General features: G+C 41.0%; 1 protein-coding gene across 1 annotated transcript; it reads right to left on the bottom strand.

Moving 5' to 3' along the window:
- Nucleotides 1–39324: 39324 nt before the first annotated feature.
- On the bottom strand, nt 39325–70625 carry LOC116995237 (ethanolamine kinase 1). The gene is made up of 8 exons (XM_033057724.2): nt 70356–70625; nt 57822–58081; nt 56987–57127; nt 56154–56296; nt 50253–50336; nt 48462–48622; nt 46424–46497; nt 39325–45466 (listed from the first exon to the last, which is right to left on the bottom strand). Exons 1-8 carry the CDS (start codon nt 70509–70511, stop codon nt 45394–45396), a joined length of 1092 nt encoding a protein of 363 aa, XP_032913615.1. The 5' UTR covers nt 70512–70625; the 3' UTR covers nt 39325–45393.
- Nucleotides 70626–72089: the final 1464 nt, after the last annotated feature.

The raw sequence follows: 72089 nt of genomic DNA, 5'->3' as shown, positions 1-72089 counted from the left end.
GAGTCAGGCCAAGGAAAAAAAGCTCACTATTCACTACACCTACTTTCAGCTAAAATAATTTTTTTAATCTACTCTAGTCCTATCCCTTGATAATGGATTTTTTTCCCAAGGTCTCCAAATACTCAGAATGCACAAGATTTGTTCTCTATTGTCACCTAGAGAAAGCTGAAAGGGCAAAAAGCCAGGTCTCGCAAACCTCCCCCATGGGGCTTTTTTTGCTGATTGCTTCTGAGCAGCAGCTCTGCCATCTTTGGACTCTTCAATTTTCCAGATTTCCCAATATAATTTTACATTACAAATATGTTACAGAAGGAATAATAATATAGATAACACACAGAAAACTTTATTAAACTAAGTACAGCATATGGTGCTCATTTTCTGGCAACCAGTCACACTAAGGATAGGGAGAAATTCTAGCCCCAAAACTGTCTTGTCAGCAAGCTCAATGACAAGGGAATACTGCAAATGCCTTTCTGGAAACAACAGCCTCACTTAGTTTCCTACAGCCTTATAACTGTTTCAGGGTTGCCCTGCCAAACATATGGAAGAAAAGCAGTGCTTGATGTGAAAGCAGAAATGGACCAACTTCAGCAAATAAAGCTAGAAAATGCCAATGAGATGTATCCAGTCAGATTTTTAGCCGTGTAATTTAGAGTCCTCTTTGCACAACTGACACAGAAGTGTTCTGAGACGCATCCCGAGTTATTCGAAAATATAGAAAAACAGGTCCAAAATCCCTGCTCCCAAGACTCTCTGTGCAGAGAATTATCAATCCAATCTTAAAAATTACTCTTGCTTTGTATTGGAATCATTTCACTGAAGTCTGAAGGTACAACATGCAAAACAAAAAGTGAGCAGGAAAAAAAAAGTTAACAGCTAAAATTAACCAGTCAATAGGCTGGGCTTAACTGTACAAAGGTCTGAATACTGATTATGTAAATAAGTGCTGAGTAAATTAAAAATACAGTTCTCCAATTCAAATAATCTAGGTTTAAAATTATTTAAAAGAGCATAGAAAAAAAATGCTTTCATCCTCTAACAATGAAGTTCGCTAACAATAGTCATTGGTTTTAAATTTAAGGAAAGGACATAAAGTAAAACTTTGAGTGGTGCATGCTCTGAAATGTTTGTATAAATAAATACATGAATCTGTACTTGTAGGACCCTGAGCAATTCATAAGTCTGAAACCTTTCTACCAAATGTGAAATCATGATAAAAACCCTAAAACAGTCTAAGATACAATAGTCCATCAGCACAGAAATAAGGAAAAAGACACCAAATCACATGTTCAGAACCTTTGCTTGTTCTCTATACATTGTGTTGTTTCTTATAAGTGAAATTTTTTTTTAAATAATCACACTTGAGCATAGAGTGGGCTTTAAGCATAGTTTGCAAAAAGATGACAGGGATGACCTTATCTTGTAAAGTAAAATAGGGAAAAAAGGAAGAGCTAGCACATATTTATTACCATATGGGCTTGAGAGATATTAGTTACAAGACAAGAATTCAACCCTGTAAACAGAGAAAAATAACTGTGACAAAAGGAGCTGAACTGCTTCAGTCAGGAACAAAAGAGAAATATTGATGGTGCAAATTAGAATCATAAATCCACTGTGAGATTTTATGGAAAGGTAAAATCTTGTATTTAGATAAAGAATGCGTATACTAAAATCCAAAGTGATGGAACAGTTTCAGTTATAAAAACACGTCTTTTTTCATTGCCCCTGGATGCCTAAGCTGTGTTGCCTCTCGCTGGGACAAGTTCACAAGGTAGGTAGGAGATGCCTTAGCTGGTAAATGGCTTTGATGTTTTTTCCTCTGTTATGTGCAAATGTCCACTACGCTGCCCTTGGTCACAACAGTAAAACAGAAAAATAAAATGCAAGGCATCCAAGGTACAATAAATGAGGAAGAATACCTTCAGCAAAGAAGTTCAAATTTTTAATAGACTTTAATGACTACAAACTGAGAAAACAAAATATTTAACATTGTATGAGCTATATATTCAGACTTGGAACTGTGGATATATTTGTCTCAAAGAAAATATTGTCTGACAAGCACACAGAAAAGAAAAAACAACAAGTCCTTTAAAAAAAAGGCAAAATTCCTTTTGACTTCACCAGTCAAGATTAGGATTCCAGTGCATTTGGCATCTCTATTTTAAGATTTTTAAAAAGGCTTGTTCAACCCTACTGTTCTGCCCTGGCCAGAGTCACTCAACCACTCTCTTCCTCCTCCAATCACCCTTTGCCTGAGCCAGAGCTGCCCAGTCCTTCCCAAGCTGTTGCAGGTGACATACAGGAAACCAGGACACATGATAATCATGGAATGTGTGGGTTCTTCCTTGCAGTGGAACTGCAACAGTGAAAAGGTCAGACTAAGAGAGAGAACCCATTAAAAATACTCCTGCATATAGTCAGGAAAAAAACATTCTATTATAACTGAAGAACACAGCAGCTCACACAAAACATGCATACACTAATTATTGTTAACTCTCCTAAGCTTTCCTGAGATGTATCTAAAAACACAACTATAGCTTTTCAAGTTATAAAGTGTTAAGATGTAACAGAAAGAGGCAAATCACATTCTACACTCTTAAAGTGTGCAGAAAATGCTTGATTATCTGCATAACTCTGGCATACTTTTCTTGATCTATGAAAGGATAAAACTTTCCCTCTTCCTTTGAAGTCTTTTTTAAATAGCATCTTGAAGATTTTGCATGTCCCTTCCTCCCCCTGCTTTGTAAAAGAACATAAGTATCTTAGAATTGCTGAGTTTAGAACACGTGAATTATAGAGATCTTTAATCTTCATAGTAGCTGTTTTTCAAGCACTGTTCTTAAATCATAAATGATAGAATAAAATTAAAACTAAAAAAAAGAAACTGAGCTCTGGGAATAAACTGTATTTGATCCTGCAAGACATTGCAGGAAAGTACTTAAGAATCCTCTTAATTAATAGGGATTATTCATTTCTGCAAAAGGAATGCCTAAACACTTAGCTGGACTAGGTTGGAATCTGGAATTCTATAATCATGACATCTTCCATTCCTGAATGTCCACATCTTGGAGGAAATGCTGTTGCCACACTGTATCAGAACACAGCATGGACAGATCTGTTTTATTAGAAAAACTGAAATAAAACAGTTTTCAATTTCTCACACACAGAAACACCAGTGTGGGAAGTGCCAAGAAATCCATCCAGCCATTGGGCCAAGCAATGCTTGTATCTAGCTATTAAGTCCATTGCACTGTGATTCCAGGAGGACAAGGGACACTAAGACCTCCTCATGCCTCCAGACTTCTTCTTTGGTGGGCAACAAATGGTTATCAGGGTTTGTGCCTTTTTGTAGCAGATCATTGGGATTTGTTCCCAGCACATCACCTGTCCAGTTGAGTATCCTGTGAGACTGCAAATAGATGTGGTGGGGCCTTAATAGGCTGCTGCTCTGCAAGCCACCAGCACATGGGCTTGTGGAGCCTTTCCTGGTGTGGCTCCCTTCTGGAAACACTGCCATCTGAGCCTGAGCCTTTCCATTTCTCTGCACTACCTTAGATTTGGGTTTCTGATCCCATGAAGAACAAATGCCATCCTCACAACTATTAGGTTTTTTTACCCAGTTGATTGCACAGCACTGCAAAGAAGGGGAAGGGTGAAGGACAGAGAGGAAAGGAAGGGAGTGAGGGAGAATATCCAGACTAACCTCAATACCCAGTTGCAAAGCTGACACAGACCTGAATGGCAATACCTGAAGCATGAAGGGTGCAAGATGCTGTAGTTGGCAGTAAACAGCTGCTACGTTGCCAGTAGGGTGCTGGAGATATTTGCCACCCTACCACAGCTACAGCAAGAGAGAGCCCACTCTAACCTACACAAACCTCATTTACCTCAATCATATTTATCTGACAGTTCTGTCTTAAGAATAAGACTCTTTTTCTTATGAATGAGCTTATCTCCATAAAAACACACTAATAAGCTTGAATACCCCAAATTTGCACAAGAGAAAAATATTCAAAGCATACAAACATGACCAAAATCAATAGCAAGGGTAGTCTTGTAGCATCAAAGATTTATATCTCCACTGTGTTGGAACTCAGTCTCTCTCCTTCCTGTTTTCCTAAGTGACAGGATTTTAGCTTTTGCACTTCATTTCTTGCTTGTGAGGGAGGATATGTGGAATGCACTTCTCTCCCCACACAACAAATATAGAAGTAAAGAAGGGGTTTATACTGCTTACTTCTCCTTTGTCCCATAAATGCAGCATGACATTTGTTGGCCTGTTATCATCAACAGCCCAAATTCCAGGAATCTTGGGAGTAACTTGAGGAACATTAGCACTGAGAACAGGTCAGAGGGGCTTCCTGGGGCACAGGCTTGTCGAGAGCCGGATGTTCAGCGTGAATCTACATTTAGCCTTTTTGCTCGACTTGTGATCTCAAATTCTGGGAGCCAATACATAATAAACCAAAGCAGCTGGAGAAAGCTCTTCTTGGATTATGCCCAAGTGGAGCAGTTGCATGAAGGATTTCAGCAGCTTCCAAGGAAGAAATTCAAAGATATCAAGGCATGTGACGACTCTGGCAAACTGCTACAGTCTACTTGATGGAAAATTACATTGAATATGAACTGTTGGAAAAAGTGTCTCTTTCTCTTACCTACAGAAGACAATACAATTTATTCCAGTGAGTTTAATCACACAATTCCCTCAAAGAAGCTCCCACCTAATTTATGTTAATTTATCAAATTTCTAGTTTAAAAAAAAAACCCTAGTAATTTATGTTTATAAAACAATGTCAAGAATCTTTGCACAAATTTAGTGCAAATGAGTGTAAACAGGCATAGCTCCAATGTCATCAAGGTTACTAAACTGATGTGGAAATGCCCACTGGCTAGAAAGCAAAAATATTTGCAGGAAACTCTACAGACAAAAAGGATCAAATTCTTTTCAGCTACACAGCTGGACAACAAATAAAATTCACTGACAGCAATGTAAGGACTGTGATTTGCAGTGAGGTGACAAAGAATTTGGCTTGTGTATTTTTGTGGATATCATTAAGAAATCAAATTCTTTGGCTAGGCTATAAAAACAAGAGAATCTTTAAGCAGGCGTCATAAAAAGGAAGTTTGTAACATCATTGAAGCAAGGAAGCCAGATCTTCTGGCAGATACAAACTAAAAACATGTAGCTGTGCTAATTTCTAGCAGTTGAAGATCTGAATAGCCATCTCAGCAACGTTCTTGGGGAGGAAACAGAGATAAGATTTATAAAGGAGCTTCCATCTTCATGGTGTTTTAATAACTAATTTCTTCTATTGCCATTTCCAGCCCAGAAATGAAACTCAAGGTAATTTTAGTATGGGTGGTAATATAAAAGTGGATCTTTATTTAAGGCTTTCTGGGGCAGTTATGGAAAGATGTCCAGAAAAGCTCACCCACAGGGGGTGAATATAGATTTTATGCATTTAGAAAATCAGTATAATTTACAAAAAATATCACCAATTAGGAGGACAAGTAGTGATGCAATTACCCCCAAGGTCGAGCCCCTTCTCTGGAGACCCCTCCTTGGCATTGGTTGTACTTTGTCCATGAGAATCCATCTTGCACAGTGGTTCTCAACCTTGGTAGCCAGGAAGGACCAAGATAGGATAGGGGCCATGTACCTGCCAGGGCTTGGAGCACTGGAATTTGTTTTGTCTTTCTGCCTAGGGCAAAGGCATGGAAAAGTATTGGGGAAACTAGATACTAATACAACAGGCTACAGAGTTACAAATACATGTGTGAAGGATACAGAGAATGTATTAAAGAAAAAAAGGCAAAAAACAAACAACATCACTTCTCCCAATATCCTAAGGTAACCAAACCCCTGGTTGCATTTCCAGTGGTATCTCAGCTTCAAATAAGACAAGGAGATGATACCAGCCCCGAAAAAAAATTAAGATATATAAATGTGGGTATGAATGCACATGAATTCATCAGGAATAGTATTTCCTGGAATACACATCCATCACTTGCCCTCCTTTCCTACAGTTCCATCTTTTCTGGCAAAAATCATAGAATTGCAGAGCGGCTTGGGTTGAAGGCACCATAAAGATCATCCTGTTCCAAACCCCTGCCATGGGCAGAGCCATCCTCCACCAGATGAGGTTGCTGAGAGCCCCATCCAGCCTGGCCTTGGACATTGCCAGGGATGGGGCAGCCACAGCTTCTCTGGACAACCTGTGCCAGGGCCTCAGCACTCCTACAGTGAAGGATTGCTTCTTTATATCTGACCTAAATTTTTCCTCTTTCAGTTTGAAGCTATTACTCCTTGTTCTCTCCCTCTGGCTTCCTTGCTGGCCCCCTTCAAATACTGGTAGGGAGTAGTGGCTTTTGTTAGGAGAGCACCCTTGACTCCCTCAGTACATATATTTGACCTGTTCTGACAGTAACAAGAACTAATCTCTTAACGAAGATTTTATTTCTAGGATATGGATTCAAAAATTGCAGGGAGAGGAAAACAAAGTCATGATTATTTTCCTCTGCCTGTACTTGAATGACTGCTAATTGTCCATACTTTCATTACTTCACAGAGGAGGCTCCTCCCCAGAGCCAGCTCTGCTATGGCCCCGTTTTCCTCTTGCTCTCTCCCCACCAGCGATTCTAGCACATGCAAAGGCACAATGTGCTCGTTCTCCTGGGAGAGACTCCACCCTCTACAAGTCACTCCCTCTGTTAGGGTCCAATGTCAAAAGTATTTTTGTTTTTTCAGTTTGGTGGGCTTTTCTCTTTGCACCTATTTCTAAGCTAAACCACAACCAATGGAACAGAAATCAGTTTTGTTCAAACCAAATGCCATGTACCAAGATGTAATATTGTTACAGAAAACTGTGTGCATAACAGGAACACCGTCAGACTCAGAAATTATAAGTAGGTTCTTAAAATGCAAATTCAAAAGCCTCTTTTGCATTACCTGCAGAGCAAGCAAAATATAATTTAAACTTCAATTGGTCATAACTGAAAAAGACAAATGTAGGTTATTATTGTACAATGCTGGATTAATGGTCCAATTATGCAATAATATTCTACGTGTGTCTCAACTCCCAATGATGCAACAATATAAATCCATTAAAAGGTTATTTCTATTAAATAAGCAATCCCATAATTAGGCTTACTTTTCCAAATTCTGTTCATTCAAGAGGACATTTTAATAACTTGGGACTCAGACTGTACATATCTAGCCTGCCTGGTCATGTCATCATCCTCAGAAGATAACTATAACCAGCAGTACTAGGTGCTTTTCCTAAAGGTGTTCACACACTATTTTAGGTGCCTTATGTAGTTACTGAATAAACTCAAAGTGGTAGTAAGTTATTTGCTATATCTATGCACAATCAGCTCCCTTCACCAGCAAGCTTCAACTGGAGTTTTAAAGAAAACCCAAAGTCACAGACAGAACCTGGTTACTTTCTTGTGGGTTTTTTGGTTTGGCTTTTTCTTTCCCACAAACAGGAAAAACCCTCTTAATAGGAAATTTTGCAACGGTGTTGCTTGCTTTGATGCCCAAAAAAGTTTGACTAAAGAGCTCAATTACCTTTACTTTGTGCCTGCAAGTTGTGAAAGGTTCCTCCACAAAGTACTGCCAATGCAATGAGAATCATGTACCAGGTTTTTGCATTTGCCATTTGGGATGTCAGGAGGGCTTCTACTCCCTTTTAAGCAGAGAGTACGCTTTGATGCTTTTTGACTATTGCAATATTTTTCCCCATATTCTAAAATGTCAATTCAGAATTTACAAGTGTGAGTAATCAGCAGTGAACTTGCTATTTTTAAGAGGGAGAAAGTAGAAGCGAGGAGTGTTTCTCCTTTCACAGAAACAACGTGCAGAAGTTCCCAAGAGCTTGGAATAACTTGGAGAAGACTCCAAAGATGTTTTTTCCTCCTCTGCTACTGGGAAAAAAAAAACTTGTAGCTCTATCAGAAGTTGTGAGCCCCAGCAAGTACCTTGGGCACTACAATCTAGGCCTTTGCAGCTCCATCAATACATTTAAATCTTCACTCTGCAGCCATAATATTATCATCTAGAATGCTATAAGAGGGGTTCTTTTTCTCTCACTTAGGTGACCTCAAGGTAGAACTCTGTTTTTATTCACTTCCAAGAATTACTCTAAAATTTGACTTTCAGTTTACTCATCTGTGAAACTGGCCTAAAACAAGAGCCAGATCTTTAGCTCAAAACAGTTCATAGACATCAGTATCCACCTTTGATGACTTGATAAAAAGCACAATTTTCATAGAAAAAGAATGAGTACAAGATCACAAACAGCAACCACATTATTTTAAGTATCTTGCACTGGATTAGTTTATGGGTATGCCCATCATCTGACAGCACAATTTTTCTGCCTGTGAACAACAGTTTATTTGGAAGATAAATTCAATAGAATATGTCTTTTCTTGAAAAACTGTGTGCTATAAGCATTATTTTGTACTAGTTTATCCACTAAAGTAAGAATTTATGGCAATTAAATTCCCTGAGTTAAAGGGGAGAAAAATGTAAATGACGCTGCAAAGGTAACTAGGCTACCGAGAAGCAGATGGCTTTAATTACCTATTTACAGGATTGTTTATACTGGGAATTTAAAGGAGACACACCATTTAGAAACAATACTCAACGTGGGAATACTCTGTACATTTTAATTGAGCTGGATTTTAAATAGGAATAAAATGAGATTTTTGAATGCTATCCAAACTCAAATTGAAACTTCAAAAATCAGGTGTGCCTTGCACACAAACATTTTGTAGTACCAGGATGCACAAACCCATACATGCCAAGGCCCATCCTCATTTTCGCTCCTCTTGCACCAATCCTGCCAAGAGGCCAGGCTATGTGAGGCAGCATCACTGCACAGAAGCGACAGGCTCGCACTTGTTTCTGGAACTCAGTAGACCTTTCTGAGGTTAATTTAAAGCCTCATGATGGACTTAAGTGATCTGAGCCTGATCCTGCTTGCCCTGGACATCCCTTCATAGTGCCAGAATCTGAAGCAGTGCACCACCAGCCTTGACCACGTAAGCACCTGCTGGCCTGGACCAGTCCTAATTTGGGATAAAGTTACATTGAGCTCATCTAGGAGCTCACACTGCCGCCAATGTTGGTGGGAAAAGGTTCTACCCAAAAGTGCTGTTGGGGTCAGTCACTCCACATGGAGAACTAGGCAGTGGTGGACTCAAGACTCATGCCAGCATCAGTCCTCTGTATCTTAAAAACTTTCGTACCTTTCTCTCTGTGAGCTTCTCACAGGCAGCTCCACGCAGCACTGACTCTCTCTTCCTTCTGCAGGACGAGCCAACTCCTTCCTGTCCCTAGCACAGCCACCTGACCCTATCTGTCTCACATACATCTTACACAACTACCTGGCCCTTCCTCCTCACAGCCAGTGGATTCCAAGTGACTCCCAACCAGCCAACCCACATTTTTATAACGCCCATCCTCACTGGACACAGCTGTGCCCTATTAAGGGGCAAGGTTGTTCCCACTCTTTGGTAATTAGTGCAGCTGCAATTTATCAGGGGTGAGATTGCCTTCAGCACTATCTCTATTCTCTTATAATCTGTCCTCCCACAGTTGGCCTCTCTCACCTACTCTCAGATATTGTTCATCTCCCCTCAGCAGGTTGTATGGCCCCTTCAAGCAGTGTGAATCACTAATCAGACACAAAACTAACTCAGCCAAAAGAAAAAGGTTTTTTTGCAGTGTAACAAGCTCTCATGAGCCTCAGAGGCAGCAGAGGGAGAGGGCAGGTCCACACAGCCCTCTGCACCCAGACCTCCCTGCTGCAGAAGAAAACAAAGCTCTTGCACACGAAACCACATTTTCACACCAAAATTTGCAAAGCAGTTCAAACAATAAGGCCCTTTAGGATTGCCCAGTGTCCTGATTAAAGTATGTTTTCCTTCAGATCTTCCATCCCACCCATTCCTCACCAGGTGTTTTTATGGTGCAAACATGGGCACACAGACAACAGCAACCAGTTTGGCAACAGCCACACCAAACAGCTTGAGACTGCCCAGCTTCTGCACATCCCTTAGCACGCTGAATTCCAGGAAAAAGATATTCATTTAAAGCACTTCAACCTACACCACCTCTTACACCTCTAAATGATCGGTCTAAAATTAATCACTAAATTAAGCTGGTTAATTGATGTCAGGCATTATCTACAACTCAGGACCACAAAGAGTACTTTTTTATAATCAAGATCAAATATAAGTAGCATAAAAACACTAATAATTCTAGTGAGCAAATTATATCTGCAAAGAAAATATGCTTAAGGAAGGGCCATTCAGCTTCAGTGAGTCAGTACAAACAAACCCCTGGGGCAAAGAATAATTACAGTACACTGTCTACAAATGAATAGAACAACCAAGTCAAGACAAAATTCAAATCTATGGCAGAAGCTCTGAGGTGCTCCTAGGTCAGAACAAGAGAAGACATACAGAAAATTTTGCATATGAGACAGAACAAGAGCAGCAGAATCCCTACTTCTTTGCATTTCCTGGAAAAACTGAAAATATTCATGACTCCACAGAGAAAAAGCCTGAGCCAAGACATATTATTAGAAAGAGAAAAGGTCACCAAGAATTTCCCTGACAGTTTGTGGTATGACAACATGCCCTCCACATATTCTGCCTGATATGAAAAAATTCCATCAGTCCTCAGAACAGTGGTACACCACCAGAAAGGGATGGTAATAGCTTTTTGGGACTTCACAAATCTGCATTGAAAAGTTTCTCTCTTCAAGCTGCTAAATATTCTGGAAGCCATTACATTAAAATTCAGCTACTTCTGGCTGTCATTGCAGCAGGATAAATCTAAACTCAATATCCATGAGTTTTTCTACCCTTACAAACTCTTTGGACACGTCTTCATCTCTTCTCTGGGATGGGGTAAAGACCATGGCAATGAGACCAGATCTATTTCCTAAATGTGTGCACTGGGAGGGTCTGCTTACAGACACGGCTGTTACAACAATATGGATCACAGACCACCTGCAAATTCTTCACAAATTGGGAGATTTTAATCTCATACATAGGCAATCAAACAAAATTAAAAGAGAAAAATAAGACTAACAGGCATTTGAAGATTAGCCTGGTATTTTTTTCCACTGCCAATAAAAGTGATTATAGCAGCAAGGTGATTGAATTTTTTTCTTTGTCATGCTAAGTTCAAAGGGTCCAACTTCCTCATATTGATATGAAGGACTGCACAAGGTGTAAAGCCTCAAATTGAGTCCATTCTACATTGTTAAAAACATGTTATAATTCCATGGAACGCTGTGGAACTACAACAGGCTGCGCCAGATGGGGACCCATTCCACATGAACAAATCCTGGCCAGAAGATGAAACTGGCAGAATTTCCACTGCATACAACAGGACTAGATGCTGTCAGTGACAGTCTCTTCTATTTTTTCATCAGTGACCAGTTTTCAAGGCTTATCTTTATCACGCTTCTAGATTTCAGGTACAGATTTACCATTATCTTTTATTTACAAACATTGGCTTTCTGTAAATTTTTAAATATTTTATTCCCCCTGCCAAAATCATTTTTTGACATATTGACTGCAGCTTTCTGGACTATCCTAATCCCTGAGAAGACTCAGACACAGAACTAACTAAAATTGTCTAGTACAGTCAACACTGTGTTTAAAATAGTTTCCCATGATTTTAATCTATTTTTACTGGCTAGGGCAAGATTTAATCCTTCAGTTATAAGGTTGTGCCTTAGATTTTATTTTTAAATGCATTAGAAACTTTTAAATATCTGTTTTACTACATGTATTTTCTGACGTGTGTTAGATAACTTCAAACCAATATAAAATTAGAAGACACAAGCTAGTCTTCAGCAAGCAGAAATACCACATAACTTGTCTTTTCCAGAAGGATGCCTTATACTGAGTCTGATTATCTTCATGTCAGTGCATGGTTATCGCTGGAGGACATCCATGTTTGTAGTGCACGGTCACCACGCCTTTGCATTGTGATTTATTCTTTTCTTTTTCCCCACAATACCATTTGTATCCACCTTATACTACTAGAATAAACAAAATAATTATAGTTCTTAAAAATATATATATAATTGCTTAAAATTCTGCTCTAGTTTCTGTTGGCTTTCTGTCCAGCTGTGGCCATGGGTGAGAGTAAAGACCTGCAGGAATATTTCTATAGCAATGTAATCAATTTTAGGATTATGTGGAGGATAGAGCTATCAAAGGGTATAAACAGTGATAGAAGCTATGCCACTCAAGTCTCTTACTCATATTTAAAAGCGTAGGCTTATTCTGTCTTTCTCAACGTCCAGAAACTGTGTTTGTTTTTTGTCTTTTGGTTACCAAGCAGTAGCAATTTTGAATAATTTTATGGAGTTTGTAATTGAATTTTAGTGATTGAAATTTTCCTCCTGGGCAGTCTTAAAAGCCTTCCAAGGCAAACACAAGGTGAAACCCTGGCAACACCTGAGACCAGGATCACATGTTTTAAATGCAATAACAGGACTGGATGGACACAAAGCTTACAATGTCTGATGCAACATACCCAAAAAACAGAACTCGCATCCTCTGACCGGCATATTACTGGGATGGTGGGTGTTTTGTATGGCAAGCCACACAGAATAGAATCTGGACATAAATTACAAGAAACTGAAATAACAATTTGGAGACCTGCTCAAGGGCTCCTTACAACTCTGCAGCAGCAGACAGGGGGAGATAGGAGGTGTCAAATCCATCAGAGCAGCAGCCTGGTCTATCCCACTCCTCCAGAGGCTGTTTGGCCCCCTCCCACACTCCCTCACAAATGCACAGAAACTCAACTTTTGCAGACAACAAAAGGGCATTTTCCCTGTACCACAGGCCACCAGAGCTCCAAGGGTTGGGAAGTCAAATATCTGGCCATCTTTCCCCACAAGAACTTTGGTCTTCTGCTCTTGGCTCTGCACTTGGCTCAAGTCACAAAGCTCAAGTTTAAGGTATACTGATGTTTTGACCTGCAGCAAGAGGCAAGGTTGGTAATTCTGAGCCCTACACACGTTAATATCCTTTTTTTGAGAGAGTTGTCCTTAAACCAACTTAGTTTTCAGTTCCTCCTCAAAGCTGGGGAGGTAATGACAGCACCTATCAGAAGTGTAACAGTGGCTCAATTAATTTTAATTTATTTGAGGTGCCAGAAGTACTACTTAAATATCAAAAGCTTAGTATGAGCAAGTCTATTAGAAGTGGAAAAGTAATTTTCTCTAGATTTGAGGAATCCTCTAGAAGTGATCCATGGCCAAAATTATGAGACATCAGTGATATCTACACAAGTAATATGCAGGCAAACAAGCCCACAATTTTCATTAAATATTTATTAAGATTTTATTAATTTATAAGTACATACTCATTAGGAAAACTCCTACATTTGTAACATTTGACAAGCACTGCCTCTAGCATAACCCTGTAACTGGGACCTATGATCAAAGATATCTGCCTTAAGCATATTGGATCCTAATAATAAACTTAACTATTAGAAACAATACCAGTTATTGAAACAGACTTTTAAATTAATCACTTGAATATCAAAAAGTCACTTACATGTAGCATATGCATGAGTCAAATATGTCCTTTTTCTGCAGCTACTTCACATCTACAAAAAAGCAGGCCTGCTTCTGCCAGAGAAGTTAAGCTTTTTGCTTTACCACTCTGTGGACCTGATTGTAACTTGACATCTTTTTGGAATGAAAATTGTCTTTTACACCAAATTCTTTCTTGCGGAAAAAATCTTTTCTTGAAAAAAAAGTTTTTTTGAGGTCAAGGGATGGAAAGAGAGGTGTTTGTTCAATTTTAAGGACACTTGATTTTCTCCTTCTTTTTGTAATTGAAAGAGGAAAGAGGACTTCAAGAAAACTTTTTCAAAACAAAATTGCACAAAAATGCAGAATACTTTAATTAATAAAATGAGAATAATTTAATAATTTCTCAAAAACTGACAAGAATACTTGCTGTATTATTTGCAAGTTCTGAAAGTACCCCAATGGCTGCTGGGTTACAGTTTAATCTGTGGTGCAGTTATAACTAAATATTCTGCAGGAAGCACTCAAAAATAGCTACTAGTTTCCATTTGTAGGAATGTAAATTTACCTGATTATGGAAGAGGAAAGCTACTCATAAAACATAGATCAACTTCTGAAACACAGTTAATTACTTATTAAAAGCAAATAAAAAGCTGATGCTAACATTTATGTGCTTTGGAAATGTAAAGCATTGCATACAACTAATGCCAAGTATAAACTTGACAGTATTTGTCAGTTAAAAATGGAATAATAACTTTTATTTTTCCAATGTTTATTTGTCAATCTTCTCTCATCCTCTCTCATTATTTCAGCTTAACATATTGCTTGTTTTAAAAAATAGATTGTAGGTAAGGAAAAAAAAAAAACACCTTAATTTCAACCTAAAAAAAAATATATGTATATAAAAACATGGCTTCATGCAAGAGAACTTTCTTCACAGTAGACCAGTAATAGGGACACACTTGGCATACGTTTTATAAGCATATATACAAAAATCCACTTATTTTACTACCTCTAAAAAAATCTGATGTTCCCAGACTAATGCACCCATAATCATCCTCCCTAGAAAATTAAGCTCTAATAGTTTAATTAGTGAACTTAATCTGGAAGTGCAGCTTCCAGGGTCTCTCTATTTCCCAGTTCTTAAAGTTCACAAAAATAATCATGATTTGTTTAAAGCAACTTTTCAAAAAACCAAACCAAAAAAACCCCAACAACCCCACAACCAAAAAGACCTCCTTGCTTCCTCACTGATTTTAATAAATGAAAAATTACTTTTCTAACAACACACATTTTTAAACCATGTAATGATCAATCCCGTCAGAAGTGACTGGCAACTCTGGTGCACTGACTTCAAGGTGCCTACATGGAGACATCCCCAGGAACTTGGCTTTAATAATGAGGATGTATTTAATCATTTTTCCCCATGGAAAATCTTGGCCCAGACTTCTCTTAAGTGTCAGTGCAATAGAAGTTGTGCCCTGATTTCTGCCTGAGAAAAGATCCATTTATTCTCCTCTGCAAGCAGGGACTCTATTTCCCTGCTGCTGGAACACACCTTCATCTCTTTCCATCCATAATTAAAGCTGACTTATCTTATGTGGACCATTCACCTCTTATTTAACAAGAGCAGCCTACAAAAATAGCTGAGAGGTTTACAGGAAGGAAGCAGTTAAATGATAAAAATGTGAAATGTTATGCAGCAAGCTGTGTACAATTAACTAGAATTCAAATATACACCTTGTTCCAATTCAAGCTATTTATGAGATAAAAATAGTCTGCTAGAAGAATGTCATGATTAATGAGGTGAGACTCCAGCTAATTACTGTTTCCTCCAGAAGTAATTAGGTTGGCATTGCTAATCAAGATGAATGAACACTCTGACCCGCTTTTTTAAATGTAAAACTATGAGCTGCAGCAGCAATAACATCATTTAGTTCAGGCAATGTAGTCTTTATTAGACTTGTAGTTTGATTAAATTCTTTTGTTATACCAGGCTTTCCACACATGAACAGATGAATGCTGTGATGTTCAAAGAGTTTGTCACCCTTAATTAAAGACTGAAAAGGCTTGTTCAATTCACGGGGCAGTACACAGGACAGCTCTAAATTGAGAGCTTTTAAGTGGGGATAACTGAGGGAGTCATAGGGTTCCCCATCTGCAAGAAGATCCCTCCTCCTTCCACAGTTTTCTGTCATAGCAGCTGAAAAATTAGTATCAGATACTTTTGTATTGATTCCATTAGGCAAAACTCATTTCACCAGAGCACCTTTTCATACACAACTATACAGCTTTACTTTTACAGAGTGAATCCATTATAAGTTAGAGAAAGAAAGCTGTAAGAAGTAAATTCAAAATATCATATAATTTACTGCACTGTGTCTTACCGTGAACCTTTTTCACAACTACCAAGCCCCAGAACAGCCTCATGTCCCACCATCCCTGCAATTCCCATGATGATACATAATTTCACTCTGGGAAGCAGGTTAACAAAGTGACATCTGAATGATGTAGTGATACAACGTATTATAATGGAGTTGACACATAGTAGTTTCTTTTTCTACCTCTTACTAGCAGATAGAGCACTCCCTTTCAGCCAGGGTTTATTTTAGCTGAACATAAAGTCCAAATTTTCACCTAAGAATTTTAATTTAAACCATAAACCCTGACCCTGCAATTTAAACCATAAACCCTGACCCTGCATTAACTCGTTGGATGTGTTTGCTGTTTGCACAAAGCACAGCAGGCAAGCAGAGGGGTCTCAGCACCAAGCAGTGAGGCAGAGGGGATGGTGGCACAGGGGACCTGCCCTATTCCCTGGCAGCAGGGGCAGGTTTCCTCCCTTGCCACATGATAAATCACTATAAACACGGCAACACAAAGGCCTGCCTGAGCTCTCTGTCACCCCTGCTCCAGCGGACACGGGCGCACCCAGGCAGCGGGAGGACACCCGGTACAAATGCTCCCCAACCAAGCCTTTCTCCAAAACATTCCAGTGCATAACAGGAGGCACTAACCTGAGCAGCCTCAGACCTATCAGCACTTTGCTGAGAAGTTCGTGTGAAAGTTTCACACCTGAGCACAACACACACACGCACTAAGGATTCTATTTTCCCCGCTCTGTGAAGCTCCACTCAGTCACTGCCCACAGCAGATACAACACCTACCCCAGGTAGAAGTTGCTTGCAGCTTCTTACACCTTCATCACAATACTTGGAAGGACCAGGGTAGCCCCCCACTAGCCTCACCATAGTGGACAGGTACACAGCAGCTCTCTGAGAGAGCCCAGGCTTGTGGGTGCCCTCCATACCCTGCTGGCACAGGACTGCTCAACCCCTTCTTCCTCTCCAGCTTTGTGATCATGAAGAATTTCACAAAAATCCTTACCTGGGCTGTAGGAATAACACCTCTCTGCTTCCTCTGCCATCTGGTTGATGTTTCTGCTCACAAGATTTCAAAATCCCATTTTTAATCACTTCTGCCTAATGCCAGCCACTGGCTGAGGCACGCCTGCCTCTTGCTGCTGCTCCTTCCCTTCACTGGACTGGCTGGGCCAGTCTCACACACGGCTGCTCCGCAGAGCAGGACAGCAGCCTGGCCTTCACATAAATCAACAAGAGAGCTAATGTGGGAGGTGGTGTCTGGGAGACTAGGTTATAGCTTAATTGAAACCTCTCTTTCCTAACTGCTCCCTGCTGAGGCTTCCACCTGCCTCACCTGCTTCAACTTACACCTAAAGCCCCTCAGGAGATGCAGTGCCCTGGTCCTGCTGCTTAAGCATCCCTTTTGAGGCTCAGGAACACATAAGCAGCAGGACCAGCTGTCTGGTTTGGGAGCATTTAATTTCTAATCTGTGTTACTCCTTTTTATTTTTTTATTCTTTCTTTGTGGCAGGACATCTACATTGCTTCACACCCAGATAGCCAGTGCATAAAGAGATAACCTGGGCTGAAAAGCCCAGCAGGCTGTCATCTCTGGCCCAAAAGACACCTGCTCAGCTAAGAATCAACATTTCAGTCTGGAGAGCAGATATGGGAAGAGATAAAAGAAATATTCTTGACTGAGATACTCTGTTTTACAAACTATAAAAAACACAAGTTATCACAGGGGCAGAACCCCTTACACCCACACCCTGAGCTGTTTGAGACTTCTCCCCAGAGTTTGGATGTAGATTCCGTGGTTACTTCCCTGGGGATTGAGGGAAAGGATCTCAACTGCCCCACCAGCCATTGGATGGTAAGATACATTGAATCCTAAGTTACAGTAAATTCACGAATACAAGCCGCATGGAGTATAAGCCGCATATCCGGTGTGTTGGCAACATTGATGTCTTTGTCAATAGATAAGCCGCACCCGGAATATTAGCCACACTTTAGTTCGCCACGAACTTTCACAAAGTCGTCATTTAGTAACACAATCGCGGGATCGCGGGGGCTTACTGGCTTACTGCTGACCTCGGAAACATTGTTTCCAAGTGAAAAAAGACACACCCTTTATTTACAAGCCAAAAAAGACAGGAACAATAGCGTGGTCATTTTGCGAGCATTCCCAATGGATCCGCGTTGCCTTTAAACAGCCGCTCAGCCACGCGGGCAGGCAGCTGAGCTCTGAGCGGAGCCACATCTCCGTACTGGCGCAGGAGCGGCCGTTGTAGCCCTCGCAGCCCTGCGGGGCGAGCACCGCTCTGGCCCTCTCAGCCCCGCGGGGCGAGCACCGCTCTAGCCCTCTCAGCCCCGCGGGGGGAGCGGCCGTTGTAGCCCTCTCCCTGCGAGCCGAGTGGCCGTTCTACCCCTCTCCCTGCGGGCTGAGCAGCTCCCCCAGCCCTCTCCCTGCGAGCCGATTGCCCGCTTCATCCCTCTCCCTGCGGGGAGAGAGGCTCCCCCAGCCCTCTCCCTGCGAGCCCAGCCAGCCCCGCAGCCGCACAAGACTGAAAACACTTTAAAAAGTACAGAGAAATATCACACACTTTTATCAAACTGCCGAGGTAACTCGCCCCGATAACAACCCCCGCCCCTCAGTAACGCCGCCATCCACAGGCAGGCAATAAGCTGTTCTCTGATTGGTTCATCGTCGGAACAGCGGGAAACCATGGATTTCAGACTGTTTTGGCTCGGGACTGGACCAGCATGATACTAGGTAAGGGCAGATATCACATTTTTGTCCATAGATTAGCCACACCGGAATATTGGCCGCATTTCTGGGTTTCCACCAAAATTTTAGTCTTCTTGCTGCGGCTTGTATTCGTGAAATTACTGTATATTATTGCTTCTCTAGCTGGAGCATTAACAGGTACCTTTAACCTTGTGATGTATATACCTACTAGTAATCTCTTTTTGTCCTTATTCATGTGTAGTATTAGTTTGTTTTAAATTTTATGTCTGTTAATTTTCTGTCTATTAAATAAATAATTCATTTTATAATAAACCAAATCAATCATTATTAAAGAACTTGTGAATGATCTGGGTTCTGGCCACCTCAATAAAGCTACTGCCTGCTGCCAGACGCCTGGGCAAAGCGCAGGGACTTATCTAAACTCCCACATCCATTCGTAAAGCTCTTCTGGAAAGTGTTGTGGGTTTTTTTTTAGAGTCAAGGCTTCCTCAAATTGGAGCCAAGATGGTGGAACTCCCATTCAACAGCTTTGACTCATTTTTATTTTACTTACAGAACCAACTTGCTGGCTGCAGATTCCTGCAATGATGAATTCACTAGGAAACCAGGAAAGGAGCAACATCCATTGTTCCTAAAAGCTCCATTTCCCATCCCTGCATACCCCTTCATGCCTGTAGGCAGGATGTGGCATGGTCACCCTCTGCCTTACAACTCCACCTCCTTTCAGTGCTTGAACAAGAAAGTATACAGTGTAAAAAGTTATTTAAAAATGCAAAACAAGTAAAAGACATTTCCTATGGCTGCACACCTTGTTTCTCAGGCAGGCATGCTGATCTCAAATCATGGAATCACTTAGGTTGGAAAGACCTCTAAGGACATTGACCAACCTTTAATCCTGCGCTGACCTTATTCACCACTGTACCACAATCATAAGTGCCACCTCCAAATGTCTTTTAAAAACTTCTCTGGGTAGCTGGTTTCAGTGATTTACTAAAATTTCAGCATAGAAATTTTTCCTAATATCCAATCTAAAATTCCTCTGGTACAATTTGAGGCCATCACCTCTCATCCTATCACCTACTACCTGGTCGAAGAGACTGATTTTTTGCTCCCCCTCTTCTTTTTATAGCCTCCTTTCAAGGAGTTGTAGAGAGCAATAAGAGCCCCCTCTGAGGCTCCTTTTCCCCAGAGTAAACACCCCCAGCTCTCTCAAATTCTCTTCATAAAACTTGTGCTCCAGATCTCTCCCCATCTCTGTTGCCCTTCTCTGGACACACTCCAACACCTCCATGTCTTCCTTGCAGTGAGGGATCCAAAACTACAGACACGATTCAAGGTGCTCTGATTTCCTCACAACCCAGGGAGAGGTGTGAAAGGACAGACTTTAGACACTGTGCTCTGACCTGCGCCAACCTCACTAAGCAAGACTAATTATTTCTTCATTAATGCAGCTGGTTCATGTGTTCCTGGGTTATCAATTAACTGTGTAGCCCCTAAAAGTGAAGCATGTCACTTCTGAGCTGCTACATGCTACAGAAGCAATTCTAGTGATTTACTCATGAAAGTTTCATTGACCTGCCCAAGCTGTAGGCGCTCATTCACTTTTATTAACACTTAATTCCTGTTTTGAGAACATTGGTTAACTGACTCAGATTAAAACAGGTGACCCCATAGAACCAAGTGATTTCTAAATTCCATTTCCCTGGTCACAGCTGTGCCACAAAGGTGTTTTCCTTTCTCTCCAAATTTTATTTCCATGCATTCCTGGTGGATGTATTCCAGGATTCTCCAAAAGGTCCCATTTCACAGAGCATGGGCAGCAGCTCTAATGCTGCTTGACCATAATCATTTCTATCTCCCCCAGCCTGCTGCTACCAGAGTGCAGGCATTGCATGAGTGTTTTTGCTTGGACTCTTTTGGATGCATCACTGTGGGCTGCTTCCTTCACTGAGAAAGAGTCCAGTATAGAGGGACTTATGGATATTTTTTTGGCTCTTCCCTTCCCTATATGCTGTCTAAATATTGTCACAATGAGGTATGATGTCTCCTTGAAGGTCTGCCAGGAAACAAAACTGGATAGATAGAGGATGTTGAGGATGAACTCTCATTTTATATGAGATCTGATTGGCTGGTTTGTTTGTTTTGGGGGTTTTTAAGTAATTTTTTATTAGTAGAACTACAAACATCTTTGCAGGGAACTTGCAGTCATGCACATGGCAGCTGACACCCGCCATGGAGAAAGGAGGGTGGAGACCACATCCTATCAGTGAGTTCACCTCCGCTCTAATCCTACACTGTATTTTTGGAGCACAGCTGCCCCTACTTCAGCAGGAACTGAGCTCAAGGGCAACTGCCAGCCAAGGGATATAGAGGGTCAGGAATTTCCAGACTGCTCCTCAGTCCAGTCCACCCCCCCAGCTGATGTTGTTTATAAGTCCCTGTACCCTCTCTGCTTCAAGAGAAATCTAGATCCACCTACTCACTGCACTTTCTAAGCTGTTGAATATCACAGAGCTGAACTTGGCCAGCCTGGGAATGTGTCCCACAAACACTGGTGCATGCAACAGTAAAAACTGGTTGTCTTGGGTTAGGGGTCTGTGGGTACCTAAACCAAAGGGCAAATAAAAAAATCAGTCACATTTCTCAGACCCAAAGTGTATTAACCTGAAATGGAGAAATATCCCTACTACCTGCCAAAGTAACAGATAAAATGTTTAATATGCATTGAGTATTGCACTCAATCTGATTTGGACAACAGATATCAGAGGGAGCTGTTTTTCCCACCTGCATAAGCAGTGGAAGAGCTTGTTCACATGGACAGATGAGGAAGACCAGCTTTAAATACAGGCAGCAGAGTGTACAAAAGTGGGTTGGGTGTACAGAAGTGGGCACAAGGAGCAGCCCTCTTCCCATGCAGTTTTTTGGGCTGGTTTGGGAGGGATGGGGGTGGGGGGAGGGTTTAGTTGGTTTGGGTCCAGCAGTTTTCCAGCCTTCAGATTTTGTCAGGTTTGTAAAAAGAACAGCTGGGATCTGACCAAAATTGTTCTTGCTCTTTTTTAGAGGCCCCTGCTTATGGTGCTGCTGCAGCAATGGGTGAGAGTACATGGGCACACAACTGGGCTTGTCTGCTGCAGGTTTCCTTCAGTTAATTCAGGTTTTGCAAGTCTTGATGTGAGTTTTTGTTCCTGAAAGAGTAAAATAAAAAAAGTCACTGATGATTTGTTCTTTGGCTCCATTTTGGTGCCAATGCATCTTTTAGCACTACAGCAACCATCAATATCCATTCAGCTATTATCACACAGCATTTCCCTGACATTCACTGCGTCATTTAGAAAGTGATAAAAATCCCAGCTTAGAGCAGTATATTCTTTTGTGATCCCCTAGTTCCAGCAACCTTTTAAGGTACTGGACAAAATTAGCAACAGATTATGAATACCAAGTTCCTTTTGTTGTAGTGTCCTGAGAGTTTGTAATACTGTCAGATTTTAATTAATTATAAAAAAATTAAGCTGCTCTGTGTGGCTGCTTGCTTAGACAGTGAGGTAATTATATATAATAAGGAGATCTGTTTAACAATCACTCTTAGTCATAGCAACCTCACGCCATTATTGTGCTTAATATGAAGACAGATTGTTATATTGTTTTGAAATGTGGGGAACCAGAATTAGCAGTGGCACACCATAAACTTAATACACAGAGTAGGATTTTTAACATTGCCAGCTGCAGTGAATTAATTGTTACCAAAATTTTATTTTTTCAGGGAGTATGGTTTTGCACATGAGTTAAAAAACTGTAAGATGCTCAGTAACTTGCACACTGTTCCTTCAGCAAAAATACCATTATGTGTAAGTTTTTGTTGATCAAAATAAAAACAACTCTATGGATACTGTTACTTTCTTGTTTTGAAAGGAGACCACAGCACAAAATAGTCATTGTCCTATCTGTTTGTCCCAATGAAATGTGATGGCAGTAATGACAACAAACATACTGGAAGAGACATCTTCACCACTGAGTCCTGCCCCAGCAGCTTCCCAGTGCCTTCTTTTGAGCCATTGCAACATGGGCTAAGATAACTGGAGTATATGCTCCAGTTAATTTATAGTGCCAGTGATTTTTTTGTTTGGGCATACTAACAGAAATGGAGAGTTCAGACACAATATTTCACACATGGCACGGGGACTTTTGTTCCCTCTGCCCAAGCAGCCCTGAGGGCACATACCCTATTTACCCTGAAGGATGGAAAGGGGAATTTTATAAATAATACCTTTTTTTTTTTTTCTTGTGTTGGTAAAGTGTCTTGTCCAGGGTTAGAATAAGCAGATCTATTTTGGGACTCTCCTTCACAAGCACATTTTTAACTTAGGGAAGCAGCTGGAAAAGAAAATGTCACATTCAGTTCTGTTCAAGACTGAATTTTGAATCTTGGCTGAGCTTAACCAACCAATCAAGGAATGTAAGTCAGCTTGCTGATCTGTGCCTCTGAAAAGGAAACAGCTCCAGCCTAACCACATAAACAGCCGTGCTTTTCAAAGGGGACAATACACAAAGCTATGAAAGTCTTTGCAGAGTGGGAGAAAAGCTGGGAGGGAGGCAGCATCAGGAAGAACTCATTTGGTTCTGAGTGAGGGGCTTCATGAAGCATTTGAGACACATTTCAAAATTGAGTGTGAAAACAGAGCAAAAAACTCTCATAGGGCAGCAGCAGCCAAGTCAAGCTCCCAAACATCTCAAGTGCAGCTCCCACGCTGCGACTGTGACACAAACCAGCAGCAGAACTATTTGGCATAGGCAGCATCTTGGAAATCCAAAGGTCCGTCTGTGGGAGAAATTTATTGGGTGAGGAGGTGATAAGGTAGCCAGGAAAAGCACATGAACACCAAGAAAAGCAAAGAATTGCACTCTGGCATGAAGTCACTAGTTATCATGCAGGAAAGAGTTTGGTGTCACTGTGCATAGTGCCACTGGAATGTCGAGCCCGTGCTTCAGTAAGATTGAAAAGGCAAATAAGACATGGAGAGCCATGGGGAAAGGAAGGGCAGAGAGAGCTGAAAGGAGAATCACTGTGGTTGTGTCTACTTCAAGGCCCTGCTGTTACACTCGAAAACAACACAGCATAAATAGAAATAATGCAGCAACAGCTGGATCACAGTTCAAAGCAACATTTGTGTGGGGAACAGAGGCACCCTAGGACTCTCCAGCCTGGAAAAGAGGGAACTTGCTCTTCCATGTGCTGGTGGCTGCAGCAAAGGGCAGGAGAAGGAGATTTGTGGCTCCTTCTCAGTATCTAAGACCTAAGGACATGAAGTGAATTATCTTGCAACAGAATTGGAATGAGCGGAGGAAGCACTTTTCCATGTGGCACATAATTAAGCTCAAATACAGATAATTCTGGAAGCCAAAAGTATAATATGGTTGAAAACGTAATTTCACAAATTTATGGTTGAAAATCTATTATGGGCTGTGGAACACAAAGCCACAAGTCTCCAGCTCAGAAAATCCCTTAGGGATTTTCAGGGAGAGGAAAGTTTTATGACACATTAGACCCCTTCCTGCACTCCTTTTTTTATTTTCATAGAAAGCAGAAAATGTTGTCTGGTCTGACACACTACTGCTATCCCAGTGTTTCCAAATTAGCTGCCCAACCTGCTGTCACTGGAGTGTCCTCAGACCCAGCTGTATGGCTGGCTGTACCCTGCAGGATCTGTTGGGAAAGCTTCCTGTCTCCTATCTGCAACTACTCTCCCCATGTGCAGGGTATGCCCTGTGCCTTTAATATCCCAGTTATACAAAGATCTTTCTACTCCATGAGGAACATTATATAGATTATATAATAGAGTGGAATAAAATACTAGCTTGAAAAGCTTGATCAGGGTCACATCCTAAATTAAATAGAAAGGAAGATTCCTGTCCAAATCTTACAGATGGTTGGGGGTGGCAGCCAGTCTGCCTCAGGTTTTAGCCCTATTTTCTTCTAGAGCACACTGAACTCATCATCTCATTGAACAAGCTTTAGCAGTGAGCAACTGCTCATAATCCAGAGAAGTCTGCATGGATAGGAGGCAAAATGCAGTGTTCTTCCCCAGAGAGCAGAGCTATCCATGAAAAAAAGCAGAAGTAATCTAGTCTTTCTCAGAAACAAACAAGAAAACATAAAACCCTCCTCTTTTCTTTGATCATAGTGATCTTTATAGAATCCCCTTTGGATGCAAAGTTGGCATGGAGAATTCCAGTCCAAATGGTGAAAGTTTGAGAAAGTTAGACACATGAAATAGATGAAACCAGGCTTTCAACTACCTCAGGAAGATGCAGTCTTCTCACTGAAGAGTGTGAAGTCCATTCACTGAGAAGACAGTACAGTGCACCTAAACTGAAAAATCCCTGTTCTTGTGCACAGCACCCAGAATATGCAAAGGCACCCTATCTGACACAAACTGCTGTGCCCACCCTGCTCTTCATCACATTTCACACTTGCAGCATCTTATGTACAGGTGCAATCAATATTTCAGATGGATTGAACTGAAAATGTCCTCTGAGCAACTTTTCACAGTGACAGGTAGTGATAGGACACAGGGAATAGTTTTAAGCAAAAAGAGGAGACATTTAGATTAGATGTTAGGAAGAAATTCTTCACTTGGAGTGTAGGTAGTACTGAAAGAATTTACCCAGAGAAGTTGTGGATTCCCATCCCTGGAAGTGTTCAAGGACAGGCTGATGGGGCTCTGAGCAACCTGGCCTAGTGGAAGGTATCTCTGCCCATGGCAGGGGGCTGGAATGAGACGATCTTAAAGGTCTCAGCCAACCCAAACCATTCTGTCATTCTGTGATTCTATGATTTGTACCTCCTCCCTTCTGTGCCCATCTGAAAATGTTCTTACACTGCCCAGAGACTAAGGGAGCATCTGGCAGACTTTCTACTTAGAATTAATTCTATATTACTGATTCACACATTTTTTGCTCTGCTTGGACAGATTCAAGAGGCTGAAAGGCAGCAGAAGCACTGTTTCTAAAAATACAACTGATGGATAACTGTGGTCTCCACAGGCTGCCAGTTGTGTCTTCTCTGACATGGTAATGAACAGAATGGCCTTGTCGTAGAACAGCATTCTCCTGATAAGCTTCTCCTGACTAAAAGAAGAAAATTGCATATACCTGGTCATGTTACAGTGAGGATAAAGCACAAACAGAGTAATAAAAGATGCTCATATGGTTAATGCTTCCAGGTGTTGATGTGGTCTTCCTGCTTGAACTTATTTTCTTATATTTCTTCAATATCTCTTGTTACATGACTGGTTTGTTTTGTTTAGGTTGAATGTTTTCCTGACTCTCTTTCACTCTTTGCTTTCTTTAAAATTTGTTAGGTATTGCTCCAGGACACAAAGTAAGCAGGAAATCTTGTGATATTTTATCTATTTCTGTACAATGTGTTTGAAAAGCAGAGCTTGTACCCTCATTTGAGAGAAGAGCCAGAGAAATGGTACTGGGCATTTATAAACTGAACAGTTTGTCACTAAGCTCATGTATTCTGCTACCAGCACTGAATATGCTGTCTTAAACACAAAAATTCAGGCCCCTATCTCGAAATCTGTGGGCACCTGGATCAAAATCGAATCACTTTTCCTGTTCCATCAGTGTTCTTGACTGTCTGAGTGCTGTAAGCAAAGCATCTTCCTTATGCACCACTGGTATTAAAGGTCCTTCAAGAAAAAGTTAGGTTCTCCATTAAAAATGCGATTTATTTAATTTGCATGGGGGATATAAATAAAGTTTAGTAAAATTCTCTTCCTGAATCAAAAGAGCATCTAGGTCAGTCATTGCTAGTATTGCTCTGCAGTGTTAATGAGAGAAAACGCAATAATTTTTTGTCACTTGGAATATGACTCAGAATTAGAGACAGACGATCTACTGATTAGGAAAGGGGGGAGTTGTTAATTTAATTAAGGACTCATTTAATGAATTAAAATGGGACTTTAGATCTAAGTATCTAAGCCTGTGGAAATTTTAGGGACACTATAAGCTTTTGTATTTCAAAAGCAGCTTCGGTTAAGATTATTTATCCTAAAGAGGTGATCTCTCAGCTATGCAGATAGAGAGAGGACTTTTAGTTCTAGAGAGATTAGCCAGCAACATCACTGCTATACAATAAAGAAAGTATATTTTGGATATAATGTTACTGCTACACAGGGAGACCAGTTCCATAGCTGAGGTAAAAGTCTGTTATTTCAATCAAAAACGCTGACAGGGTAGGCAATCAAATTTTTTTTCTTAAATATTCTTTTGTCTAAAATTTCAAACCATAAAGGTTTGGACATGTACAAGCTGAAACACTGAAGCTGAAAATAGCATGTGCAATTTTTTAGCCAAATATTTCATCAGGGTGGATACTTAGTGGCTATTATTGAAGAGTTTTAAAGTTTAACTGTACTTTGGAAACAAAACTTTTCTTTTTAAGGAAAAAAATAAACCAAACGTGTTAAAGAAAATATTGTTTTGTTGAGAAAACCAAAACAGCAACAGATTTAAGCCTTGGTGCATGATACAGAATTGAAAACAGACATTTTCCCTAGGAATGTCCGTTTCATCAAATTTTCCACTTTGACCAAGCTGTCATTTGTCTGCACACAAGGTGGGGGATGACCATTTTCCTGACCATTTTTCTATTACTTCTACTATAATTACTTACTTTCCATATTATGCCTACTTTTGAATTGGGTTACAGAGCTGCTGGCTATCCCACCCCATCAGGTTTAGGCACCCACCTATTGCTGGGAATCACAGAATAGTTTGTGTTGGAAAGGACCTTAAAGCTCATCTTGTTTCAAGCCTCTGCCATGGGCAGGGACACCTTCCACTAGACCAGGTGGCTCAGAGCTCCATCCAACCTGTCCTTGAACATTTACAGGGATCAGGCAGCCACAGCTTCTCTGGGCAACATGCCATGGCCTCGCCACCCTCACAGGGAAGAATTTTTTCCTAATTTCCCAACCAAACCTATTCTCTCTCAGTTCAAGGCCATTCCCTCTTACCCTGTCACTCCAGGCCCTTGTAAATACTTTCTCTTCCTCTTTCTTGTCAGCTCCCCTCAGGCACTGGAAGGTCAAAATGAGGTCATGCCAAAGCCTTCCCTTCTCCAGGCTGAGCACTCCCAAGTCTCCCAGCCTTTCCTAATAGCAGAGCTGCTCCATCTGTCTAAACAACGTGGTGTCTCCTTTGAATTGTCCCCAAGAGCTCCATGTCCCTCCTGTGCTGGGGTCCCAGGGCTGGGGTAGCTCTGGGGTGGGGTCTCACCTGAGCAGGGCAGAGGAGCAGAGCCCCCTCCCCTGCTGCCCACGCTGGGGGCTCAGCCCAGCACAGGGGGATTCAGGGTCCCAGTGCACATGGCCAGGGCATGTCCAGCTCTCATCCTCCAGCATCTCCCAAGTCCTTCTCCCAGGGCTGCTCCATCTGTTCATCCCCAGCCTGGATTAATAATGAGAAGACTTCACTTGGAGCTTATTTATAACTTACTAGTTTTAAAGCAGGCTCTTTTCCACCACAGCTTGATATAAGTGTTTCCTTCACACATTTATTAGCGAGCAGATGCATTCAGCTCCTCTGCAAGAGTAAAATCTTCAGTCAACTCTTAACTCCATTTGGTCACTGAAAATGCCACTTACTGCAGAGAGGCAGGTTCTAGATTGCTTCTCATCCCCTCACTGTGCTTTTCCACAGAAACAGGTTCTTATGTGGAAGGAAAGCTATTCCATGAGGGGTTTAATCTGATTTTTCCAGCCATCCTTTGAGTGTTTTGTAGCAGTAGAAGAGGTGACTGGGGATTCCTGGGCATCGACTACACCTGGTTCAGATTGGGATGTCTCAGTCCTATTAGGGGGCTCAACAGTGGAATTATTCTTTTGTCATGGGCACCAGCTCAGCCGGGCTGCAGCAGGGACAGGAGGAGGGGAGTGAAAGAGAAAAGACAGGGAAAGTCAGAAGCTGAAATTAAGAACCTATATGATAGCCAGAAACTGCAGTAAAAGTCAGGATTGTACCTAGCAATCTATTTTTAAATTGGTTTACAAGAATCCAACATGTTGTTTGGATAAGGATCCAGTTTGTAAGCAGAGGGGAGAACAGTGCAAATCTCCAGGTTTTGCTTCTGTTCATCTCTTCTGCTCAAACTCCCAAGCAGCAACACTGGGCTCCAGCTGCTGCACTGCACCTGAAGTGCCAGGTATTGAAGCTTCAGCTAGTCTGAATCTGTCAGTCTCCAGGGATTTTTGGTGGTTGAATACAAGCTGAAGACCCAAACTTTCATTGCAAAAACCACTGTGCTCTGTTAGCAATAAGGGAAGGGAAGCCATCCAAAGAAGAGGGAGAGCTGAGAGGGCATGTCAAGCAAGCCAGGTTGTCTCACATCATCTGGAGCTTTGACACAGGCACTCCATTGTACCAGAACGTCTTTTAATTTGTAATCCTTCATGAAATGGGCTTTGGAAAATCACCATTCTTTTGTGCCTCTCTTTAGCCACATTTGAACTGCAAAATGATAAACACTATTTAACTTTGAGGTCAAGGGAAGCCTGCAGCTTTTAGCATCCACCTTGATTTGAAAGGCTTTCACTTGTTCCTCTGTCAAACACACACAGATAAACAGAACTGAAGCACTTAGAGGTGTCAATGGCACTTCAGTGTTTCTATGTCCTGCATGTGATGGGTGTGCAGTGGAGCAGCCCTAGCTACACCTGGGAATATGGACTCAGAATCATCCTGGTTCTGGTTATTGCTGTACCAACAGAGGCTGTGCTTGGAATATTTTGATATTTTATCTCAGTAGGACCCAGGAATATTGTCACCTCAGATAAATGAGTATCTCTGCTTCTTCCCATGAGACTTTCATTGAAAAATGAGATCACTTTTCCTGATCTGAGCAACTGAGGTGAATCTCAGCAGGAATTTCTGCCAGGGACGCCTTTGGCTCACAATGTCACTACCCATGTCCCACTCACAGTCTACTGTTGAAGCCTGTAAAAATGAAAGATGTTCAAACTCCTTGGAACATTTCTACCAATTTTATTCAGATCAGGTCAATTTTGTAATGCCCAAAGTGGAGATACACCATAGAAGATCTGACAGATGGACAGAAGGGGAGCATGACACACAACTTTAGCATGGTCCTTGTCGCACAAGAACCTTCCCAAAGGCTGTACCTGTCCTCATGTAAACATACCTGATGATTAGTACATTGCAGATTTTTCCTCAAAAGATATGTTTCAAATTAATTATCTGCAAAGGAAAATACTGGAACTTTATCTTCGGCTTCATGTACGACTCTTTTTCCATCTATTTTTCTTTGTTCCTTCATGTTTCATTTCTTTACTGTCATTCCTTTCATTTACAAGCCTATTTTGAGCTCCATTCCTCAGCCATTCAATTTATAGTCTCTTTTTTTCTCTTCCTCTTCCACTCCAGCCATGGACAACTTGGAAAAATAATTCTTGGACAAGTCATTCTCTTATTGTCCAGCTACCCATCAGAGGATACCTGACTTTGCCACACTGCAGAGTTTCACATTTTGCTGCCAAGAAGCAGCAGAGCAGCCACCACTAACATTTACAGCCCAATCCAGCCAGAGACTGCTGCCCAAGAGCCCAGCCTTGGTCTCATTTTGGATCCCAGCCTCCCACCGTGGCCTTCCAGTTTGTTGGGTCCCATGGCCACACCATAAGCTGGGTCAAGAAATGCTCTGGATGAAAATGAAATGCACTCAAAATTTGACTTTTGATGGTCAGCCTCCTCCTGCCCAGGCCTGCATCAACACTGGGAGTCTCCAAACAACCTTTGGTTGGTACGCTCCTATTGATGGGAAGTGGTGAGTGGCACAGCATGAGTCTCTGCTGCACGTTGTTCATATGTTTGCCAGGAAATCTGGAAGAGAGCTCCAGAGTTTTACTGCTGTGTTTCATTGGAATGGCCCTAGGTTTGCAACACTTGGTGTGTGAAGTGTCTGTAATGTGTGAGGCTACAGCTTCAGCCTCTAAAACCATGACCCTTCAAGAGGAAGAACTGTAAGAACACAACCTGAATTGCTAAAACTTAAGAAAAAGAACAGCCAAAACTTTAAAATATATATTATTCCAAAGCGACCAAATGATCTCACTTTAGTAGGTGGAGCAATGTTATTATTGTAACTAAACCACTGTTACTGCTTATCTTTTACAGACTGGGTTTTAAATAGGTCAAGATTGCAAACTTACCTTGCAGAAAATTCAGGGCTGTGGAGAGGAGCTGAAAAGGTTTCCAAATCAGAGCACAATCTTGTGACTTCAAAAATCAGTAATGGATTAAAATTTGCTTTCAACTTAATTTAGAACAGTGAACATATTTCCAATAATCCATTTGGATAATGTTTATCCATCTCATTTGAGCTTCTCTTATGTTAAATATGATGTGTTAGCGGTTGTATTTAATATGAAACATGTTAAAGATACTTTAATATAGAAAGAAAATGAAATGGAAACATGATAAAGTCAAAACAATTTTATCTTATATCTAAAAATGTTTTGATATTATTAAAATAAATCAAGAAAGTAAAAATGAAATGTTTTGACTTTTCCTTGTTAAAAATATTTGTCAAAATTGACATGTTCTTGCAAAACATTTGGATTTCGACAAACAGAATTCTTTTTTACAGAAGAATTGTTTCTGAGCTCTAATTAAAAACTGGCTAACTCACAGATCTCAAAAACTAGTTGTCAGTGGTGAATTATTACTGTGCATCAACTACATGATGAAAGGGATTTGTTCATTGAAGAGTGCTATTTAACATTCTGATCTGTGATCCTGAAATAAATATAAAAACACAGTGAAAAATTTCTTGGTTCTAAGGAGTTTAGCAGAGTGACCAGGGCCATCACAGTGTGATGGGGATCACTTTAGGAGCCCTGTGACTGAAATATCAGCTGTTTCAAGACAGGAAAATTCAGACATTGCCCCCCAAGCAACTCTGCCTTATCAGGACAGGATCAAGGGGTTTTAATGGATAAATAACTGAGCAGTAAATGAAAACAGGGGAGAAACAAGCAAGATGCTGAGAGGAGACCAATAGAGGAAGGTGGTGTCCTGCTCTGATACCAACAACAAAAACAGCAAGAGTGGAAAAATACACTGAAGAAAGGATAAGTCAAGTTAGTGCCCTTTGTTATTTTGCCCATTAAAGACTGAAAAGTGATGAGGGAAATGAGGATCAAAGGTTACTAGGGCTTTTTTAAGGACAGAGTTTTAGAGAGGAGTTTAAAGCAGACAAGTTCAGAGGGAAAATGAAGCAACTTCTTCTACTAGTGAGTCTGACTGATTGTAGAAACATAGTAATTATCAATAAGGCAAACTCATCATTTCAGGATGTCTTTAAATCAAAACTTTACTGAAGGTACAAGTTATTTTGGTTCAGTCCAGGAGAAGAAGGGTAAAATTTATTTAACCTGAGAAAAGAACAGAATAAATGTTTTTAAACTATCCGCTACATTTATAATCCATGGGAGTCTACATATCAATTATTTGCATATGGTAAGTAATCTGAAGATAGCCAATATTTTTTAACTGAATTGAATTATGCCAAAAATCAGGAATTTATTAGCAACACTGTCAACAGTTGTTGAAAGTGGATGTTTGAATTAAAAACACTGTATACAAGACATGGTTTCACAACATTATTTCTAACTCAAAATTCTGGTGCTAAATCTAATGAGAATGAACTTTTAAGCTTTGTTTTAGGAATAGAAAAAGAGAGTTGATCTAGAATCACTGCCCTCATTAGACTCATACAGATGCAAGAGGGATACCAGCTTTCCTTCCTGATTCAAAGCTTCCTTGATGCCTCCTCCATTGCCCAAGACCTCAGGGTGTTTTCAGCAAAAAGAACATTTCTGTAGAAATATTTCACTCTCAGCAAGCATTGTTTCCTCAGGAAAGAGATTAAAAGCTTGATCAATATAATATCAGTATTTAATTCTTGCTCATGCTACAAAACTAATTGTGCAGAACTAGTTTTACAATTTATATTTCTGTTATGTTCTTCTCTACATGTAAAATGGGAATCTTATCTTCTTCTACCTTTATACCCATTGTAAGGTCCTCGGAAGGAAGATTTTCTCTCTCCCTGTGTTCATATACTTACACACAAAGTAAGAAGCATATCAGCTCATTTGTATCACAGATGATTGATAGCCTGTCCTTCTACTCTGCTTTATTAAAAAAAAAATACAGCCAACAGGAAGTGCAAGTCAGATCTTATCTGCCATCCATGACTTGAATATTATATATTTAAATAAAATATTGAATTATTTGAAGAAATTAATTAATTGTATGCCATGCATTTCTTTTCAGGACAACGTGACAGTGGGATAACATTTTGCAATTTCAAATAATTTCCCATGGCAAGGAAATTATATTTGCCAGCCAGCTGGTTTCTTTTACTCCATTTAATGCACTCGTAATGGATACTGGTTAGTGTGGGAGACAAGAAATCCTGCGCACTCTAGCTCAACAGAAAGCACTCTGGGAAAGGCTCAGCTGATAGGTAAAAAGCAGGTCCTGTAACCAGAGAACAGGTTGTAGAGCTGCCATGTGCTTGCCTCATTTGGTTGGTTTGTTACAATAAACTATCTTCTTCAGAGCCAACAAGAAGATCTGTGTGTCTTGGTTCCCAATTGCTATGGGTTAGGACTGGTGTTTTCACTAGAACATTGTCAACAACGAAGTCTAATAACTGATAAAGCGATAAAATTACAGTAATTTCACAATTATAAGCCGCACTGAGTACAAGCCGCACTTCCAGGTGTCGGCAACTTTACGTTCTTTGTCCATGTATAAGCTGCACCTGATTATAAGCTGCACATTACAATACAGAGTGTGATAAAAGGTATCTGTTCTATCCCCATCTGTTGAGGGTGGGGGCAGTGATCCTTATCTCAAAGGCAGATATTCTGCTGATGGGCCATCCATTGAAACCAGGCAGGTCATTGTTCTTTATCTTTTCACAACCCATCCTTCCTCCAGCCAGTCATTTTCTGCTAATGGCCATTGAGTCCCACTGTGGGACTGATAAAATTACTGCATCCCATGGAAGTTGCTCCAGCCAGGGGAAAGAGCCCAACATTTCTTACCAAGATAAAAACAGAGGTTTTGGGACACTAAGGGAGCCCTTTCTCCACTGGACTCCAGAGGAAAACCGGATTTCTCCACATCACCACTGGACCTCCGGAGGGAAACTGCACCTTGTACAGGAGCACTGCTCCAACTGAGCCACATCTGTCACTGCAGGAGGATGCAGCCACCATTTAATGGGACTGCTGCCAACACCCTGCCTGACAGGGTGTCAGGTTGTACTCTGACTTTGTCAGGGTCTGGGGTTTGTTTCTTTGTAGTACTGTGTTTCTATTTTAATTTCCCTAGTAGAGAACTGTTATTCCTAATTCCCATATCTTTGCCTGAAAGCCCCTTGATTTCAAAATTATAATGGTTTGGAGGGAGGGGATTTACATTCTCCACTTCAAAGAGAAGCTCCTGCCTTTCTCAGCAGACACCTGTCCTGCAAACTAAAACAGCAACTTTTTGTTCTTTGTCCATATATAAGCCGCACCTGATTATAAGCCCCACTTCCATGTTCAGACCAAAATTTTAGTCAAAATGATGGAGCTTATAATCATGAAATTACTGTAGTTACATCATCTTCTGGTATTTTCAGCCTCTATTTATAGATAGGTTTTACATTGTATTTATTATTTGTGTTATAGTTGTTAAACAAAATCGTCTCTCCCATTTTTTTCTCAAAGTCAAATTGATTATTTGCAGAAAACCTCTGATTTGATCTTGCCAGTCTATTCAATATCTCCTCCCCATCACTGGGTGTTCCCTTTTATTTCATGTTCCTGTTTGCAAACCCTCTACTGTCTCCCATGTCTGTGCACCTTTCCCTTAAGCCCTTTTTTCCATTACCTGTCCCATAATTCTTTGTCTTTCTCCTCCACTGTGCTAGCTCCTCTTCCCATTGGGAAGATACATTCTTCTTTTGGATCCCTGCAAGATGAAGATCCTATATTTCAGTATGCGACTATCCCATAATATTATTATTATCATCTGTGATATATTAAGAAATGGCTTGGCACCCAGTGCTCTAGTTTAGTTGACAAGGTGGTATTTAGTGAAAGTTTGGACTTAATGATCTTGGAGGTCTTTTCCAACCTCAATGATTCTGTGATTCCATTATTTTATTCTTCCCCCTATACAACACTACCTCAGCTCCTCTGTTATAGCCACAATCATCAGTATTCACATAGGTCAAGATCACAGTAAAGCATTTTCTTGGTCTAGTGCATGAGACATAGAAAATGATTTTTCCTTGTGCAGAATTATTAGACACTATTTCATTAGTTCTCTTTGGTTTAATCTGTTTCTGAAATCTTGCTTCTAGTCACCAACTGCAGCGAGAGACTGCACCTTTTAGGTCAGACTTAGAATCACAGAACTATTAAGGTGGGGAAAAGATCATGGAGTCCAACTTTTGACTGAGCACCACCTTCTCAACTAAACCATAAGAGCCATGCAGAGTCTTTTCTTGAGCACTTCCAGGGATGACTCCACTACGTCCCTTGGCAGCCCATGCCAGTGCTTGGTACACCTTTTTGTGAAGAAATTCTTCCTGAGGTGCAATCTGAACCTGGTCTGGTGCAGCTTGAGGCCATTTGCTCTTGTCCTGTTGTTGGTTTCCTGGGAGGAGTTGTGAGTCATCCTGCATCAGTAGGACACACACAAAGGAAAACCTTTTGTTTCCTGTGTAGTTCTATCAGTCTGCAACTGCATCACAACTTAGCTTGCAGAGGTGGGTGAAATTAAGTTAGCTCTGTTTTATGCAGAAGAACCATGAAGGAGCTGCAAGACAGTTTGGTGCAGATAAAACTCTGCCACTTGCTTGTTACCAGAATTGCTAAATCTGGACAAGTGTGCTGGGACAGCCAGGAACCCTCTGCTCCTTCTGTAGCTTTTAAACACAACCTCTTGCACAATCCAAAAGAGTAAAGATCAGCCAGTAGACCTCCAGACATAATTTTTCCAAAGTTATTTTCAAGTTTTCCCTTCAAAGCTTCACTGAATTTTGTAATGAGCCAAGGGAGCCCAGTGAATCCATGTGCAGAGGCTGGATCAACACCGAGGCTTAGAGCAACTTCACAGAGTTCTCACATTGTCACCACAGCCCAGAGAAAAGTGGAGCAGCAGCTGCTCATAAGCTGAAGTTTCAGCCCAACTTTCAGAGAGTATCTTAAGTATTTAAAAGTTTTTTTTGTCTCCCTCTCTCCAGTCTTTTCTTGTTATTTCACTGATAAAACCTGAGGAGGACATTCTGCTGTTTTTATAGTGCAACAGGATTGGCAAAGCCCCACTTTAAAAAAGTGTAGGTTGTAGCATGCATGACTAATGATTAATGATGCTCATTAAAAAATGAAGTTCTGATGAAATTCATTAATGCTTGGCTTGAGTCTTGCTAACAGTTATGCAACATTAAGAGCAAGGCAATTACAGATCTTGGCTGCAACTCATGAGAGATAAAAGAAAACCCTTTTTCCTTTAACTCAATGTATGACACACTGCACTACAGAGAAAAGCTGTCTCGAAAAAGCTTCTCCAACAATGAGACACAGCCTGCAGCTCCATTGCCACCTGTGGGTAAATGCTGGAGTCTGTCATCTTGCTTTATTTCCTAGAGAACAGGGGAAAAAAGGTATCCACAGAAAAGAAGGATGAAAAGTAAAAGCCATGCTTCTAACTTGCCCTGGGCAGCAGGCCTCAGCCAGAGTTGATTTACATGATGAATCCTGGGTGCTGTGTGACTAACACCATTATTTAGCTAAAAATAGACAAGACGCTTATGCTCTGTATAACCTTGAGTAGTTATCTGTAAGAAAGGTAGCATTTTAAGAAACGTTCCCAACTGACATGAACAGAGAGTTGTTTGTAGGGTATTTTAGGGGAAACCCTCCCACCTGAGGTCTGGGCTCTGGCCAAGCCCTGGCCTCTGCTGGCCAGGAAATGTGCCATCAGAACCAGGAGTTTCTGTGCTAAATTATAATCAAGCCACTTATACTTGCTGATGGGGGCCTATAAAACCCGGACCCACTTTCAGAGTTAATTTGGAGATCTCACCTATGGGTTTACACACTGTGTAGGATTTTCCCAATTGCTGGGAAGGGTTCTCCAGGTCCTCACTGTGAAATGGGGCTCCCCAGTGACTGCAGGCTCTGGATGATGGTAAAGTATTTAGGCAGTTGGTGATGTATCATCTTTCTCAATCACTACTCTCTCTCTCTAACACTAATGATTAGGTGCATTACCTTGCTTAATTGTTGCTATAGCCAAGTGTGTAATTTTATAGGATCTATCATTTTATTTTTGTGTTGTCTTTACATTCATAGTGAAATAAGACCATTCTTTCCATTGGCATCTGTGTTCCTTAAATCATTCCCACTAATTAGCAGAACACCTGGTCAGCCAGATAATAGTTTCAAGCAGACATCACCTTTGGCCTCTCAGGCAAGTACTATTACTTCAACAATTTTATAGATTGATCCTTTCATGCTCCTAAAAATCTAAAAACCAGATGAGCAACTTTATTCTAAACAGCACAGCAAGACATCAGGATGAGGCTAAACTGCTGATTGGTTGTAGGGAATATTAACAAGGAATGGGAAGGAAACATATATAATTATTGTATCTATTAACAACATATGCATGTTAAATACATTAATCTATAATCCTATATACATCCTAAATAATCTAAATCAGCTTCATATTGTTATTAAGGTTAAATGTGCTATTTTGAATTCACTCAGGAAGACTCCTGGGAGTGCACAATTTTATATAGCTGACAGTTAAGTACGCTAGGCATTGGAGTCCACGACACACGCCATTGTTTCCCCTCCTATTTTATGTCTGTTCTTTGTTCTTCATCTACAGAAGAACTAATAACTTATTCAGGACCATATTTTCTGAGGTGGCCTCAAAAAACCTCATTACTTCCCATGGACAACTTCTATCACAGTCAGAACTTACTCTGAATTTTCTGGCTAAGCTGTGAATGAAAGAATTTTACTTAAGGAAGAAAACAAAGATTCCAGGTTACTCTGGACTAATTCATCAGCACAGATCTCCTTTCTACTGCAACGACAAAAGTGAACAATGATTAGCCACAGCTTAGCCCTCTCTATGGAACTTTGAGGATTTGAGCAGTGGTTGCCAGAGAAAAATCATCTCTTGGCTCTAAGCAGCAATGCAGCAGGGATAGTAACCCCAGAAATTCAGTCATAGTCTGAGTATTTTCTAATAAATTGAAATCATAGAATGGTTCAAAGGAATCCTAAAAGATCATCCAGTTCCAACTCCCTGCCATGGCAAGGACACTTTATACTATCCCAGGTTGCTCAGAGCCCCATCCAATCTGGCCTTGAACGCATTCCAGCTGATCCAAAAGCAAGTACCCAACCCTGTGCCACTAGCACTGGATGCAGAGCTTATTTTCAGCATCATAGATCAACCTATAAAATGGTCCCCCAGAGTTAAAACAGCACTTATGAGGCACAAATTAAACTTCAGTACAGCCCTAATTTTGCATGCTTTCCTCCTTTTCCTGAATGGCAGTGATCCCTCCTGACAGCCATGTTCCATCTAATTCCTGTCTCCCACATTAAATTTCAGCAGACAATGACCAAGCCTATTTAATATGAAAAACTGTTAACAGCTCACTTTGTGCAAGCCAAATTCTGGCTCAGAATATTTCTTTTTAGCTGCATTGTCAATCCCATGGAGAGGTATGCATTTGGACACAAGTCAAAGCCCTTTAAAAACTCTTGACTATTCTGTACTGAGTTTTCAAACCTGGGGAAAGCAAAGTCATCACAATATATACTAACAGCACCATTAGAAACCAACTTTATTGTTGCAGTTTGAAATTATTTACACAGTATAAATCCCTTTGAAAGGTACATTACTTCATTTAATCAGTGGTAGAAGGCCTTAGAATAGTTTCAATCACATTTAGCTCAAAAGAAAAACAATTCACTCCAATGAATAAATGATGCACCTAAACACCACAACATACAAGAGGCATGGGGACTCCCTTGGGGGATAACAGTGCTAGTAGATGACAAGGGCTCTTTTATAAACTGAGCTTAGTTTACTCACAGAACACAACTGGACTCGTGTTTAAAAGAATACTGAAAAATCTGCAGTAACAAAGAAAATGACACAAAATGGAATATATACCTAATATGCTGTGGCCCTGTGCCTGCAAGTGTTCAAAAGGTTTTAGTGGAGAGGCTCAGAACCAATGGCTCTTAACTTGGAGTCACACCTTAGGAAGATTGGATACATTCTCTGTGCTGAGACTATTCAAAGCACTTGTGTACAAAGTAGCAGCATTAACTACCACACTGCGATACAAAATGATAAATGGAAACTTGCTACAAAAAAACCCAAAAAAAACCCCAACAAACTCCTTCACACACTGAAGACTGGACACTTATTTTCTGAAAACACTTAAGAATTACTACTACCAAAAACTTAGAAACATATACTTTTTCTCCAGTTCATGCTGTATTTTATATTTTTCGTGTTTCTCTTCCAAGGGTTTCTTTCATCTCGAATTTTGCATGGGTCTTTACATGGGAAAAAACCCAAAACCACTTAACAGAGTAAAAACACAGTTATAATGCCACAAAAATAGGCTGGTGCAGGACCTGAAGTTATTTCAGCATTTAACGTCACAGTTTGTTTGTTAGATTTCAAGTAACTTTTTTTCCTTTCCTTTTCAATTAATTTCCATGAAATTTCCCACTGTGTCATCTCTCTATAAACATCAAATCAAAGACATTTGGGAAGTCCGTGAATTAAATTCCACATGACAGGAAACTGTGATAGCAACTTGGCAACTTCAGAAAGAGTGTGAAACCTTGAACCAAAAATTTGGTCATCTGGTGACATCTGGCCATCTAGTGACATCTGGCCATCTAAGATCCCACTGGTCTTCAGGGCCATCCCAGGCAGTTTTCTGACATTTCCCAACAGTAATAAAACCCTTTATGGAAGAATTCAGTGCAGACCACCATCTACACTATTAAATACTCAGAAAAGCCCAAAACACAAAATATTGCAAACTAATCAGCTACAGAGGTTCTTCCTTTTTATTATTTTTTGCACAGTCTCTTCCCTCTCTCCCCAGGCTGACTGGTTTTCTAATTACACAATTTCTACAGATCAGACCAACTGTAAAAGTCAGTTAAAAAGAAAAAAAATTAAAAATCAAACCATGCCTTTTCCAGTGTCTCAGCACTTCACTTGGATGGAGCACCCCCTTACAACCAGCCTGTGCAAACATTTCACAGATTTTCCTTCCCATTGAAGGTCTCTAAGCCACAAAGTCTGGTAAAATCCAACACATTCCATCTGGAATGGTGTGATTTCTCACTGTTGAGAGCCCCTTTCCTAAAGATCCTGTGTTTGGCTAACAGAACATCTACCTTGCCCAAGCTCAAAGGTTTTGGTTTTTCCTATCTTTCACAGCTATTAAAAACAATCAGCTTGCCAATCAAAGTCATAAAGAGGGAGGAAAAATCATCTGCAAGACTGCTCCACATCAGCCTTGCATTTCCCTTAAGGGTTGAAAAAATGCTTTCTGCTCCACTACCATAATTACAACCTCCTTGGTGCAATGATGACAGCAGATAGCTGCCAAGTGCAGCAGTCTTAGAACACAACAAGTAACAGAAACCATGAAAACAAGGAACACACAACCACCTAAATCAGACATGTGAGACATGGTCACCCTGCTCTGTTAACTACAGGAGGGACTGCCCCAAACAAGAGATTACAGTGTTACTGCAGTTTAGAACAAAGTTTTATTTAGTCAAAATGTTACCCAATTTTAAGATTTTTTTAGGTATGAATAACAAAAGAATATTTGCAAGCTTCCTTACCTACCAACGGCTTTAAAAAAAAAATCTGAACTTCAGTCTGAAACAAATTTTACCCTTTATAACTCTCTCTTGTCCCTAAACCATGAGAGTAAACAAGCATATTCAACACCTTGCTACAGCAAAAACTTGAGCTACCAAGTGAGTGATTTCCCTTTTACTTGCATTTACCAAGCCTATCCCTCCTCTTGACTAGTACTTCTTGGATAAACTCACTTCCCAGGACCTTTGTAACCTCAAGTGTCACCACAGGTAAGGCTGAGAGGTTATACAAACTGCATCAAGATCAATTTGTCAGATGGAGAACAAGATTTGAAAACCAGAATTTTCCAGCTGAGGTATTAAACACCAGTGAAAAGAATAAACTAACAGCTTGAAGGACACTATGGAGTTCATAACAGACAGTGAAAGGCAACAGTGATGAAATAGTCAAGTCAGGGAAAAAACGAACCTTCATTATGTCTGTGTTTCCAAGGTTAAAGGCCTCTTCAGAAAGGGACTTTTTACACAAAAAAAAATTGCAATGAGAAGTCATGTACTGACAAAGCAGAAAATAATTTTAATCCAAAAAGAAATAGCAATAAACCAAGTATGGAAAGGAAGATTTTAGATTCATGTTTATGCTAAAAGAAGTAGGGCTGTGGGCACAAAGAGGAGGGGTAGGGAATCACACACAGGGAAAATATCTCAGCTATAAGCCTTAAATACTCTAAAGGGGTACCAATAGTTCTACTGTAGAAGTAAATTAATTGACAGAACCATATGAGTGATTTGGGCATTCAGTATAAGCACTTACAATTTAGCAACTAATCCTATTAGAAGGCTATTTTCACCAAAAGCATTTGAGGAACTCCTATCAAAGCTAGCTCAATCAGTGTCCCCATGGGAGCACACTCTTCAGGAGTGCTTCAATCCAACACCCTTAGTTTAGAAGTCAACAGCATTCAAGAATGTACAGGAAATTTTTGGAAGTTTAAATTCACAATCTCAAAAGCTTTCCCTATCCCACTGACACACGGTTTGCTCTATCATGAGAACAGATTTTATTTTAATCTAAATACTGTATAAATCTCTTTATTCCCAGAATCATTCCCAAGAGCAAGATTTCAAAAAACTAATGGGGGGAAAAAAAGACACTGAGTGTCCAAGGCTATAAATGGATATTGTAACATGTACTATGTTCCATTATAAATCAATTTAACAAAAGGAGTCTGCACACAGAGTTAGGTTTCTTCTTTACATCAAGATTTCTACAAAATAGGAGAGAATACAATGCAATACACAAGTCCATAAATGAAAAGTAGAGTACAATTCACACTAATTTACAGATGGTTATTTACACTGTTGTATATACATGTACAGTCAGACCTGGTTAATGTAAATTTCATATTTTTTAAAAAGCAAATCAACAAGTGTCAATGAAGGTATTTAAAATTATGTGAAAGGAGACTAGTGACCATCCAGAAATCTTCAGTGCTTGGGCAACCTAAGAAATTAGGCCTGGATTAGCCAGATCTGACTGCTGAAATGAGAAGGAAAAAAAAAAAAAAAAAATCACACTATTCTGCTTTACAAAAGCAACCAGGCCACTACAGTCTATTGACTTGATGCTATTTCTGCAAGAATGTCCAGATTAATAATCCCCTATATATTTACAATATAGCTTTAACTACAGCAAGAATTATTAATTTCGGCATTCATGCCCTTAGTTTAACAAAGGCAACAGAGTATCTTCTTGGCAAGTCACGGTCAAAACTACTACAGGATGTTTCTAGAGCTCAGTCATTTTTGTCCTCCTTCAAATATCTTCATGTTGCTATTACAGAGATCAAGATAAATTAAGAAACAAGTACATGGTCTCTAGTACCTAACTTACATTCAGAATGTCCTGTATTCACAGTTTCAAGCTACCTTATCATCTGCAATGCAAATTACTGTTTCCAACTTAATGCATCTGTAGATATTCCTCAGGAAACGAGGATATCTGAGTGCTACTGGCTCAAACAGATGTGGACCAAGGTTCATGGTAACTGGCATTTCATTTCGGGAGATGTTTTACAGTATTTCCTCAGAGTTGATCACAAATGGATGTAACCTGCACTTCTCTTGAGAGAAAGCTGATGCAGAACAGTTTTGAAGTGTCTGAAGTGAATTCCAAAGTGCAAACTTAAAGCCTTGACCAGTACTGCAAAGTCAACCACTGTAACCTGTGACAGTCCTTGTGCTCCTTCAAAGTGGCTCAGGAAAAGCTTGGACTATTTGCTACCTGCTTCAAAGTGCTTTTACAGGATTCACTCCACAAGGATGAGACTGAGCTGCACTCAGGAAAAGCTTTGGTTCTGTGGAAGCAAATTTCCACTCCTGCAGTTATTGCTACTTGAGCTATACAAACAAAAATACTACTGACAAAAATTACAGTAACTTCAAACCTAAGTAGTACTGGTACCTGAAAAGGGAATGTGTTTTGCCAGCCATTGGGAAACTTAAGATCTGTCAAGCATTGGATTTCCCAAGACCAAATGAACTTCACAGCCTTCTTTCAAAATATTTCATAAGTACAAAGCAATGCTGTCAGAAATAAAGCCACTCCTTGGAAGAAAATAGTAACAAAGAGTTCAAAAATCTTTAGCAATCTTAGTTCCAAGGACATCTTGCTGAACTTAAAAGAAATACAAGACAGCAGGGTATTATTCATCAAATATCAATAAAGTCCATAGGGAGAAAGTACAGAAGATTAAGGTCTTCAGTGCCTTCATGAGCTCTAGCAACATCCTTGATAACTGCTACAAAGTAAATGATAAATGTCTATTTTAGCTATTTGTTTCAAATCAAAGAGTTTGTCCAGTATAGTAGCCTCCAGCTAATGAACATGGTTACCTTGTTTCAAGTTACAAAAAAATCCCAGTTCTCCCATTTGTATAAAGATTTTAAAGGTTTTGACTGAATAAAAATAAAATTGAAACATTCAGAGATTAATATAAACAAGAGGAAAAACAAATCCTAAACCATGCTTTTGTAAAACAACAGGATACCATTAGAAATGGTCTTTATTGGTGAAAATTTTTCATTCACATGAATTTTCTTAGTCCTGAATCACTCCAAAGCTTTTGTAAAGCACATATGTACGTACTTGTGTACATACTATACACACATACACACACTGCCATGTGCCATAAAGCAATTTTGAATAAATATCTTTGCTGGAGCCTGTACAACAGACTCCCCAAGTAAGTTTGGGTTTGCATGTGCTCATGCACAGACTTTGTACATGTGGGCACTTATGTGACCAAAGTGCAAAGTTTTTCAGAGTATCATCAGAGTCAAGTTCATGCCTGCCTAGCCCCAAACTGCATTGTTGGGCTTGAGATTTCTGCTGTGGGTTCCTCCCCATCTCCTGCCCCCCAGTTCAACCCTCCCTTTCAGAGTTAAAGCCTCTTTTTCCATACAAACTTATGCATTGTACCATTAGGTAAACATGTTCCGTTAACATTTTGCAATCCAGACCATTCTTGGTATAATAGCTTTAAGAAATAAAGTGTGTGTGATGATACCAAAGCCTCAATGCTCAAGTCATACACTTTTCCATACTGTCCTTCAAACTGGAGGCTTTGAAAAGCAATTTGCTGACAGGAAAAAAAAAAAAAAAGAACCACAAGACATACCAGAATCTGCACAACTACAGGACCAGGCATTTAAGACTTAAGAGTCCAAGGTTAGAAGATGACAAAGAAGAAAGTTGTCATCAATATAGGACCTGTAAACCAGTGTCTTGCTCTCCAGTGCAATAGGATCTCTGCTCTCCTATCTCCAGTCCAACAGTCCATTCTGCCACTGGAGCACAACAGACACCAGAATAGTGTTCAAATCTAGAATCAAGTTTCAAAAAGGAAGAAAGATTTGGAATAGTGGTCTTTTGATTTTAAGAGTACACTTGATAAATAAGCAGCTTTCCCACAGAAGTTAGGGATGGCAGGCTGTCCACCTAACATCAGCAATTGGCACAATATCCTCAGAATCTTGTGGTCACAGAACTTGAACATTTCTACAGCTCAATCTAGACAAACAAAAAAAAAAGTAAAAATGTTGTTTATCATTTCAACAAGCTGCTTGATTCTTGTGCAAAAGAAAAGTACCATCATATGGAAAGCTACCTTTAAAAAAAAAGGGGGGGTGGGAAATAAAGATCCTCCTAACCCTTCTCCCTAGCTACACCACACTAGAGATCTCACAAGCCTATTGTCACTCCTTTTGCTCATAGGCCTCTAAAAGAAGAATTGTCTCTGACATGTCTTCTTTAGCATAAGTGAATGCAACTTCAATAAAATAAGTTGTTAAATGAATCCTTTGGAACAACTTCACTGTCTGCACCCAACTTTAACAAAAACTGATGAAAGCAGCAACGGAATCATGTTAAACGTATAATAAATAATTCACATACAACATATGTTAAATTACAAAGAAGGATTAAATTGCCATTTCTACAACTTTTTATAGATTTAGCAAGTTTCTAATCCGTTTTATATCAACAGCAGTACGTATGTTCTTCATAATAAATTTAACATTGAAGGACTGTCTAGAGGCATTATTTATAAAGCAAGAACCACCAAGTGAGCATTACAGCACTTCAACAAATGTTTAGCTTTTTTTCCAGTATCTGTTCTCAGAAAAGATTCAGGGGTTGTCTATCCACTTGGTAAGAGTCCTCCTCTTCATTACTCAGGAAGAGTTAACGTCATGACTTCCAGTTTCATTTTGAAATACTGGTTAAACCGAACAACTGCATACCTGGTCAAAGGGAGAGAGACATTCCAGATTAGGAACAGCTAACTCTTCACATGACAACAGCAATGCTAAGTAAGATTAGTCAAATTCCAGCTTGCAAAAGAGATGCTGGTAGTGGCTTAGTGCTTAATTGTTCTTAACAGACTGTCCAACAACTACAATGCCACAGAAATTTTATCTTGATGGTTGAAACGAATGTGCCAAAGCTGACTATTTTTTGGCATTTATCACTAGTGTTTTCACTCCATCTAGTGGTGACTGCCAGGTTCTGTAGCCTGAGATAATTAGGAATCCACATTGCTCTTATTCACAAAAATTATACAATTAAGCCCAGTAAACTGGCTTAGTCAGTGAAAAAATTCTGAAGTGATGAATTTTATCACCTTTTTCAGTCCCCAAAGGAGAAATTAATTCCTCTGTTTGTTGCCATGAAAGACCATTTTAAAATGGCCAAAAGACACAAGTACCTAAGACAGAACTTAACATTCATTGGCACAAAGACTCTTTAAAAGAAGAATAGCAACTTCCAGGATCAACACTCCATGCACTAAGTAACCAAGTTCTCTTATACTGTATCTTTGATTCTCACTGATGGAAATGTAGATCTTGCATCTGAAAGACAGCACACCTCACTGACCAACTTTAGCTTTTATGTCTGTCTCCCCAGCAAAAAAAACACTTAATACCCAAAAACATGATGTTCCTTGCCTTGTAAACCATGTGTTTTAGCATGGTTTATGGGGGTACATAATTCAGAGAACTTTCAGCAACAAAAAACACTGATAGACAGCTTTTACTGCCTTGTTTTCCCTTAAAAATGAAGAGTTTTACTGTATGATTACAGAGGTCAGGTGTGTTGCTCAGATCTCAGTTTCTGATAGCTGGGGTTTTGGACTAAATGGCCCCACAAGTCCATTCCACCCTCTAGTATTTCATGACTGCACATGCAAGCACACTTACCCTAGAAAATCAAAATCAATGGTGGAATATTTGGCTTGAATAAGAGCCCATAGTCCCCAAAAGAAGTGTGAAGCCTGAAAAAAGCAAAAAATTAAATTTGTCTTAAATCTAACATGTAAACATATTCTCACAGACACAAAATTCTACCTATAAGAGAACATCAAAACCTAATCTTTTTTTAAAGTTATTTGACCTCTCTTTACCAAAGAGATTTATAAGCAGTATTATAGAATAAACTGCCCACAAGCAGACAGGGAAGTCCATTGGAGTGCAACTCCCAATGTGCCATTTTCAAGAGAAACAATGTTGCATTTATAAACTACATCACTTATTAAGTAGATTGTTGCATGACTATACACACCATGCTAAAAAAATGGACAGAAATTAACTACCACCTCTACCACTTCTAATTAAATTTCTATTATTCCTCATATATTGAACTCTACTGCAAACAGGAAATTCCTTTAGAATTTTCAATTACACCCTTAGACTTCTATAATTACACTCACTTTCACTGTTGACTTGGACAAAGACATGTAATGCTCTAAGAAAACTTCTAATTTGTCAGCATTCACACAAATTTCTCGTCTCTTCCAGATTTACTTCCATTAGGAGTCCAGAGAAGTACTTGGGAGGCCTCTGTGCACTTTCAGATTGGAAGTGCTGATTATATTAATTTTATGGCTGTTAATATACTGCAAAATGAACACGTAACAGCCATAAGCCAAGACAGTGTCTTTGTGCAAGACATTTCTGGACACCCAGGCTACAAGTGACAGACTTGGAACTTCATTAAATGACTGCTCATATTAATTACTTAAATGGTTTCCTGAAGCTTGCATGCAACACTTGACCATGAATTTAATAGACATCCATGGACACACCTGAAAACACCTTAAACAGAACTAATCTGGATCCATGTGAATCTTTCATCTCCAGTTCAGATAACTTTGCCAGAGTTGCAGGTCATCATTTTACATCAACATCCATTAACTTGATGTCAAGTTTTTCCTTAACAAAGCTTCCCATACAAGCTGACACAAGAGCCACACAGTGTTTGTGCATCATAGGTAGTCTATAGGCAAGTCCTGACCTGTTCTCTAAACACAACTCTATCCTCCTCAACATCACGATGACCATTGCTTAAAGGTGACAAAATGTGCTATACGTTTTCAAACAGACCACCAGCCTGTTTAATCACAGCTCTAATTTTCCTAAATGAATGGGACAGCTGAATTGAACAGTAATAACTAACACTTTAAGAGAATAACAGCACACAAGCTATTGTTTTTAAAGCTTGTTTGATAATAATTTTCCTGTTAACTATACCTTCTCACTACAACCAGTAGCTTTTGCCAGAAAACTGAGGGTATTACAGTAACAGAGATGTGCTTGAATTAGTAGGAAAGAGGACTAAAATAAGGTCAAAGTGGCTACTTTAGCCTTATTCCTCCTACAAATAGCTGCAAATGTTATTCTTCAGAAGAAAAAAAACCCACAAGCACTTTTGCTGTAATATTTCCCATCACGCCATCTAGACAAAACAAGATCAGCAAGAGACTCTAGAGTGACCTATTTATCTGCAAAAGAAAAAATAAAATAAAACAAAACACTCAAGTTTAACAGAATTTTATCTTATTTTTTTAAAAGGCTTTTAAAGATTATAACTCTTCATGAAGCACTACCTTGTTCATCTGTCTTCCTACCACTACAAGCAAAAGTTCAAAGATCCACCATAAGCTGTGGCCAACTTAAACTTGCCCAACCAATTAACAGCCAACAGAAATCCTTACTCAAAGCTCATCTCCTTGTTTTCTGAATGTGCAGTGCCTCCTTCACTAGGACTGCTCTACAGATAATATTTAATATGCAAGAGAGAAGTAAGTTCCTACAGAACAGCAAAGTTTTGTTTCTTATGGAAGTTTTCTTTACATGACACAACACTCAAAATTCAAGAAAGTAGTAGCTACATTTGTTCAAAGAGTATCATGTTTCCCTGCATAATTTAAAATATTCTAATCAATTGTTTGTTACTTACCAGTGCAAACTGATTGACTTGGACATACAGAACTTCAACCTCTTTTTCACTGACTTCTGTGCCAAACCCTTTATATTCTTTGTAGGCCTCAAGGTAAGATCTCAGCCATTGCTCCTGTAATTTCCTGTCAGGATAAAGGCTGTAGTCTACTTCATTTACTCCTAGTAAAAAGAAAAGAATCCTATTAGAACCTCATGTTGCATAAAAAGACCATTAGAAACCCTTTAGTACTACCATTTGTAGTCTGTTCCTGTTCCCAACCCAAAACACAGGCACAGATCAATGTGGACAAACAACCACATTTTTACTTTGACCTGACCTTATAAATTATATGTTGGCAAGAATTTACCCACATACAAACCAGTGTTCCACCTTTCAAATTAATGTTTTCAGCCAGATAGAGTCTGCTTGCATGCTGGGATTCAACACCTTGGGTTTTGAGAAAAAGCTTAAGAAAAAGTATTTGCTTTATGAAACAAAAGCCCTCACAAATAGATCAAATATTACATATTTTGTAGGAAAAGAGAAAAATCAAGATGCATATCCAGTTATCACTAAGCTGTGTGAAGAAAACTAATTATGAGTCTGCCTCTCTCCTCCACAGGGCATTGGTAGAATTAGGAGCTCATAACCCACTTTTATCCTATTTTTCTTCCTATACTGGAAGTGCTTAGTCACAAGGATTTAGAGAGTCTTCTAGAAGCCCCAAACCTGGATGACAGTTCACCTGCATTATCACTCACAATGAATTTGGGAAGTCTCATTAATTTTTATATTATAAGCATTCCAATCCCCTAGCACCTAAACTCTTTCGTGTGTTAGACACACATAAACTTAGCTTAAAAAAGTAATTCAGATTTTTCTTGGATAGATAGAGAATAAAAGTGAAGCACAACTGTTCTCCATAGGCAAAAAATGTATTAGTGTATTTATTCTTCTTACTTATGTAGTTAGATTTCCAAAGTATAAAATGAAAAATCAAGTTTTCAAACATAATTTTGTGAAAGAATTTAACTTGCTTTCCAAATGCTTAAATTGCTAATTACACAACTCAAATTACCAAGCACATACTTTTTTTTTAAAGTTATCTAAACTCAACATGGTTTGTGAAGCAACTGGCTTAAGGCTCTTCACGACAGTGTGCATTCCACCTGCTCTAATAATTATGTAGGTTTTCCCAACTGGCCCGTACTCTGAAATGATACAGCATGCACTTGAGGTCATTTCTCCCTTATAGAGTAAGTGGAATGGGCATTTGCTATTAAAAAATTGAACTAGTTAATAAATTATTCTAAAAACACCACATTCCTAAAATCCCACCTTTTTCCTATAACATAGTCTTAGCCTTTACTTCTCATTTTAGGACAGGCCAAGTACTTAGTGCACACATTAAAAACCGCCAAAAAACAACCCTGCCTGCCTCTTTGCGCTGCAGAATCACACAGAGTATTGCCAATACCTACACCTCTAGTGTGATATCCACAGTGCTTCACTACAGTGGGCTCTCTCTGCCGTGCCACTCCACAGAAGGACAGGGTGAAAGCTGTGTGTTCTGAACTTATCTAATTATATCAGAACTTAAGACATGATGTTTCCATTTCTGAGTTGGAAGATCTGTAAAGCAAGGGCATAACTGGCCTGCAAAATGAGACATCAAGGCATTCTGATACCATGAGCTAACAGTTGTAAGCACACAACTAGATATACAAACAAAAAAAAATGCACAAGAATGGTTTTACTAAAAACCCCAACAAACCCAGTCAATTTTTGCCTCAGAAACCCAATTCTTACCTGCAAATTCATTGAAGTGATTTCCAATGTCATAAGCCAGGTAGTTGTACCCAGAGTACTCATAGTCTATGAACTGCACATCACCTGTGAGAGACAGCAGCAACATTAGAATCCAGATCAAATCAGGTATCAGCCCTAATCCTTTGATGTCCTTTGAAGATTTTTGGGGAAAAGAAACCACAAACCTAGCTGTACCCAGCTGTGTGCACTCAGACATTTCAGGGTAAGACCATGACTTCTGTAATATGAGATATTTAAGGGTAAATATCCATTCAGGAAAGCTCTTAAATTTTGATATTAAAATTATCTCTGCTTCAAGTCTGAGTCAGAGAATTTCAATTTTAACTTCTACCACATGAGGGCCTCCCTTGCTCTTAAAAGGAGAAGTACAGTAGCATATTCTTCATTTAAACTTTGTATAGAAATAGTAGATCAATTTCTCCCTGACTTAAAAAATAACAGTCCTGTTAATTCTCCTACAAATGTGCAGCCCCAGTGGACTAACACATCACAACATGCTGATACTTCCTGCTTCCTCAACCATTCCCAGAGCAAGATTATTCTTAATTGTTGGGTTTCTTTAAGCTGGATTCAAGTAGCCTTGAAAAACTACCAGACAATCATAAGGTTCTCAATGCTACCAAACTATGCAGCATTGTGTAAACAAGGGTTAATAAAGCAGCAAAACACTGCTCCAAATGTTTCCAAATTATGTCTGCCCACATTGAAGCTGGGGAAAATGCACTGAAGCCGCTCAAGAATGTCTACAGCACATAAAACAGTCAAAATGTAAACTAGATGAATTAAGTAAAACTAGAGCTCTTGTATTTTAAGGGAAACCAGCAAAATTACTAAAAAATCAGAAAATTAAGCAATGGAGTGCTTCAATGAATCTTAACATAAGATCAGATTGCACTAGAATATTAAAAAGTAAAACCTTACATTCTCACTACTATACTGAAATGAGTATTTGTCACTATTGCACTCTCTATATTTTTTATTACTACCTGCATTACTAAATTAACAAAAACATTAACTCCATCATAATGAAAAATATTTTAACATGACTTTAAAAACAAAATAAAGAACAATGTTAAAATTAGGTACATTAAGCATTTGGTAGACCAAGGATTTTAAGTGTCTACTACACTGCCTCCTTAAGATTTAGGAATACTGTACATCCCAAAGAAAACAGTTTCACCAATGTCCTGACCAACTTAGCACAGAAGAAGTTTGCTAGAAGTGTTCTTTTCAATGCAGTTCATCTTTGCCACTGCCTGACTGATTTATAGGCTTGCTCTTCCCACCAGATCTCCAGTGCTGCTTTTCAAAACAAATACCTCCAAAGTTACAAGCCAGTTTAAATTCCAACCCTGCCTACACAACTGATCTCCTGATCCCCTTCTGCTCCTCAAATATTTAATATTGCTTGTATTGAGAGAAGTTTTTTTTTCTTCCTCACATAAAATCCAAACACAGCAGGTAAAAGTCTGGTAGTAAAATATGTACATAAATACTTTAAATTTTTGATCCCTATGTACCATCATGAATTTTTAATCACAGCTTTGCTTTAATAACATTGCAAAGACTTACTTCCAGATATAAAGAATATTACATACAAGCAGAAATTGAAGATAACAAGATATGGGTGGGGCTGTTACTAGGCAGTCCTCACAAAGCAGGAACAAGGGCATACCCAGCCCTCAGGTAGTAGATGGAGAAAACTTGGCAACCTCCCACTTGTTAATACAAAAGTTCAAAGCAAAAAAGCTTTGCATTTATACTCATCGATTTCAGACTCATACTATTGTGAAACCCGACTTTTTAAGTTAATTTCTGAATAAAAGCTCAAAACAAAAAATGCACAATTTTTTCTGTTGAACTGAAAGAAAGCAAAAACTGCAGTTTGCTGCTTCAAAAATGTGCAACATATAGGCACTTATACGTACACATACATACATCTACCCTGCTTTAGAAAAAGCAGGAGAAAGTCTGCAGTCACTGTTTAAACAATCATTGTATTTTAAGATTTACTGCAGTTTATATGAGAAAGCCACTTCTGAAAGCTATAGTTTACATTACTGGTTGCTTCAAGGTTTCTAAAAGGTATCCACAAACTGTACCTCCCATCAATACCCCTGAGAGCAGGCAGATCAACAAGAGACGCTGGTCTAAGTGTATTTTTACTTCATTGAAGTGAGAAAATTTAAAAACCAGCTCTGCCATTTCTCGGGGGAAGCTACTGCTATTGACAGGAATAGACACATCATGAGAGTGGAATATTTCAAGCTGAAATAAGTTTCTTTTTCCCAGGCATTTCCTAGGGCAGGCAACATGCAACACTCCTCAAAAACCACAGGATGATACAGAATGGAATTCATTGGTTTCCATATCACAGAAATCTACTTTTAAATAGATCAGGTAGTAATCAACAACGCATCTGCTAGATCTCCTCAGGGTTCGGACAGCTAGTTTTCCTTTTTAATGGTTTATTAGGGAAAGCACTTCCCCGTTCATGTCTTGGCTGTAGTTACCACAGCTGAATGGTGTATCCTGATGTCCCATCCTGCTCATCAGGGGAGCCACTGAGCCCGTAGAAAACACCTTCAAAGACAAGGATCTGTGCTAGGAACATACTTGAAAATTCACAATGAGGTCATGCACCCAGAACATAATTTTAGATATAAACACCCAAAAGGTCTCTACAAAACAAAACAGGTTTTTAGCTCAAAACCAGCAGCCTTAAAAATGCCACACTCAGAAGCACTGAGCACCCACAGACTCCTACCAAAGATCATAGAAAACATTGGGTAGGCAGAGGGAATAAACAGAACAAAATTATCCATCCACCTACACACAACTCCCTGCCAACTTGATTTGCATATATGCAAAAAGTGCACACAGAGAAACAGAAAAAATAATCTTGATACTTCATCTTATTGAATAGCAAGTATTTGAATACTCTTAAAATATCAGGTAATTTTGGAAATTCCCAGGTCACACACAAAAAAAACACCCATAAAACCCAAACAAATTTAGGAGCATCAGAACACAACCTTTATAAATAAGCAGTACCGAGCTTCAAACTTATCTTGAGTATTCTTGATGTCAAAACTGCAATAAAAAACAATGTGAAGTGCTGAAATATATCCTTCAAAGGGTAGTTGACAGTGATAATTGTAAGTTACGTAAAGCAACACTTGCAGATTTTCATATCCTGAGTAACTGCGAATGGACATTAACAAAACAGTAAGAGGCAGAGCTCCCTCAGCCACAGCAGGAGCAAATTCAAATCAGATGAGTGAAACTCCATTAAATGAAGTTAACACTCAACATGGTCTTCCAGGCTCATAAATAAGCACAGGAGACTGATTTTTCTTAAACGCAGTATGTTGCATAATCAGGATTTTTCTTTCAGGTCTGAAAACTTAATGTGAATTTAATGCAGAGCACAAGTCTAAGGCAAATCTCAGGAACAAGTCATAATTAGTCATATTTCATTGGACACAAGTCCTAATACATCCTGAGAGTCTGTAGCTTAAACACACACCTAAAAATCCCCCCACCCCAACTAGTAAATGCACAAATTAAGCACCCAAAACCAAAATTATAAATACAGTATTACTTGAACAAGTAGATTAGGTTTTCTTTGTGCCAGCTTCTGAAAACCCAGACAATACTACCAGTTTCCCACAAATTTTACTGAGGAATATAGAAAAAATAAGGTAGTTAATCTAGAAAATTAATTCACCCTTGTTTTTAGTTTAGTGTCACCAAGGTCTTTTGGATACACAGAAGCTTTTTTAGATGGAAGAGTGAATTTAGTCAGAGTATTGCATTCAACAAAGCTGTTAATTGCCCTCAGAAAATGTGATGCCATTCCTAGTGAAGCTCATCCTTCAGAAGACTATATTTTGTGCTCTTGCAAAATTATTTTTATACCAAGAGAAGCTTTTGCTCTGCTAAACACAATTCTTCACAGTTAAAGTTGAGCTTTCTGTTTATGCTTTGTAAAAAACATGCTATAAAAATCAGCTTTCAAATGACAATCATCCTTTCCACAGATGTCATTGACGTTTGGTTACTATGAAAATGGCCCCTGCTGTACCCAGATTGCACAAATTTTACAACACAATACATGTACACTATTCAAACATAAGTATAATAATGTATTTATTTAATATTCCCAAGTGTTTCCCCCAGCTGCTTACAGCTTGCTTGAAGCCTAAGTACTTTACACATCTTCCTTCTCCCCACCCAGCCACCAAACTCTAAACACTCACATTTGCTACTGTAGGATTGCTCACAATTGATGCATTACCAGCATTGTTTTTTCCTCTATTCTGTTTACAAAAAGAAAAACACACAGCATTTGCTTTTCAATTCAGAGCTTCAAGCCTATTGACCATAACAGTAAAGTTTTTAAAGGAATTCCTCAGATTTTTTTTCTTTTTGCTGCATGGTTTTACTACGAAAACACTACAAAAATTACCTCAGTGGGTCTGCTCTGGAATTCTAAAACTCAAGGTAATTTCAGCAGTAAAAAAAACTGGTAAAAAGATTTATTTTTGGTACTACATATCACAACTCCAAGTGTGCAAGACCACAAATCTGGTCTTCCACCTTTCATGCTTTCCCCCTTCTCTTTTTAAGCAGAACTATAGTCCATCATTGAAACTCAGTAAAACCACTCAAGTTTGGTACTGAATTAATAGAATTTAAAATTTATGTTAATGGCATTGTTAGGGTGCATATACACATACAGGCACATGGAACTAAAAGTACTAGCAACTCCCTTTAGAGATGCTATTACTCAGAGGGAAACTTGTATACAAATCACCAAAAGAGTTTATTTCCTCACTTCACATGGTGATGCGGAAATGATGCAGAATTCACACAAGACGCAGAAACGCATCAGCACATACAGCCAATTTTCATACTAGAACCAGCACCAGCTTGGTTTTGTTATTCTTTTTCTTTAGTAGTTAAGGCACATAACTTATCAACAATCTTAGTCAACTGGCACAAAAATATGCAGCTCCTAGAAGGAATGTGTCATCCTTATTTTAAGAAAAAAAAAAAAAACCCTTCTAATCTGATTAGTCACATTTAGCTGAGCTCAGATATTTGCAATGGGAGGAAAATTGTGTATTTTTACTGCACAATGGTTATGTTAGTGTCAAAAATTTGACTTGTTTGCTTTTATAGCTGGTTGACTCACTTAGTAACTGAATCTCAAACCACTAAAATCATTAAGCTGTGTGTTAAAAAGGAAGTTTTAACAGATCCTAAGAACATGAACTACAAGTAAAATGAAAGGCAATAGGAACAAAAAAGTAATTAATTTTTGCCAAGATGTGTACTCCCTACAACTGTTTCAACAAAGCCTGTATTTACAAAAGAAACCTTTAAAGATGCCTGTGAACCTCATGCAGAAAACAAATTGAGCTACTGAATGAAGTAGTTAATATCATTAAGGTATTTCATTATGTAAGGATATTCCCCAAAATCACAAACCAGAACAAAACATTACAGGAGAAAGTTTTCATGTTATTTTCTATACATGTACAATTTTCTTCCCAAAAGCTTTATGCGACCAGAATAGAATTAGTATTCAGTTACTTACTTTTAAGCCCAGCCATACAGGCAAACTGGGGTTTAACAAATTCATGAGTTCTTTAAAGAAAAGCAAGAAACACTGATTTTCTTCTATACAGTAGCATACAGATGAGAATCAGCTAATTAAGCAACTTAGTATTTGCACAGGTATCACTACCATTACACTGAGTCTTAAAAGCTCAAACTAAGTTTACCTCAACAAGTGAACGAAACAATACCACTGATGCAGCACATGCAATTACAGCACAGATAAAGCTACTCACTGTTTAGTTCAACACCTACCTCTTTTCTTGTTGTAAATAATATTCTTACACAACAGGTCATTGTGACAGAGCACCACTGGCGATCCTAAGTTTGACAGTCTTTCCTTCATCCAAGCCATCTCCTCCTGAAGAACTTGAGGACTTGGAACGTCACTTAAGAACCTTTTCAAGTATAAGGAAATAGAGTTAACATTTCCTTTCCTCTGTATTCTATATCAAGCATTTGTAATGAAGTATTTTTCTCTACATTCTTCCAGCAAAATAATTCACCAGACCCTCTCCCAAACCAGAGCATTCTTTCCCAAGACACAACAGCAGTCAAATTATAACAATCATTTCTCTCTGTCCTCCCCAGAAAACAATTTTCTGAATATTATCTGTGCTGTAAGCACAACATTAGTTCAAAAATCAGGAGCAGAGCATGAATAAACTCCCACATATTTTAAAAGTGCAAAGATTTAAAGAATTATTGCATGAAATCCATTCACATTGCAGCACTTCCTCCAAGAATACACAGCAGTATTAGGTACTACAAGTATTTATACAGAGGAAATGAGCACTAATATTTAGTCTAGTCACAGTACACACTTAGCCATTTTGTCCTCTACATTTTCAGTTATTTATTCATATTTCCTCACTTTTCTTAAGAAATTGATGTTGTAAAACCACTTTGCTAGAGCATTCTTTAATTACAATGCAGCAAGAAGAGCCTCCATTATTTCAAAGTCACATAAAGAATATTTTTAAGCTGGAGTCTGCTTTCTGAGTGATGTGAAGTCTGACAATATTGTACAAACACAAATTCCAACAGAAGGAATGTGAAGTCTGGAAAGAACATGATGAAATACCCACCTCTTATTTACTTCCTCATCTGCAAATTCTGTGGGTATGAGTGAGAAGTATTTCCCCATTTTCAGCCACAGATTGGATTTAGGGATCCATCCATTGTGTGCATGAATAGTATGGATTTTAGCAAGCTGTCTAGCTATGAGTCTAAAAAAAATTAAAATTAAATTAATGTTATATTTAATTGAAAAATTCTAAAAAATACAGCTCAGGAATACAAAGAGGGTTTAAACAAGAGCAGCCATAAGGTGGCACATTTCAAGACTCAGAAGTTCATTAGCCTGTAGGAAGGCAAGGGGAAATGACTGGAGTTCAGTTACAGCACACAAGTTTCACCTGCATTTACAGGCTACTCTTGCTTATTTTTCAAAATACTGAATTACATTAGCTGCTATTTTTAGACAAATACATATAAGTGCACACATAAAACTAAAATCTTAAGACATCAGCACTTTCTGTTCACTGCTAACAGTTTAAAACAATCATTTCTCAATGGAACTTTCTGGTATCTAGTCACAAAAGGAATGTCTTGGAAACACTTGAAGTACTTGAACCAAGTCCAGCCCCTACAACTTAATAACCTCTGCAATGGTGACGTGCAAGTGTTAAATACACTAAACAGACCTTTTATGAGTAGTCTTCTGCAGAGTCATCAAGGATCATTTGTTCAGCACTAAAATACCATAACTAAGACAGTGTGAACATCAGCTGAGCACAGACTTACAGAAATACATATTTCCTGCTCAAACTCCACTCAAAAAAGTCCTTTAGACGAGGCAGAACTTCATAAATGCACAATGAAATTACGAAGTTTAAAAAAAATAAATTTTTTAAAGCTTACCTGAAAATGTCTGGATTGCACACATGCTCTGGATCCAGGGCTTCTCCCTGCATGAACTCGTAGCACAGGCCATTGTTGAAGGTGCAGTAGAGTTGAGGTGCACAGCCATGGGCCTGCAACACACGGAAACTCTTCACCTCCTCATCCCGATCCACCAGCAGCTCGGTCTTGTTCCCATAGATCCGAACTAGAACGACATCATCTGTTATGTCACCCACGTAGCAGCCAATTAATTTATTGGTGATTCCATCGGTGAACAGCTGAAAAGCAAAAATAGTGCAATAAGCAACTCAACTCTGCATCTTCAGCAAGCGGGAAGAGAATGCTGAGTCATCCTTCAGCTCCCAAAACAAATGTTTATTAGATTGAGCATTAACAAAAGAAATCTTTAATACAGAGGAATAGCATGAAGAAAATACTTGAACATTAATTGTTGGGGGAGAGGGTGGGGGGGTTTGCCTTTGCAGTCATACTCTGTGCCCTCAAAATCCTCATTCTTAATTCAAAAAGAATAAACCCTCCCACAAAACATCCTCACAGTAAAACAAACAAGCAGCAAAGAGTAGCTTCAAGTTGGACAGCAAATATTTTTTAATTCTTAATAGCAATGAGGTCAGAAAGTCAGCTGAAGAAAAAGAGAAAGTTGTTTATCAGGCTCAGAATACTAAGTGTTCAATGACAACAGTTAGATTTCCTTATCATGTCCAGTCACATACCCTTTGATATGACATCTGCCTCAAGCCCTAAGACAGGTCCAAAACAAAAATATTGACAAATGCAGTGAGTTATGTGTCAGATATTATTCTGAGCCATAATATTTAATGAAAAAGTGTTTTTGCTAAAAACACACACCAACAATAAGAAACGTATCTACAAGCATCATAATTCTTTAGAACCTTGGACAGATTGGGTGGGGTTTTGTTATGAGTTGGAGGTGTTTTGGGGTTTTTTTTGGTTTGTTTTATAAAACAGTAAAACACAATTCAGAAAGTTTGACTTCTATTCTCCTTTCCCCTTCATGATATAGCCTTTATTTTGAAAAGTACCATCACTCAAACACAAGTGACAGATCATTTCCAGATCTCAGGGGTTTAGAAAAATTGATAATTAGGAGTTAATTTTAATAATTAAAGAAAAAAAATCTGAAGTTAGGTCAAGTCCCTCTGTTTAGCAAAAGATGAGACTTTTACAGTAGATGCATTGTAGCTTGTATGCCTTGCTTTCCCCAACAACCCTAATTTGATGAGGTCAACAGATTCATCAATAAATGCAGAAAAGAAGTGGGGAAGTTTCAGTTGTCATCACAGATTAGAAGAAGTAGCTCAAGGTTCTGAGGAAAGACACAGAAGATACAAAGGTACCCAATTTTCTTGAGCAGTTATACTCAGTCTTGAACAATAGGTATAGAAAATTATATAACTTTCATCTAGACAGGATAAGCATAAATTCAAATAAAGCTGCTCATAAGGTCTCTTTGACTCAAAATTAAGACTTCACAATTTATGGGCACATCTTATTATTGGCTATTACTTTAATAACTCAAGATAAATAATTAAGAATCTTGAATGGCCTTCATAGTAACTGTTACAATGTTAAGCACTGCAACTAAGAAAACTAGTTGTATTTAGCACCATAGACACTGGGCTTGAGCAATGTTTCACTTTTTGAACAGGCAATACAGTAATTTCACGACCATAAGGCGCACCGGACTATAAGGCGCACCCCCCGGGAGCCGGCACATTTTGCAACTTTGTAGATCAGATAAGGCGCACCGGTCTATAAGGCGCACCGGGGTTTTTTTTTGCAGCGAGGCTCCGCCCCCAGCTCCTCCCGCACGCTTGCTGGCCGAGGCCCCGCCTCAATCCGGCAGCCATTGGCTCCCGGGCCTGCCTGTACCCGGCAGGGCCGGGCTATGCCCACCGCCGCTCCGTGCAGCATCCCCAGGGCCCCGCTGTTCCGGGAGTTCCCTGGCGCTCCGGGTGACCCAATGCCGGCAGGCTTGCCCCGTGCCGCCGCTGCCCCGATTCCAGCTGCTTGCCCCCTCCCCGCGTGGCAGCCGCTCCGATTCTGGCGGTTTTCCCCCTCTCCGCATGGCGGCCGCCGTGCTTCTGGGGGTTTTCGCCCCCCCCGCGCGGCGGCCGCCGTGATTCCGGGGGCTTTCGCACCCCCCGCGCAGCGGCCGCCGTGCTTCTGGGGGTTTTCGCCCCACCCGCGCGGCGACCGCCGTGATTCCGGGGGCTTTCACCCCCCCCGCGCGGCGGCCGCCGTGATTCCGGGGGCTTTCGCCCCGCCCGCGCGGCGGCCGCCGTGATTCCGGGGGCTTTCGCCCCGCCCGCGCGGCGGCCGCCGTGATTCCGGGGGCTTTCGCGCCCCCCGCGCGGCGGCCGCCGTGTTTCCGGGGGCTTTCGCCCCCCCCGCGCAGCGGCCGCCGTGATTCCGGGGGCTTTCGCCCCGCCCGCGCGGCGACCGCCGTGATTCCGGGGGCTTTCGCGCCACCCGCGCGGCGGCCGCCGTGATTCCGGGGGCTTTCGCCCCCCCCGCGCGGCGACCGCCGTGATTCCGGGGGCTTTCGCCCCCCCCGCGCGGCGACCGCCGTGATTCCGGGGGCTTTCGCCCCCCCCGCGCGGCGGCCGCCGTGATTCCGGGGGCTTTCGCCCCCCCCGCGCGGCGGCCGCCGTGTTTCCGGGGGCTTTCGCCCCACCCGCGCGGCGACCGCCGTGATTCTGGGGGCTTTCGCCCCACCCGCGCGGCGACCGCCGTGATTCTGGGGGCTTTCGCCCACCCCGCGCGGCGACCGCCGTGATTCTGGGGGCTTTCGCCCACCCCACGCGGCGGCCGCCGTGTTTCCGGGGGCTTTCGCCCCGCCCGCGCAGCAGCCGATCCGATCCCTGCGGCTTTCGCCCCCCCCGCGCAGCAGCCGATCCGATCCCTGCGGCTTTCGCCCCCCCCGCGCAGCAGCCGATCCGATTCCTGCGGCTTTAACACCCCCCGCAAGGGAGCCGTCCCAATGTCGGCGGGCCGGCCCCGCGCGGGGGTGGCCCCGAAGCCGGCGGGTCCGCCCCGCGCGGGGGCGGCCCCGAAGCCGGCGGGGAGGCCCCGATACCGGCGGGTCCGCCCCGCGCAGGGGCGGCCCCGAAGCCGGCGGGGAGGCCCCGATACCGGCGGGTCCGCCCCGCGCGGGGGGCGGCCCCGATGCCGGCGGGGGCGGCCCCGATACCGGCGGGTCCGCCCCGCGCGGGGGCGGCCCCGATGCCGGCGGGGGCGGCCCCGATACCGGCGGGTCCGCCCCGCGCGTGGGCGGCCCCGATGCCGGCGGGGGCGGCCCCGAAGCCGGCGGGGAGGCCCCGATACCGGCGGGTCCGCCCCGCGCGGGGGCGGCCCCGAAGCCGGCGGGGGCGGCCCCGATACCGGCGGGTCCGCCCCGCGCGGGGGCGGCCCCGATGCCGGCGGGGGCGGCCCCGATACCGGCGGGTCCGCCCCGCGCGGGGGCGGCCCCGATGCCGGCGGGGGCGGCCCCGATACCGGCGGGTCCGCCCCGCGCGGGGGCGGCCCCGATGCCGGCGGGGAGGCCCCGATACCGGCGGGTCCGCCCCGCGCGGGGGCGGCCCCGATGCCGGCGGGGGCGGCCCCGATACCGGCGGGTCCGCCCCGCGCGGGGGCGGCCCCGATGCCGGCGGGGGCGGCCCCGAAGCCGGCGGGTCCGCCCCGCGCGGGGGCGGCCCCGATGCCGGCGGGGGCGGCCCCGAAGCCGGCGGGTCCGCCCCGCGCGGGGGCGGCCCCGAAGCCGGCGGGGAGGCCCCGATACCGGCGGGTCCGCCCCGCGCGGGGGCGGCCCCGAAGCCGGCGGGGAGGCCCCGATACCGGCGGGTCCGCCCCGCGCGGGGGCGGCCCCGAAGCCGGCGGGGGCGGCCCCGATACCGGCGGGTCCGCCCCGCGCGGGGGCGGCCCCGATGCCGGCGGGGGCGGCCCCGATACCGGCGGGTCCGCCCCGCGCGGGGGCGGCCCCGATGCCGGCGGGGGCGGCCCCGATACCGGCGGGTCCGCCCCGCGCGGGGGCGGCCCCGATGCCGGCGGGACGGCCCGCGCGGGGGCGGCCCCGAAGCCGGCGCGTCCGCCCCGCGCGGGGGCGGCCCCGATGCCGGCGGGCTCTCACTTCCGGGGTGGCAAATGTTGCAACTTTGTAGATCAGATAAGGCGCACCGGACTATAAGGCGCACTTCCGGTTTTGGGGGGAGATTTTAGTCAAAAGGGTGCGCCTTATAGTCGTGAAATTACTGTACTTAAACACATTTCAAAATGCTTGTAAATCACAAATTACACCCTTATAGTATAAAGGCATCCATTCATAACCTTCCCAGTCGTAAGTGTGTGGTCACAGAACTGTTCAGGTGAGGAAAGGAACTCCTGTGATCCAGTTAAACCTCCCTGATCAAGCAAGGCCAACTGCCCAACAGCCAGCTGCCTAGGACTCTGCCCAGGGAAATCTCCAGGAATTCTGGAGACTTTATAACCCATCTGGCAACAACATTTGACCACCCTCAAGGTAAAAAAAGCTTTTTCTCCTGTTGAGGTGAAATTCCACAGGTTTATTTTGTGCCCATTGTCTTGTCTGTCACTGAACACTGAGAGGAGCCTAAGTATCTCTTCAGTTCCCCCTCATCAGGTATTTATCTAAGATCTAAGATCATCCCTGTGAGTCTCCTTTTTTCCAGGCCAAATATGAAAGGTCCCAAGTCCCTAGTCTCCAGGTCCCTCTATAATCTTCATGAAACTTTGCCAGACTTTTTCCAATGAGCATGTGTGCTCCTTGTACTGGGGAGCCAAGAACAGGACACAAGTACTTAAAGATGGCAAATCAACATAAAAGTACTGATTCTTATACCTGTTATAATAAACCCAGAATCAATTTCAGTACAGTAATTTCACGATTATAAGCCTCACCATTTTGACTAAAATTTTGGTCCGAACCCGGGAGTGTGACTTGTAATCAGGTGTGGCTTATATATGGACAAAGAACATAAAGTTGCTGGTTTAGTTTGGAGGACAGGAGTCTGCTGAGAAAGGCAGGAGGTTCTCTTTCAAATGGAGAATGTAAACCCCCTCCCTCCAAATTATTATAATTTTGAAATCAAGGGGCTTTCAGGAAAAGATATGGGAATTAGGAATAACAGTTCTTTTCTAGGGAAATTAAAATAGAAATACAGTACTACAAAGAAACAAACTCCAAACCCTGACAAAGTCAGGGTACAACCTGACACCCCGTCAGGCAGGGTGTTGGCAGCAGTCCCATTAAATGGTGGCTGCATCCTCCTGCAGTGACAGATGTGGCTCAGTTGGAGCAGTGCTCCTGTACAAGGTGCAGTTTCCCTCCGGAGCTCCAGTGGTGATGTGGAGAAATCCGGTTTTCCTCTGGAGTCCAGTGGAGAAAGGGGCTCCCTTAGTGTCCCAAAACCTCTGTTTTTATCTTGGTAAGAAATGTTGGGCTCTTCCCCCTGGCTGGAGCAACTTCCAATGGGATGCAGTAATTTTATCAGTCCCACAGTGGGACTCAATGGCCATTAGCAGAAAATGACTGGCTGGAGGAAGGATGGGTTGTGAAAAGATAAAGAACAATGCCCTGTCTGGTTTCAAAGGATTGGCCCATTAGCAGAATATCTGCCATTGAGATAAGGATCACTGCCCCCACCCTCAACAGATGGTGATAGAATAGATACCTTTTATCACACTCTGTATTGTAACCCAAGACAGTTGCTGACACTCGGATGTGCAGCTCAATCGTGAAATTACTGTACGTATGAAGAGCACTTTGCTGAAGCTATTTGTGTTGAGCTGTTTAAGTTTAAAAGTATCTTGTCTGCCATACTCAAAAACTTCCAAAATTTAGTTTAAAAGAAAAAAAATGTACTATGAACAAGACATCTCTAAGGTCATTAGAAAAAAAAAAATTAATAGTGCTGATGCAAAGAAATAGTAAGAATTCCACTTATACTGTTGAACAGACACTGCTGGGAACATTACACCTTCTGTCATAGGTCTATTATCCCCTTAAAAAAAGTTTCATTAGCACTAATAAAAAGAAATCTGCAACAAGGAAATTAGAGTCCCTCAACTGTTAATTTAAGAACTCTACTTATTAACATCTATTTGTAACATGCTGCTACAAATAATTATTTATACCCAGGAGCATTTTAGCTCTTGCTTCTTAAAAAGGCAGAAGGGTTCACTTACTTTTCTAATAACATTATTCCAAGTAGACAATTTCCATATTCCATCATGAGAAAACAACTAGTGTTTACTACCACCAGTAAAAGAACATAATAGTCACTTTATTCTTTTATTCAAAATGCCTTTACTCTAGCATTTAAAGAATCAGCTTAGAAGGCCTTGCCCAAAACATAACCTGAAATGAAGCACAGCAAAAAAGTTCTATAGCAAAAGCATCAGTTGAGAATCAAAAGCAGAGAACGGACTCATTATCAATAAACTATCAAGGCCATGTGGAAGAAGAGGGAAGAATCTACAAAATGCAATGAAAATAGAAAATTCTGGGAGTAAATAAAAAAAAGAGAGTCAGAGGTTTAAAACACAATGCAACACAAAAAACCTCCGGCAGCAAGATCCTGACACTCCTGTAATCCACAGATGGTTAACTTACTGTGAAATGCGCTTATCACAGTTTAATACTCTCAGATGTGGTGATACAAAAGTAAAACTAAATTCAGAAACACTTCTAGAAATTATATTTATACTGTGTACAATCAGATCCAGCTTGAATCCAAGGCTTTATGGCAAAAAGAAATTGTTTAATGAAACACAGGTTTAAGGTGGAAAGCTACAAGTAAGCTCTCAGAGAGCAGAACATGGTACAAACATGGTAGGACAAGGGAGCCCAGGAAGAGAGCAATTTCAACCAAGACATGAAGCATCTTTGAGACAGCTTACCCTAAAAGCACTGCTATTAGGCTATTAGATTCCTGGAAAGGGCATATGATGCATATGCTCCCATCTAATAAGCAGGTGTTTCATGAAAAGCTTCTATCTAATCCCATTGTTCCAAGTGTTCAAAAGAATGAGAATAAAATTGCAATCACGTGTAATAAGAATGAATAGACAAATAAAAGCGTCACGGGGCGAAACAGAAAGTACTTATGACTCAGAAGAGCTGATTTTTCCCTTCCAGACTGAGTTATTACATCCATAGTTGGAGAATGCAGGAAACAGTACTGTAGTGCCATAAAAACAGAAGTTGCAGCAAAAATAAGCAGGAATTCCCTAGATTCTGCTGCTGAACCCCAGACTGACTTTGAGATCTCCAGAAAGGAACAGACTTCAATAACACACTTCTTTAATGCTCACAAAAACTTCAACTTTATATTGTAAGCCTAAATTGATCTTTTTTTTCTGGAAAAGTATAGTCTACCCAGACAATACATCCACAGGTATACAGATCAAGAACCCATTTTCTTGAAACAAGGTTAGCTATTTCTGTCTTTGCAGCTTTTGTAGCTCTCTTTCTGCAGCTATTCATAAAAGAAGGACAAAGTACAACTACTGGAAAATGCCTTGGGTAAATTCTCACATGATCAACAGGGCTCACAAGGAACCTCATTCAAAGGTCTCCAAGCTCTGGAGCCCTATCCTCTAGGTCATTACACTCAGCAGGTGAAAGTCACTGTCTGCATGATTTAAATAGTCAGATGAGCAGGAGCAAGATCATCTGGTATTAAAAATACCAACACAAGTAGGAAGCATGCAATTTTACAGCACTGTTCTCTACTAAGTTTGGCCAGAGGCTGAGCTAGCAGTGTCTGCTGAACTCTTGGGGTGCTCTGCATAACAGCAGCATTGAGATAGCAATGCTTGGAGCATACATAGTGCTGGTATAACTTTCACATAGGTTTTTTGGGCTACCAAACCACGAACACTTCAGCTTCAAGGTGTGTGTGGGTTTTGTTTTGGATAGTTTTGGGTTGAGGGCTGCTTTTGATTGAAATGCATGATAACATGAGAAAGCTTTTTGCGGATTTTTTTAATGCCAGAAAGAAAAAAGTTACTAATTTTTCACCTTATTCCTGAAGAATATTCTTCTACCTGAAAACAGCCAACATCAGGTAACTAGTTACCTCTTTGAAAGTGATGAATTTGTTTTACAAATTGTGATACTAATAAAAACAGCTACAGATTTTAAAATAATAATAATGATAATAATTTTTAAAAGAAGCCAATAGGAAAGGAGCCTAAAACTTTATTCTAAACCAAATAATTAATTTGCTGTTCCTCTCCTTGGAAGATTTTGACATGAAATGCCTGGGGGCTGGGGAGGGAGGGGCAGAGGGACAGGAACTAAACTGTCTTAGATTATTCCTTCCAAGCCTGTAGCATAAAATATATGCCTTTACGTGGACTCATCCAAGCTGTGCCTAAACAAATATTGATTCTCTGTAACTTGAACCCCAGTCATCAACAAACACACATCTATCAGGCACATATGGGCATATCACTTACATAAAATACCACTACAGTTTCTGCCCCACACAGACACTACAAAAACCCTTAGAAACAAGGGATTGAGCTTCATCAGAAATTTTAAGAGACTGAAGAAACCACCCCAACCTCCAAGGACATCCAATACTGCTGGCATTTCCCACTTTCTGTGACACTGCATTCAAGGCACACTTCAATTACAGTTTTTTTACAAAACATCAGTAATGCAGCAGCCCATTCTCAAGCTCTCACTTCGCTTACTCTTTTCCTCACTTCTCCATTTCTCCACTTCTCCATTCAGTCCTTCCCCTTTATGTGTCAACTGCTTTCCCAACTGCTGAAGAGGGTGATGTGCCAAAACCAGAGGAGAAATAAACATCTCACTTGAAAAATGTTACAGCGCTGAGATACAAAATAAAGTTAGTTTACTTTGCTTCCCAGAGGCTAACGCTTTCAATTATTTCAACGCTTTTAAACCCACCCTCAGTCTGTTTAAATAAACTAAAAAATATTTCAAGTTCAGAACTCTGAACCAAATTATAATTTGTTATAAAGAGAATATCAAGATCAACACAAGCATATAAATTAGATCAGCAGCTAGAAAATACTGCCTAAAGAAAAGCTATTGAGTCAGGAAGAAAAAATCAAAGAAATAAGGACAAAAGCTAATCTGGTAAACAGGAAAATAGGTGGGTGGTGGTTTCATCGGTGAAAGCAGCATTTTTATAAGCCTGAGTCCATCCCGTTCACATTTCATAGCTGCAGGAACAAATCTTTGCAAATTATAAAGTGTTGCAGTAGTAAAATCATGCAAAGTGTTGGTATGTGCAGAGACATGCAGATCTCAGGGGGAAAACAAACAAACAAAAAAAACCAAAACCACAAAAACCACAGTACTAGAAAACAAGGAAGGCCCAATTATTTCAGAGAATTAAAAAAGCAAATTAATCCAACTTACTTGGAGATAAGTTGTTTGCAGGATTTGCAGGGGGGGGTGTTATGAGTGCCTTTATGAAAAATTTAATCCCCTTTGCAAAACAGATTCTTTCCACCTCTCCTCAGATTTCATCCAGGACAGAAGCACTGTTTGCCAGCCTAGCATTATCATGATTTTAGAACTTTGAATGATTCTTCAGCAAATTTTTTCACATATATACCATTCTGGTCTAAATAATAATGGTATAAATTAATACTATCAGTATTAAGCCTTTTCACCAATAAAAACAGGCAGCCTTTATTCTCAATACAAAATATTACTGCAGAATGGTAAGAAATACTGATGGTTTTTCTTGCACTGTAATATTACACTGCAGAGAAGAAATTGTGCATTATCCTACTGAATCCTTCTCTGCCACCAGACTTACAAGAGGTAGACAGTCATGGGATAAAAGAATCCTGGATCAACACTACTGAAGTGGTAACTAATTTTCCCATACTGTAAGCCAACACTGATCTTGCTTGAATCACCACAAAAGAGAAAAAATAAGGAATTCATAAAGTGGGCAACAAAATCCAATCTGTATGTTTTTACATTAGGAAGGGTAATACAACCTCTTTAAAAGAGTAAAGACTTAAAACAATTATGTTTTTATGTTTCATTAAGAATCAGGTAGAATATAAAAACTGAAATGCCCACTGTCTAAATTCAGGCAGCTTACAAATGCAGAAGCCCTGTTTTGAGTTAGAAGAGCATTTTTACAAACAAATTTTAAAAACCTGTTTCTCATGTTCATAACAGCCAATTTCTGAATTTAATAAGCAGTAAGTTTTTCAGCAGAAGTTTAGGAGAGAGAGACCTCCAAAGATGCCTTCCAACCAGGACTACTCAACATCGCTATTACTAAGAAAACAGTCATTCCAGAATCAAAAGTGACTACTGCAAAAAGCAGAAAAAGCAAACCTCAAAAATACAGGAGTTATAAAATCAGCACTTAATTCTATACAGTTTCTAGGATATTTTCAGTTGACAACTGCACAACATACATGAAGATGAACGTTTAGACAAAAAATCCTGTTTCTCCCTAGAGATGTAGAGTAACTCTAACATTTGTACTGCCCTGTAAGGACAAAAATTCACAATATATAACTTGATATAAATGAGATAGCTGCTTCCATTTCAAAAAGTTATGAGTAATGCTTCTGGTGTCATAGCCTTTCTGATAAATAACACAATAAAAGAATAATTTAAGCACTGAAGATCTTAATTATTTTTATCTTCCATTTGTGCTTTATGCTAACGTGTAAATAAAAAAAATCTTAAAATATATTCCTCATTTTAGGCACTTGTAAATCTTAGAGAGTGAGGATTAAGCATTAACATACACTAACTACAATTTCGAAATTGTTTAGCTGACTAAATAAATTAATACACAACAGTAAATTTTTGCAAGAGAAGTTAATTAATGTTTTCAAATCAAACTCTGGACTCTTCAGCTTCTTACTAGCTGTTCTGACCCAAGAATTACTAAGAGCAAAGGTAGCAAATAGCAGAGTTCACCAGAGGAATCAGCAGTTCATTAAACCTATCACTGTTCTTTGTCCATTTTGCTGTTTCAGATTAGTCAAGCATATCTTCCAATCTAAAGGGAGGACTCCTCCAGAGCATCCTGCTGTTCACTTCTTAGTCTTCACAAAAAGAGCCACCTTTCATTTCAGCACCTTTCTGTATTTGATGCACGTACAATATGAATCTGTAACTGGTTGTAATGTCATCACTGCTGCTGGAACCTGTTCCAAAACACATGCATTCCTGCTTGTTACACACTCACAGCAGCTTAAACACAAGCTAAAGAGTTTAAAATAAAAGGCCATTTGAAGAGCTTTGTGAATAGAATGTTCTTCTACTGTTTAAAAGGAAAACACCAAGCTGAAAAGTTGTGTTCTTAAAGTAACTTGTTTAAAACTAAACTCAAGATATTTTTTAGACAGAAACCTCTAACCACAGATAGTAATCTCCTACTTCACTTCTGTGTGACCAGTCAAAAGAGCCCCCGTTCCACATCAATGGCACTGATGTTTTTCATTCTGTTGTTTCTTGCAAAAGGAGTTGCAGAAGGAAGCAACTTTTTTTTTCTTAAACCTACTACAACTTTTCCCAAAGGACAGAGTCATCCCTTCTTAACAGGATAATGTTCCTCAACAATGCTGAATTAAAGAAAGAAAAAAATTCTGCTGAATAAATTGGTTCAGCAGCTCTCTGGAGAGGAACTTCATTGAAATAAGACATCTCCATATTACAGTTGAGCACAGAACAAAATGCTCAACTAACCACAGACTGAAGCGCTATTTTAGCCAGGCAAATTGGCTAAAGAGTTTTTAAGTCCAGGGCACCACGTCAAGCATATTCTAGAAGCACAGAAGCAGCCAATCCTCCGGCAGATGACTCGTCACGAGTACGAGTGACTGCTCACCTATGAGACACCAGAGCGAGCAGCGGTGCTTGAAGCAGGAGCAGCGAGCAAGGGCGTGACCGGGGCTGTACCGACACGGCCAGCCCAAACCCAGCCCGGCTAAGAACACCAGACACACATGTATTATAGTTTCTATTACAGGCAGCACCCGACACGGGCTCCACCGCCCGCAGGAGCGCCCCAGCCCGGCGGAATGCCCCCCTCCGGCACGGCCTGTCCTTTGCTCTGCCGCCGCTTTAAAAGCACGCCCCAGCCCCAGCGACACGGCGAGGGTGACGCTCAGGAACACCTCCCCTTCCTTCCCTCGCCCCCGGCTCTCGAGCTCTCCCCGCCGCTGCCGCGGGGAGGCCGTGGGAGGAGGAGGAGGAGGAGGAGGGAAGCGGGCGGTGGGGAGGAAGCAGCGCGGAGCCGGGGATGCTGCTGCGCCGCCCCGCCCCGCCGCCGGGCCGCCCAGCAAATGGGGCTCCGCGCAGGGGGCTGCGGCGAGCGCGGGGGAAGGAGGGAGGGCGAGGAAACAAGGCGGCAGCTCCCCCGCACAATGGCCGCCCGCCCTCCCCCTTCCCTGCCCGCTCTTCCCCTCCCTGCCCGCGGACGCGCTGCCGCATCCCCCGCGCAGAGCAGAGCCCGGGCCCCGCCGTACCTGCAGCGTCACCTCCTCGGGTCTCCAGTGCGGGCGCAGCCGGCGCAGCAGCTGCAGGGCGCCCTGGCGGTACCCGGGCCCCTCCCGCTCGCTGACGGTGATGTCCAGCTTGGGCACCTCCGGAGAGCCGGGCGGGACGTGGATGTAGTTGGACATGACAGCGGGCAGCGAGCGGCGCGACACGGCGAGACGAGAGCGGGCAGCTCGCACCGGCCTTTCCTCCGCGGCGGTGCCGGCAACTGACGGGGAAATTTCCACTTGGGCTCCCAATAAAGCGGCTCCACCTCCCCGCTGCTCCGCGGAGCAGCCTGGGAGAGCGGGCGGGGCCGGACAGAGCCCTCCCCCTGCCCCCCGCCCATTCTCCTCACCTGCCTGCCTCCTGCAGCATCTGCCTTCCCCCTTCGGCGCCCCGCTGTCCCCCGGCATCCCCCCGGCCAGGGAGGGGTCTGGCCAAATGTGTCCGCGGGTGTGAAGGAATGCGGGGCCGGCAACTGATCCTCATCCGGCTTGGAGTTGTCTGCTGCCGTCGATTTTGCTGTCTTTAATTTGCGTCCCGGCTTTCCCCCCTCACCTCGTCTTCCATTTTGTTGGCCATCCCCTGCGGGGCACGCACCTGCTCAGCACCTTGATCCGCTCCTTCCACACAGCAGTTACAGTCTTTCATTCTTTCCTCTAACTTATTTTATGCTGGAAATCTTGTTGAAGTTATTTTCGGCCGGAGGGGGGAAAAAAAAAAAAAAAGCCCAGACTACGCCACAGTTTGTATCAACCAGGAGAAAAAAAACCCCCATATTTTTTAGAAATATTTCGATGCTCCCCTTAATAGTCCTAGGAGTACTTACCTCCTTTCACATTCTGTGATCTCCCCACGTAGGAAACACTGAACAAGAAGTTCTGTAAAAACAACTGAGTTGAGCTGCTACTCCAAAACAGACCCAGGTCGGGGGATCTTTAATCTTAGTTATCTTTTCCATCTAAACTTTGATTTGCACCAAGTATTTAAAATCTTCAGAGCCAGCAATCTGTCTGTGAGAGCTCAATAAATAAATTTTTCTTCTGCTGTATTTTAAATTAAAATGTAATGTCTATGGGTTTATGTTATTAGTGTAAGTATGTTATTCTACATTAATAAGATTTTTCTATCAAGCATTAAAGGGGAAAGAATATCAGGGTCTGAATCAAATTTAAAATGCCATAAAATTTTACCCATTTCTTCCATTAGCCCATTTCACTTTTTCTTCTTTGAAAGTAAGGATATTTTAAAATTTAAATGCTTTCAAGAATAGGTTACTTTTAACACATTCCCCTTCATACACTGTTTAGCCCTATAAATCAATATTACCATAGAGGTATGATATCACTCTACCATATCAAGCATGTGATTCATAGTGGCCTGTGCTTCTGCTTAGGCAGTTTGGTAGATGATAAACTAAGATTTATTCATAGATTAAGGCCAAAGAGATATTTTGTTGAAATGAAATAGCAAAGGTCAAATGCTCCACCTTCCAAATGTTGATTTTAACAAGAACTGGTCTAAACAGAGATCCAATCTTGCTAACTCGGAGAATAATACCAGAAGATTTCACTTATTAACTCTGAGAAGCCTTGTGCACTTACCCAAGTCTGGTTAGATTTCCATGTGATGTGGAATACATGTGATGTATTTTTAACATAAAATGGGGAAGTTGGAGTAGTTGTGGTTCTTAGAATGTTTAGGAATGATGAGAGCTGAAC

This window comes from Catharus ustulatus, chromosome 4, assembly GCF_009819885.2.
Source record: "Catharus ustulatus isolate bCatUst1 chromosome 4, bCatUst1.pri.v2, whole genome shotgun sequence".
NCBI lineage: Eukaryota > Metazoa > Chordata > Aves > Passeriformes > Turdidae > Catharus > Catharus ustulatus.
This window is presented reverse-complemented; position numbering and strand designations above follow the sequence as displayed.

Coding starts and splice junctions, on each gene's coding strand:
- LOC116995237 (XM_033057724.2), bottom strand. CDS start 70,511: ATGTCCAACTACATCCACGTCCCGCCCGGCTCTCCGGAGGTGCCCAAG. Junction 48,623..50,252: donor TCACTTCAATGAATTTGCAG/GTAAGAATTGGG, acceptor TCTTTTTACTAG/GAGTAAATGAAGTAGACTAC. Junction 45,467..46,423: donor ATTGATTTTGATTTTCTAGG/GTAAGTGTGCTT, acceptor CCCTTTGACCAG/GTATGCAGTTGTTCGGTTTA.